This window comes from Camellia sinensis, chromosome 6, assembly GCF_055761805.1.
Source record: "Camellia sinensis isolate YWXY chromosome 6, ASM5576180v1, whole genome shotgun sequence".
Taxonomy (NCBI): Eukaryota; Viridiplantae; Streptophyta; class Magnoliopsida; order Ericales; family Theaceae; genus Camellia; species Camellia sinensis.
The window spans coordinates 183,977,099-184,049,187 of record NC_138966.1 but is presented as its reverse complement, the minus strand read 5'-3'; the positions used below and the strand labels follow the sequence as shown (position 1 = coordinate 184,049,187).

General features: G+C 34.2%; 3 protein-coding genes and 1 long non-coding RNA gene across 7 annotated transcripts; 2 read left to right on the top strand and 2 right to left on the bottom strand.

Annotated features, from left to right (window-relative positions):
- Positions 1–11,970: 11,970 nt before the first annotated feature.
- On the bottom strand, positions 11,971–20,743 carry LOC114323344 (U-box domain-containing protein 44). The gene is made up of 4 exons (XM_028270916.2): positions 20,446–20,743; positions 17,526–18,897; positions 17,028–17,346; positions 11,971–13,585 (listed from the first exon to the last, which is right to left on the bottom strand). Exons 2-4 carry the CDS (start codon positions 18,750–18,752, stop codon positions 12,090–12,092), a joined length of 3,042 nt encoding a protein of 1,013 aa, XP_028126717.2. The 5' UTR covers positions 18,753–18,897; positions 20,446–20,743; the 3' UTR covers positions 11,971–12,089.
- Positions 20,744–44,079: 23,336 nt separating this feature from the next.
- Positions 44,080–45,911, top strand: CIPK4 (CBL-interacting protein kinase 4). Its single transcript, XM_028270918.2, has one exon. The coding sequence runs from the start codon at positions 44,373–44,375 to the stop codon at positions 45,684–45,686; it is 1,314 nt and encodes a 437-aa protein (XP_028126719.2). The 5' UTR covers positions 44,080–44,372; the 3' UTR covers positions 45,687–45,911.
- A 5,942-nt stretch (positions 45,912–51,853) lies between these two features.
- On the top strand, positions 51,854–53,921 carry LOC114323348 (uncharacterized). Its single transcript, XR_003651118.2, has 3 exons — positions 51,854–52,115; positions 52,854–52,949; positions 53,635–53,921. It is a non-coding gene; the product is annotated as an uncharacterized LOC114323348 (long non-coding RNA).
- Positions 53,922–58,734: 4,813 nt separating this feature from the next.
- AARE (acylaminoacyl-peptidase-like protein) lies at positions 58,735–68,388 on the bottom strand. 4 transcript variants are annotated; one of them, XM_082875636.1, is made up of 19 exons: positions 68,158–68,388; positions 67,183–67,358; positions 66,684–66,993; positions 66,277–66,498; positions 65,969–66,190; positions 65,775–65,849; positions 65,299–65,437; positions 64,530–64,681; positions 64,355–64,437; positions 64,132–64,253; positions 63,944–64,022; positions 61,633–61,810; positions 61,147–61,207; positions 60,876–60,998; positions 60,110–60,307; positions 59,432–59,500; positions 59,179–59,255; positions 58,996–59,065; positions 58,735–58,960 (listed from the first exon to the last, which is right to left on the bottom strand). In XM_082875636.1, exons 1-18 carry the CDS (start codon positions 68,289–68,291, stop codon positions 59,002–59,004), a joined length of 2,484 nt encoding a protein of 827 aa, XP_082731762.1. In that variant the 5' UTR covers positions 68,292–68,388; the 3' UTR covers positions 58,735–58,960; positions 58,996–59,001. The 4 variants fall into 4 exon arrangements, 2 of the variants coding, with proteins under 2 accessions (XP_082731762.1, XP_028126721.2); XR_014333639.1 differs by having other exon boundaries at positions 58,735–59,065; positions 60,842–60,998; XR_014333638.1 differs by having other exon boundaries at positions 58,735–59,065; positions 59,432–60,026.
- Between the last annotated feature and the right edge of the window lie 3,701 nt (positions 68,389–72,089).

Here is a 72,089-nt window from a genome sequence, read left to right as displayed (position 1 = left end):
TTGTGGTTCTAACAGAGCACCCACTGAAGTCCTTATTACATCAAGGAGACTTAACAGGAAGGATAGCAAAATGGGTAGTGACACTGGGCCAGTTTGACCTGGAATTTAGACCAAGAACAGCAATAAAGGGCCAAGTTTTGGCCGACTTCGTCGCAGAACTCACACCTGAAGCCATCACACCTCGGGCTCCGTCGAGCCAAGATGAGCATCACCCCAACAAGCAAAAAGAATCCCAGTCAAAGACAAAAAAACAAGAGAAAGAAAAACTCAGACCGTGCAGCATCTACATCGGCGATTCATTCAGACTATTCGTCGATGGAAGTTCAAACCGCCAGGGGGCAGGAGCAGGAGTACTGCTGATATCTCCAGATGGGGAAATTATAGAACAGTCCATCCGTCTGGGGTTCAAGGCCTCCAATAATGAAGCAGAATATGAAGCATTAATTGCAGGACTAAAGCTAGCAGCAGCAGCAGAGGCAGACGAGGTAATTGTTTTTTGTGATTCACAATTAATTGTTAACCAGTCAACAGGAGAATTTACAGCCAGAGACGAAAGAATGTCGGCATATGCAAAGGAAGTCATCCGACTGGCAGCCCTATTCCAGAATTGCAGATTACTCCAAGTTAGCCGAGATGACAACACCCACGCCGACGCGTTAGCCAATCTGGCCAGCTCAATTCAAACTGGAAAAACAAGGACAATTATGATCGACTACATGTCGGCCCCGAGTATAGATAAACAGAGCACCGAACAAGAAACAATGTGCGTGGGCCTTGGACCAAGCTGGATGGATGGAATCATTGCATTCCTAAAAGAGGGGAAGCTGCCAGAAGACCATAAAGAAGCACATAAAATTAGGCTGAAATCGGCCAGATTCAGTCTAACAGCGGAAGGCCATCTCTACAGGAGGTCCGTCACTGGACCACTTTTAAGGTGCGTACACCCTTTGCAGGTTGAAGATTTTCTTTATGAGATTCATGAAGGAATTTGTGGAAGCCATGCTGGGGGCAGATCGTTAGCCCATAGGGCCATTACCCAAGGGTATTGGTGGCCCTACATGCAAAAGGATGCCGAAGCCTATGTAAAGAAGTGTGAGCAATGTCAAAGGTTTGCACCTTTGATACATCAGCCAGCTGCCGACCTAAACACAGTATCCAGCCCTTGGCCGTTTGCCCAATGGGGCATGGATCTGGTTGGACAACTTCCCCAAGCAACTGGGCAAAGAAAATATTTACTGGTAGCAACAGACTACTTCACAAAATGGATAGAGGCAGAACCTCTTGCCAAAATCCGAGATGTGGATGTCAAGAATTTTATTTGGAGAAACATAATCACCAGATTTGGGATTCCAAGAGCAATAGTTGCCGACAACGGAACACAGTTCGACAGCAAACTTATCAAAAACTTTTGTGCAAAATTCAAGATCAAGAACTATTTCTCAACTCCAAGTTTTCCTCAAAGCAATGGGCAAGCAGAGACGTCCAACAAAGTAATCCTGGATGGAATAAAAAAGAGGCTCCAGGCAGCAAAAGGAAAGTGGGTAGACGAACTGCCCAACGTACTTTGGGCATATCGGACTACGCCGAGAAGATCAACAGGAGAATCCCCCTTTGCCATGGCCTATGGCACAGAAGCAGTCATCCCATTGGAGATCGGCATCCCAGGGATCAGAACCCAGGGAGTAGAGAATGGCACCAATGACATACATTTAGCCCGAGACCTGGATTTACTGGAAGAACGAAGAGAGAAGGCTGCAATTCAGCTTGCAGTATACCAGCAACAGCTTGCCAGAGCTTACAACAAGAGAGTCAATCCAAGAGATTTTCAAGTTGGCGACCTAGTCCTAAGAAAAGTCGTCGGGAACAAGAAGGATCCCAGGGAGGGCAAGCTTGGCCCAAACTGGGAAGGACCCTACAGAATTACTTCAGTATTAGGCAATGGAGCATATCGGCTTGAGGACAATGAGGGCAAAGCATTGCCCAGACCTTGAAATACTTGTAATTTGAAATTCTTCTATCATTAGATAAACATCATTGTTTGGCCGATATCATCAATAAAGTCTTTTCAGAATTCTTTCAACATGTCTGATTGATAAAGTTATGCATGGATGTTTATTGAAGACATATCAAACTCAGGCAAAGTTAAGCCGATGTTATTCCTTAACTCACTTGTTGAAATTTGTAGCAATTTACAAGTTGGAGTTAAGCTGATTCCTTATCTTCACTTGTTGAAATTTGTAGCAATTTATAAGTTGAAGTTAAGCCGATGTTATTCCTTAATTCACTTGTTGAAATTTGTAGCAATTTACAAGTTGGAGTTAAAGCTGATTCCTTATCTTCACTTGTTGAAATTTGTAGCAATTTACAAGTTGAAGTTAAGCCGATGTTATTCCTTAATTCACTTGTTGAAATTTGTAGCAATTTACAAGTTGGAATTAAGCTGATTCCTTATCTTCACTTGTTGAAATTTGTAACAATTTACAAGTTGAAGTTAAGCCGATGTTATTTCTTAATTCACTTGTTGAAATTTGTAGCAATTTACAAGTTGGAGTTAAGCTGATTCCTTATCTTCACTTGTTGAAATTTGTAGCAATTTACAAGTTGAAGTTAAGCCGATGTTATTCCTTAATTCACTTGTTGAAATTTGTAGCAATTTACAAGTTGGAATTAAGCTGATTCCTTATCTTCACTTGTTGAAATTTGTAGCAATTTACAAGTTGAAGTTAAGCCGATGTTATTCCTTAATTCACTTGTTGAAATTTGTAGCAATTTACAAGTTGGAATTAAGCTGATTCCTTATCTTTACTTGTTGAAATTTGTAGCAATTTACAAGTTGAAGTTAAGCCGATGTTATTCCTTATCTTCACTTGTTGAAATTTATAGCAATTTACAAGTTGGAGTTAAGCTGATTCCTTATCTTCACTTGTTGAAATTTGTAGCAATTTACAAGTCGAAGATAGGCCAAGGTTATTGCTTAAAATCCTAATAGCAATATGTGGGTTAAACCCTAGAGAAGATGCTTAACACTTGTTGAAATTTGTAGCAATTCACAAGTTTATGTTAAGCCGACGTACGATCACCCGCTCAGGTCAGTATCTTGCCGAAGTAAAGGTTTTGCAGTTATACCCGAGGTATGTAACCCCGAGAAGAGTGCACAAAGAAAGCAAAATGAGAAAGCATGCAAAAATTTCTAAGTATAGAACTATGCAGAAGCAAACAACAGAACATCATAAGATTGAAATATCCATAGCAAGAACAGTGTAATTACATATTGGAAAAGGAACATCGGCCACAAGAAGGAATATACATTGTCCAAGAATTAAAAGAAAGAACAAAGTACAAAATCCAGAAAAGAAAGAAAGGAAAATCAAGACTCTTGAGCATCAGCAACAGCAGGAACTGGGACCTCGGACGATTCAGGTGGAATCTCCTCGGCCACTTTCTCCGCTTCTATTTCGGCATCTATCTCTGCCAAAGTTGTGTCAAGACTTCTTTCAGTCAGAAGGAGGTCAGATGATAGATACCCTTGAACAGACTCCTTGGACACTTCCTCAGCCTCATCACCCACTTCATCTTGAGTTAAGTCCAAGATTTGCTCAGCTGGAAGAGGGGACTTGGCCTCAGCAGCATCCTTGGGTTTTCTCACCAAGGCTTCACCCTTATCTTTTTCTTCATCTTCGTCTACGGCATCGGCCTCAGACTCTGATTCACCTTCAGGAGGAGGTGGAGGAAATGGTAAAGGAATAGCGTCGGCCTGACGCAATGGCGAGTCAGCAGGAAGATCAAGCTTCTTTATCAAGGACATCCAACCAAGGGAAAATCCCCTGTTGCATGCCTGCCTGACTTGAAGCTTGTAGTCTTCTGCGACGTCGGCCATGCCTTGAGCATAGGACTTTTCATCGGCCTCCTTGACCTCGGCCTCTTTGGTGGCCAGAACCTGCTGGAGTTCTTTCTCCGCTTGAGCCTTCCTAGCCTCAGCCTCTCTTTTCTCGGCTTCAGCTACCTTTTTAACGGCTTCAGCAGCCTCGGCCTTCTCAAGGGCTAAAGTTTGGAGTTTCGTTGCAGCCTCGGCCTGATCCTCTAGTTTTTTTATTTTTGCTTCAAGGGCCCTTATCTCTCTCTTCATTGAAGATGCTTCCCTCTTCATATCAACCAATCTTTGACGATTTTCAAAGGATTGCATTGAAAATGAATGGGCATGTTGGATAGCCTGAATGAAAACAGAAGTGTCAGAAAATTTTTTCAGAAAGAAACAGAAGGAAAAAACACAAATACAAACAGAAATACTTACTTGAGCAGAGTGTTGGAGCATAAGAGCATAATTTTCATACTCACTGAGCTTACCATTACGCTCCAAGTCATTCGGTAGAAGGAGAGCAGTGCTAAGAGCGACAGCAACATTAATGTCGTCAGCACTCTCACTAGCCATAATGGGCCTATCCTCCAGGGAAAAATCAGGGGCCCAGGGGACGTCGGGCTTCTTCGAAGCCGAGGTCGTCGCAGACGATGACCTTGGCCTCTTTGTTTGTGTAGACCCTGAGGGTTGACCCTCAGCAGACCTCTTGGTGGAGACAGAGGCTGATTTCCTGCTTTCTGCCAGCTTTGAAATAGGCACAGTATCCTCAGCTTCGGCATCTGTAGCCTTGGCCTTAGGCTGAGCCTTTTTTACTCTCTTTGGTTTGGGTGGGAGCATTGATTGCGTTGGTGCAGCTTCGGCATCAGTTGGAAGGTCGGCGAGAAGGTCTTGGACGATAGGCCTTGGGCGAACCATTTCGGCAGTCTTTACAAGCCTTCGTCGGCGTTTACGTTCAGGAATTGGTATTAAGTAGGGGGCCGAAGTTGATGGAAGATCGGCTGGGTTAGATGTGGACTCTTGATCTGTTCGGGATGTAGAAGCAGTTAAGGTTGTGGCTGTGGGTGGAGAAAGACTCTTCTTCCTTTTTCTTGGAACGTCGGGTAAGGTGGATTTGTATGTAGGGATGAAGTTTAGTAATACTGGGGCTTTTCATTTATAAATAGGAAGGCCAAGAAGTGTTTTCATATCTGTTCCAGGGAAGAAGGAATGACGAAAATTTTTCGGTGGCTGATGGAGATCTGCAAAGAAACAGACGTCAGAAACAAAAAGTATTAAAGTCCTAAATAAAAACAACTAAGTGTTGACTCAGGGCTCTTACTCTTGCCCTCTGTAATTGTTCGAGGAAGAGGGTAGAGGTGGACATCTTCATCTGGGCCAAATTCCCAATTTCCAGAAGCAATGAGAAAATCATCTCCAGCCCCCTTGTTGGAGTCTGGGAGGTCGGCTATAATTTTGTACTGAGTAGATCTCGGCTTAAGGTAATAGACAAAACCCCTATCCTTCAGATCAAGAGGGCACATGGTATAACAATATTGAAGGTCGGCTAGGGTGATTCTAAGGTTTTCTTGCCTAGCTAAGGCTATAATACCGTTAATTACCCTATAGGAATTGATAGTAAGTTGCATGGGGTTCAGCTTATAGAAATAGAGAACTTGACGAAAAAGAGGATCAAGTGGAAGCCGAAGTCCACATTCAGTAAAAGCAACTATTGGAAAAGGCATTGTATGGTCTGTGGGCACGATGGTATCATTATCCCCAGCCAGCTTAAGATGAACGTCGGCTGGGATAGAGAATTCTTCCCTAAAATGTTCAAGTTTTGTTGGGGTATTGACCCTATGCCTCCACATACCCATTATGTCGGCTTAGACTAAGAGGAATATGTTTCAAAAGATGGGCGTTTTTCAAGTTTCCCTAAAGATTAAGGGTTCTACAGACAAATCCCAAATCTATGAACTATGAAGATAAAGATCGAGGGCACAGATCTGGGGCAGATACAAAAAAGAGAAAACAAAGACGAAGTTTCAGATTCAAGAATAGAGGTATAGTTCTCAGAAACAATAGAGATACAGGAAAAAATCAAGAACAGCGGCAAAGAGAATGATGAAAAAGCATAGAAGTCCAAGGCATAGCCACAAATTCAAGATACAAATAAAATCAAGACCTCGAACAAGATCAGTAATGGCAACAGACAGACAAAAGCACATAAAGAGAATGGAAGAATTAAAGGAAAGGCTCTTACCAGGACAAATGAAGCCGATGCAATACTCGTCGAACCCAGAAACCGGTTGCAACAGCAAAGAAGGCTTTGCAAGAATAAGGGATTAAGAGCAGTCCCAGAAGAGAGATTGAAACGATGGCAGATTCACAAAAGAATGAGCTTTCAGAGAGAGAGAGAGCAAGAAGACGGAATGAAAAAGTAAGGAAAAGATAGAGGCAAAAGAAAAGTTTTGTCAAAAATGTGAAACGGCGGCAAAATTAGGGCAATCATTACGCCTAGGGTAACGCACGCGTCAGACGGCGCAGACGAACGAACAGACAGCTTCAGGCGCGTCACTGACACACTCCAATGAAGACAAAACACGTAAAAGAAACAGTTAGATGTGCATGACAGCTCATGCGCGTGGGAGAGTACGACCGAAGCCTTGTTCTCCGAAGAGAACACGTTGGCTGAAAGTAGATAAACTTGGCTAATCAGTTTTTGAGCCATTACTCAGAAAAGAAGTGACAGAATAAACGGAATAGGTTCCATCACCTCAGAATGCCGAGGTGATAGAACCTAGGGGGCAGTTGTGGGGACATATTTTCTGAATACCAACACGTAGCATGGTGACGCCGACGTGTCAGCCGAGGTGCCACGTGCCCTGGTAGTTAAGCCGAGGTAATCTCGGAGAAGCCGAGGTCATCTCCGAAGATGTCGGAATTCGAAGATAAGGGACAAGAGTCCTGAAGCAAAGAGGGGACTTAATTAAGATAAGGATAAAGCTCTTAGGGAGTTTATCTCTATCTCCTAAAGAGTCCAGAGTAAGCACTGAGATTGGAGTTCATAGAAGTCATACTTCTAGTTGGACTTGGATTGAGTATATTATAAAAGAGAGGCACCCCCGTGGGTCTAAGGTATGCAATTTATGTTTTGAGTATTCAGTTTAATACTTGATTATCTTTGAGAGATATACTGACTTGATCGTCGGAGTGCCCCCGGGTGGAAGAACCACCGCCGGAGCTTTTTCTTTCTGTTACAGGTTGCTAAAGCCATCTATTCTGCCGGTGCTTTGCTGCTGATCACTAAACGGGCAGTGTGGTCAGATTTTTACCCACACAGTATATTACTACTATTTGTTTTTCCAACCAGAATATTATTTTGTAAAACCACAGAAAATAACTTCTGTAAGAAGGAAAAAAGAAGAAAGGAAACAAAACGAAAAATTATGTTTAAGTAGAATAATTCGGATCTGTCTTAAGATTGTTGAAACAATCTTCTGTGTAAAAAAAATAACTTGAAACAAATCAAACAAATAAAAATAAATTACTTACAAAATTCATTTTACCGAACAGAATAAATATTTAAAAGATCAAGTCGAGTGTGTGACACTCTGTCCTTAAGACAGATTCGCCCCGTTACAGTGCTTATGAATAAATGGCGTCTATCTCTTAAGATACAATGATTTTCACAAATTGTATTAACACTAAAATCAATCTGTTTCGACGAACTAGAACCTGTGTTTTATACTCTCAAATATTTTCTAAAAACTAGAATAAAGAATAATGCAAAGAGAGAGCAAAATTGGGATGACAAATAATTTTTTTGGATGTGAAAAACTTATGGAAATGATCTCTATTTATAGGAAAATTGGTGATCATTGGACAGATCCGAACATGTATGATTCAAACCGAACAGGTATGTTTTTGAAATGAACAAATCTGGTTCAAACTGAACAAGTATGAACTATTTGAACCTACCGGAATTTAATCTGTTCGCTGGACTGTTTGAACATGTTGAAATGGACCCGAAAAAGGCACTGTATGGATAGAAAATTGAATTCAAATTTTGGCACAAAATTTGAATTAATTTTATTCAGAAAAAATAAATTTCCCGCAATAAATTTTTTTTTTGGAAAAAATTCAAATAAATTTTGTCCAAAAATTAATATTAGAACTGACCCGACATACAACCAACGGACGACGACGGTGTGCACCTGTGGTGGTTTGAGCCAAGGTTTACTTTGTTCATAATTCCTTCCTTTTACAAACTTGGTGTGCCCTTTGGAGCCCAACTCAAGTGTTATCACCTAAAACTTATATACACACATAAGTTCTCTCAAGTTTCCAATGTGGAATAACTATTATAAGGAAACTCACATTTTACTTCTTTAATTGTTCATTCCACGAACCCGAAAACGACGTCAACTTTTTGTTCACTCATAAATTGTTTTGATGTACTGTCTTCCCTATGTGACTTGCCAAGCGACAAGAAATACGTCACCTCTTTATACCCACCCCAAAAAAAGTATGGGTCCCACTCAAATTAGACTCAAAATTAGTCCAAAATAAATTTATAAAACCATTATTTTCAACATGTATACGGCATAAAGTCTACTGATTGATTTGTTTTCGTTTTAAAAAAATGATTAATAAAATATTTGGTAAGAAATATTAATAAATGTTTTTAAAAAAAATTTATTTTTATCCTTATACTTTTTTTATTTTTACTTTTTCTCTCTATTCTTAAACACTAATATCAATAGCAGTCGGTAGTGACAAGTGCAGATGACGACGATGATGTTGAATAGATAGGTCTACACATAATAGATAGACATATCGGTGAGTGAGGATAATATAGGTTCCGTTTCGTAAGATTTTTTACCTATGATTTAAGAATATAAGTTGTATTTTGAATTTGTATATTTTAAAATTATGATTTGATTATAAAAAATTTGTTTGGTTATGATATTTGAATAGAGTGTTGAATTGAATTTTGAATTGGGTGTGAAATTGAGTTTTGAAAGTTTGATTTGACATATGAAGTAAGAAAATTTGTTTAGTTGTGAGTTTTGAAAAAAGTTTTCAAAACTTAATTGAAATTGTTATAACTCATAACAAAACACATTATTTTCACACTATTGAAAATTCTGATCAACACTCATAACCAAACTCTTTTTAAAATTCAATTAAAAAAATTTATTACTAACAGAAAATAACATTAATCAATTTTTTAATTGAAAATACTACAAAGGAAATAACTTTTTTTCAAAATAAATATTCAAAAAATTTAAATCATAAATATTTAAATAATCTAAAAAATTTAATAAGTAAAAAATTAAAATAGATATTCAAAAAATTTAAATTGTAAAAATTTAAATAATTTAAATATTAAAAAAAATTAAATAATTTAAAATTTTAATATTTTAAATTTAAAAACAACTCTACACTCAAATCATAACCAAATACATAAAATAAAACTCAATTAAGAAATTATTTTTAAAACTCATAACCAAATACGTAACTCGAAATTTCATACTACTTACACAACTCTACACTCAAATCGTTACCAAATACATAAAATAAAACTCAATTAAGAAATTATTTTTAAAACTCATAACCAAATACGTAACTCAAAATTTCATACTACTTACATAACTCTACACTCAAATCGTTACCAAATACATAACAAAAAAATTAAAATTTTTAAAAATATTTTTATAAAATAGAGTTTGAATTTATTTTTATAAAATATTTTAAAATTTAAAAAATTAAAATCGTAATATTTAAAAAATTAAGAAATTAAAAAAATCGTAACATATTTAAATATTAAAATATTTAAAATCTTAACAAAATTAAAATATTTAAATATTTAAAAAATTTTAAAAATTAAAATATTGATTTGAATTGAGTTTTGAAAAGAGTTTTAAATTATGTGTTTAGTTATGAGTTTTGAAAAGTAATGATTATGTTTTGAATTGAGTTTTGAAAAATGAGTGTAGAATTATGATTTAAAAACTCAAAACAAGCACCACACTCAAATCAATGAGTGGAACTATAATTTGAGAGGCTTACCAAACGGAGCCAAACAAAGTCTTTCAAATTGAAGTTGGAATTGATTTTCCAAAAATTAAAAAGCCTAATTGAAGCCTATAATGATTTATTTCGTAAAAGCTTATTATCAATAACATAACAATAAGATTTATCTTAAAATACTACGATAAGCTCATGAAATTCATTTACCTTGTTAATTAGTTAGGTTATTCATGTGTTTTTAGCAGAGAGTGGAGGTTATTTAGGGAAAATTGAACAACGTACGGTGTAACAAACACACAAATGAAACAAAAATGTCTAACATCACAGGGCTGGTGACAGGTTGATGAAACACTCTCTCAAAGCTGCCTTTGACCTTCTCAAAAGTCCTCTCTTTCTCTCCAAACCAGTCTCTTTCTCTCTCTAAATCACTCTTTCTCATAAATGAATGGTTGTCCATGGAACAGCCATTTTATTAATGGATTTATTCAACAAAACAAATCAAAAATATATAAATATAAATATAAATAAATAAACTCTTAAATGCTTGTAACCTCTACCCAGAAGTCCAGGGCTAGTCGCTAAACACAATTTTGTCATGAGTATGAAGACACATTCCAATCTTTAAAAGCTTGTAACTTTTAATCAGAATTAAAAAAAAAAAGAAAAAAAAGAAAATTAAGTTATTCAGCAGTTAAAGAACACAATCATAACTTAAGTATGTGGTGTTTTGATCTATAAGGTTGCATGAGAAAGACAAACAGAATCAACTTTGTTTCTAAATTAGTCGATTAAAATAGATTAGGTCAGTTATATTTATGGGTTGTGCTGTGTATTGTCCACCTATATGATATTTATGAGTGGTATGTTAGCCTTAAACTTGAAAATCCTTAATTACCTTATAATTTACAAAATATAATGTTACTGATTAAAAAAAAAAAATACAAAATAGGTAAGAGTAAGTCACTCTTTATCTCCCACTAACCTAGCCATATAGCCTTATTATCCTAATGTTAAATTTCTGATTAATAAGTGATACCGCATAATATCATCATTATACATAATTTTACTCTGGATTGATCTCCCTAGTTTTTGTTCTCTATTGATTTTCTTATCTTATTTTTTAACAAGATTTTGTATTTGTACCCTTATAGCCATATAATCTTATTATCCTAATCTTGTTTAGCCTTTTGGCCTCCATCTTACCCAAAAAATATATATATCTTAAAAAGGATTTCTCGAACCGCTCTATCTATCACGTGACTACTATTTTTATTAATTATAAAATAAAAAAATTCTAAATATATATATATATATATAATTTATAAAAATAAAAAAGTCTGAATATACTGAATTGGTGGTTCAGGATTACCGAATAATTAATCTCAAAGGTTGCTGGCTGAGTTAGAGCTAGCGTGTATGCCATGTCTTACAAGTGCTAGTGATTAATTTAATTGACTTATACATGATTTTTTATTTCGGGGAAAAGATGGGCTATTGGGTTTGGGTCTACCAATAGGGAAAGGATTGTTGGCCCACTTCATCACTAGGAAAAATAGTAGAGAAGAAAATCAATTTCACACGAAATCCACCACCATTCTTTCTTCATATGAAATTCACACTAGTGTGTATGTATATATGGAAACCCTCATAACCTATTTCCATGTAAAATTCAAACTTCTTTTTTTTTTTACTACATCAATTAATAAGAAAAATTGATGTAAAAATAAATTGTGAAATTTATTAATTTGTATAAATTATGCTCTCTGGATATTTCAAGATATATTTTCAAATATCTTTTTAGAGTGTCTAGTTTTTCTATATTTTAACGGCCCAAAAACACTGGTACAGAGGGCTGGCCCATTCATTAGGGCAGCAAGGTGTGTTAACCTATGAACCCAATTCGTTGAAAGCTCCAAATAGATCCGGCCCCCCGGGAAAAAAACAGCCAATTCCTCCATGTTTTCAGAAACATTTTTCAAATTGAATTTAATAAAGACAAAAAATTTAACTATTAAGACTTATTGATGGTTTATTTTAAATAAATTTAGGATAGATCTTCGCCTGATTTACGATACATAAAAATGTCTCCAACACAAGAAGAATGATAAACTAGTCTTCATATCCAACAGAACAGAAACAAATATACAAAAAGTGCAGGATGTTACACTTCAAGGTTTCATTTAGACATGCTAAATGTGCATGCCCACCCTTACAAGCATTGTCATCTACTTAATCCCGGAACTAGAGATCTTGACGATCTAGAATACCGTTCAAGAAGCGACAAGACATTAGCTGCCTTCCTTTGAAGATGTCCACCCTCGTTAACACTGCAACCGGTGATATGAACAAGACTTAACCTTGCTACTGATCCATAAAACTCCACCATTTCCCTCGAGAGAAAAACTTTCTCCAACAGCTTCAAAGCCTCTTCCCTTAAAGACTCCGTTCCCCAATTCAATACCTCCAATACGAGTTGAATGGCATTGGCTTGATGAAGTACATTAGCCCCTCTCTGAGGAAATTCTTCGCCAACCAGAGTTGAAAGTGCCTGGATTACTTCATAAGCTGTTGCATGAACCTTCTCTTGTAAGAGATTAACCAATTTAGGCAACACTTTTGCCTCCAACATGCAAAAGGTAGTAGCTATACTGCAAGGACCCCCATGGGCTAAGCATATACGATCACGTGCACGGCAGAAACAACAGCAGCCAAATTTTTTGGTTACAACAGTAAGTTTAGGAGTACTTGTAGAAAGATTGCCAATGAGAGCAGCTGCTCTTGCCTTAGCTGTTATTGAACCATCCTCAAGAAATTTCACAAGCAAAGGGTATGCTCCTAGTTCAACCACAATTCGCTGTGACTCAAGATTTGTGGGATCTGTAAACCTAAAGAGAGCACTTAGCGCATTTTCTTTTGCTTCCATGGTCCCGGATCTTAAGATTTTTAGGATTACATTCAGGCCATCTGATTCAATCAATTTCTTTGTGAGTAATTCTTCTGATTTTGGAAGATTGGCTAGTAAACCAGCTGCAGCCTTTTGTACATCACTGTTACTGTTGCGTTCGAGAAAATCCACTAAGGCCTCGAGCCTTCTTGGCTTGAGAAGGTACTCCACAACTCCTAGTGGCTCATGTTGTGAGAAGAGGAAGAGAAGATTGATGGCAACTTCACGGATTTGAAGATTAGAGTCATCAAGAAGAGGAAGAACCAGAGAAACACCATCTGCAGAAAGAACTGCTGTCTTAACAAGCCCAGTTTCCGATTGACAAATCCCAAGAAGGGCACGCAGAGCAGGCCTCCGAACAATGTAGGACGAGTTGGGATTCTGCTGAAAAGCTAATAAGTTGACGATGGTTGGCTCTAATTCAAGTTGGTTCCCATTTTCATCGACAAAGAATTTAGTTCCATCACCATTGGAAGCAAGTTTTTCAAGGACTTCTAAACATTTTGCAATTATGATTGTGCGGAGACGGAAAGAAAACATCAATTTCAGAAGAAGAGGAACCCCGCCTGCAGCAGCAATGCGCCTTTTGTTTTCTTGGCAACCCGATAGCTTAACCAGCATTGATAAAGACAATTCCTTTGATTCGACATCGCCAGATGCCATTTCAAGCAAACAAGGTATAAGTCCTGCCTCACCAAGTACATCTATATTCCTTTCAACCAGTTCCATACTAACAAGTGCTCTCACCATGGATATCCTTGATGACTCTGGCCCTGAATAGTATAAAAATGATGTAATATACATTGGTGTGTTTGATTGGGGGATAAGGGGGGATTATTTACTGTGCGGCTTGTAATCCGTATAATAAATTCAATCCGATATTTGTTTTTTTTTTAGTCTGCCGGACATAGAGTGCGGCCGGACTCCTTATCCTCTATATGGGGGATTATACTATCCTGGGAGAGTGTAGGATAATTTTGGAGGGATTATTTACTGTTGGGATTAGGTAGTGAAATGACCATTTTGACCCTCTACTATTTAATTATGTATTATATTTAGTAAAATTCAATAAAATTTAAATGTCTCAATTTAAAAATAAAATAATTTTATTTAACTTTTATTGATGTTTTATTTATTTATTTTAAAATAATTTTTTATAGATATTTTATTGATGTTTTATTTTAAAATTTTGTTTATATTTTATTTAATTTCATTATTTAAATGTTAATAGATGTTTTATTTAATTTCATTATTTAATTATTATTATTTTTAAAAACAAATTTATTTAAAATTTTAATTAAAAAATAATATAATTTTTTATTGATATTTTATTTATTTATTTAATTTAAAATAAATAAATTTATTTAATTGTGTAAAAAATAAAATAAAATAAATTTTTATTTAATCTAGCTAAAAATAATTAAAATATTAAAGATATGTTTAATATTGCTATTACTTAGTAAACAATTGAAAAAGGGTAAAATAGTCTTTTGTTCATTTATCCTATCTAGTCCGTCCAACCAAACGTTAGATTCACTAAAAATAGTCATTTCTAGACATCTAATCCCATGAAAAAACAAACACAGGATACATATTCAATCCAACCAAATAGTCCGAGGGATTCACAGTCCTAGGACTCAAGTCCGATAGATTCTAATCCCCCTTATCCAGTCCGTCCAATCAAATACACTCTTTGGATGTGTTTGATTGGGGGGATTAGGGGGGTGACTATTTACTATTCGGATTGCTTATCCGAAGGAGTAAGCAGCCCATCGTTTGTTTTTTTTTTAATCTGCCAGACATGGAGTCCGGTCGGACTTCTTATCCCCCATATGGAGGATTATACTATCCCGGGGGGGTGTGGGACAGTTTTGGGGGGATTATTTACTGTTGGGATTAGGTGATAAAATGACTATTTTGACCCTCTGCTATTTAATTATGTATTATATTTAGTAAAATTCAATAAAATTTAAATGTCTCAATTTAAAAATAAAATAATTTTATTTAACTTTTTATTGATGTTTTATTTATTTAATTTTTTTAAATAATTTTTTATAGATATTTTATTGATATTTTATTTTAAAATTTTATTTATATTTTATTTAATTTCATTATTTAAATGTTAATAGATGTTTTATTTAATTTCATTGTTTAATTATTATTATTTTTAAAAACAAATTTATTTAAAATTTTAATTAAAAAATAACATATATTTTTATTGATATTTTATTTATTTTATTTATTTAATTTAAAAATAAATAAATTTACTTAATTGTGTAAAAAATAAAATAAAATAAATTTTATTTAATCTAACTAAAAATAATTAAAATATTAAAGATATGTTTAATATTGCTATAATTTAGTAAATAATTGAAAAAAAGTAAAATAGTCATTTGTTCATTTATTCTATCCAGTCTGTCCAACCAAACGTTGGACTCACTACGTCTAATTCCATGAAAAAACAAACACAGGATACATATCTAATCCAACCAAATAATCCGAGAAATTCACAGTCTCAAGACTCAAGTCCGATAGATCCTAATCCCCCTATCCAGTCCATCCAATCAAACACACCCTAAGTGTACACTCACAAGCAGCCAAGGTAACTTGATAAGGTGAAGCTATGAGCATGACTGGAGGGTCTATCAAGGAACCATGCTAGTGTACATAGATTATGAAATGAGTCAATGCTATGTAACCATGGTCTGTTCCCCAATTTTTCTCTTCAACTAATGTGTCCATATCTTCAAATATAATGGTAAACAATATTCCATGATGCAATTTCAGTGTGCCTTGTTCCATCATTTTCTTTCTTGAGATTTTTATTGCTCCCTGTTGGACACATAATGCCACTCCCTACAACTACTCTAAAAATAGGCCTGTCCTAAAAATAGGCCTGTTGGGCGTGATGTTGAATGCCGTTAAAGACATAAGTGAAGCCCACCCTAACACCAATTGGTTTTAGGAGAGATGGTGGAACTCAGTTCAATACTCTAATTTTCTCCTTTTGTTGGAACGACTATAGTAATATGCATGAGTATTCTTCTCATAATATAAAATTTAAAGTTACTGTTAGGTTTTATTTCTTGGCAAACCCGTTTGACAAAACTCCTTTGAGTTGTAATTTTATTCTCATTTTTATTTCAGTGAGACTTTGAGTGTTTAGATGCGAATCCAACCCGAATCAAGCCTTTCAGAGAAGTTTGTGATGCAAATATTTTCAAGATTGCCACTTCACTGACCCGGTCAGCTCGTGGCCCGAAGCAAAATGCAAAAATGTATTCAAAGTTCCCTGTCCGATCATGTTATATTTTTCTAGTTTTTTCCAGTTTTGGCCTTCTCGCTCGAGCGGGGATTGGAAGCTCTCAGCATCTCTGCAGTCGCCTGAAAAAGTACTGGATGGTGTGATTCGCCGCTCGAGCGGCAAAACCGACGCTCGAGCGTGAAGCCTGTATGAAATCACAGAATGTGAAGTCTCCGCTCGAGCGGGGAAAAGGGCGCTCGAGCGGACCGCGCGATCCCAGATTTCCAGATTTGATCAAAGAGTTGGTTTTCTTCTGAAATTAGGATTGCTTTGGTTTTCTATAAATAGTTGGTTTTCTCCCAACACTAGGGGGACTTCTCCAGCTTTTATTTTTGGATCTTAAGGTTTATATCTGGAGAGATTTTGCTAGTTTTCTTTGATGTTTGATTGAGTATTCAAACTCATGGTTTAAAGAGAGTACATCAAAGGTTGTGTTTTGTTCTACAAAAGAGAGAGTTGTTCTTCGGTGGATTCTGAAGAATTCGAGCCTGAAGCTTTGGTGGATTCCGGGGTGGCTCATCGTAAAGACAATTCCGAGGTGAAGACGGGTTGGAAGAGGCACGTAGAGGTTGGTTCAATTAGGCGTGGATTCGCTAGGTAATTGAGAGTATACCTGTGTAATTCCTTTTAATCTTCTTAGTGGATTGTCTTGTGGCTGTTGCCCGTGGTTTTTTTATCACAGTTGGAGGTGTCCAATTGTGATTTTTTCCACGTTAAATCATTGTGTCTCTTTGTCTTGATTGTTTGATTGGGATTGTTATATTCTGCTTAAAATTGATACATAATCACAAATCAACATCTAGGGGATTTCTAGATTTTTCAGTTACAGTGCTCCTAATCTTGAACATGATCAATAAGCTGTTTATATGCAGTAGATTGTCTAAAACACTCGAAGAGATAGATTTTCTAACCTTGCATTATGCAACCAATAAGTGGTTTATACCAGTCAGCCTCAGCGGCACGAATGATGTTCTCCTCATCTTCATCACAAAGCTTCATCAATATTTCTTCAGCTTTCTCTGTTGAATCCCTGACTGGCCCTTTAAGAAAGCAAACAAGGAAATGGATTGCACTATGTTGCTGACAAAGTTTCCTTAAAACAGATCCATTCCAACCAGATCTGTCTTGCAATAACTCATATAGCAACTCAACCGCCGCATTTGATATGCTCGAGTCAGCTCCTATGCATGGAATGATGTGATCAAACCCTTGGGACTCAACCACTTTATCCTACAAAATTTCATTTCAAATGTAGGGTTGGGAATAATGTGAAGCAAATATGTATGTACTTACGTCTAGGTATCGACGCAAATATGGTAAAGATAGTAAGGTTTGACTAAACACCAAAAAGGGTTATCATAATTTTAGCAAATTCACATAAAGAACTACAATCAGAGAGCTAGAAATACCTTATTTCTTGGATTCCCTTCTATGATATTTTTCAAAGTAATCAATATCTTTTCTTTCACGTCTGTATTCTGAAAGCTTCCAAGGATTGTGATAATAATATCAGTAAGGCCTCCGATGGAAATCCAGTCCTTGTTGATAGAATTCTCACTTATAAGTTCCTTGATTTGGTCTAGAGTCTCTACAACAGAACAATCCATGCCCAATAGCAGTTTTGTCTTGCAAGATCTAATTTTGATGCAGTAATTGAGTTCTTTCCATTCTTGAATTGATTGTCTCAGTTGAAGATTGGACCTATAAGAAAAATCTTCGAGCGAATCCCCCGTTTCTGGATCAGTTTTCTCTCCGCGCTCAAACCAAGCTTTAAGGGCTGTTCTCTCGCAAGCAGTACCGGTGCATAGGCTGACCGGATCAACCATCACCGTTCCAGTTATACAACAAATGAAAGGTTTAAATGGCATAATATACTCTTCTTTCGGATCATATCGCTCTATGACCTGAAGTCTTTGGAAGTATTGATTCGTGATTTCCTCGTAATCTCTTGCAGCATCAGCCCTCGAAAGCAGCTCAATAATCTGCTCCAAGAACAAAACTTCAGCCCTTTCTTTCCTGTAGGCAGCCTCTTCTTTCTCTCTCCTGAAGCTGTCGAGCTCTTTGCTTATCTCTGAGTGCTCCACCGGTACCCCAACCGCCCTTGCTATTTCTTTGAGCATGTCATTAGCAAAACTGTGGTCAAGTTTCTGATCTGTCAAGCCCTGGTTCAACTTGTCAACAATTTGAAGTTGTGATTGAGAAGCTTCAAATTCTGCTCTTTGCATCTCATTCTGTAGCCTATTCACCTGTTCTGATATCCCTGAAAGAACTTCGGTGTTTGCTAGGGATAACATATTTAAAGACTTCCCAATATCCCTTGTGACATCTTGTACCTCCTTCACAATGTGTCTACACTTGACTAACAAGTAGAAACGAGCTCGGTTTTTGTACTTGTCGACAAGATTATTAGCCCTCTTGACATCGGCTTCGAGGAACTCCAAAGCTTGCCTTGCAGCTTGTGAATCGTTCAGCTTTTGAAGCTGCAATTCCTTCAAGACTCGCTCAATGTCAAAAAGATGCTTTGAGAGGACCTTGAAACTCTCCTTTTCAAAAACAACATCCTTTGCAGCTTCAGCTGTTTTAATGACCTGGCTTGTGAGCAAAGTTAAGACGGTTCCGATTGGTATGAATTGCATTATGACAGACACAATTTTATGCAAATGCCCTATTTAAACCGGAGAGGGCGGTTCATGTCCATGACCTAGAAATTGAAGCTTTCAAACCATAATGCATCCTCTTCGTACTTTGGCATTGTTCCTCTTTTTTTATCAGCCTAACCACCTAATTGATGCACAACAATTCAGAAAAAGTCTTAACACATGAAAGTAATGTTGAACCATGATTAGTAGTCAAAATAAAGAAGCTTATACCCACTAAGAAGTCAGATAAAACTACAATATCAAGCAATGATCTAAAATATCGGGTTTTTTTCATCACTTTATGCACAAAGCTAAGAGGAAAAAGGAGGGAGGAGGGGACATAGGCTCCATAAGCCCACAGACGCAATTCAGAATTGGCTAGGGCAGAACCAGAAGGTGGAGAAATAGACCATAAATATAAATACCATGAAACTTCTTCCTTTTACTATGAAGTTGAAAATTGAATCACAATCAAGATCCAATCCCCTTAGACTCTGAATTACTACCTAAATAAATAGTTTAGTAACTTGGGGGAGGGGAAGAAGAATGTTAATAATCTGTTTGGATGGATAGATTACAAATGGAGGGATTTGATGTGAATTCTTATAAAATATTGGAGATGAAACCATTATAGGTGGATTGATAAACTAAAGGGAAAACATAAATTAGAGTAGAAGCACATTATTGAAAACCTTGTAGAACTAAAATGGGCAAGAAAATCCCTTGATATTTATTCCTTCGAATGATCTTGAAATTCATATCTAAACTATCAAATCTAAATTCAAGCTATTTTTCCTTAAATCCAAACACAACCTAACTGATATTCTTTCAATGAGAGGGGAAAAAAGAATGCTTTGGTGCTAAACAAACTGATAATTACTCATGCTTGAAAAATCAAATAAGATTCATTAAAGAATATATGTTTTTAGACTATGAGGAAAAAGGAAGGAGGAGCATAGAGCTCAGAATTGCTAGGACAGAACAAGGAGGTGGAGAAATAGACCTTTAAAACCATGAAACTTCTTCGTTCTTCCTCTTACGATAAAGATCAAAATTAATTCACAATCAAGGTTCAATCACTTTAAACTCTGCATTACTAGCTACAATTAATAGTTTAAAAAAAAAGAAGAAGAAGAAGAAAAAGAGGAGGTTAATTGATGTTCTTTCAAAGAGAAACAGAAAAGAAAAAAAGAAAATGCTTAGGTGCTAAACAAACTGATGATCACCCATGCCTAAAAAACCAAATAATATACAATTAAGTAAATAATATCCACTATAATTTTTAAAAATATATATGTATATATATTAGCTTTGATTTATTTTGCAAGAACCAAAGACACTGAAGTCCTACTCAAATATTGGCTCCAATTCGAAACCCCCCCCCAAAAAAAAAAAAAAAAAAAAAAAAAAAAAAAAGAAAGAAAGAAAGAAAAAGAAAAAGAAAAGGGGAAATAAGGAAATGCAGCTCCTAAAAAAAGACATTTCTAGCATTTAAGAGAGAACAAATAAAAAATAAAGGAAAGCACAACAAAAAATGACTATAACACATATCTATTAATAATAAAAAAAAATAAAAAAGACTGATTTGAGTTGATTTTCCAGGGAAACAAACAGTAGAAAGCAGTATTTGCTCGAATTGGTTCCAAATAAATCATTAACAAAAATGAAAATATAGCATCTGCGACGTTACCTTCGTGAATCTCAAAACATGTCCAGCAGCAAGTGCTTGGAAACCAAAGGACCGCCACTTTTTCACAAAAGAAAACGCAGATTTGTGTGATTTTTCTTTTGGTTTCCCCTAATAGAAAGAACATCACTGCGAGTATTTTTTTAATATATTTTCCTGGAAAAATCTGTTGCCCAATCAACAAGCCAAACCCCTTTTCTGGGTAGAAGACCGCGTTTTTCCGGGAAAATACTAGAAAGCTATTTCTTGAAAACGGTAGTGACATGACAGTTGAATTGAATTGACCGTTAACTTTGTAATCACCTTATAAAAAGGGAAAGGAAAAGGAAATCATCATTTATAATTGTTAAAAATCACTATCAAATTTTAATTTATTAAACATTTAATTATGCGAGGTTACCTCATTGAAGATCATTTAAAAATGATAAATTAGAAAAATATAACATTATTGTATAAAAGGGTTGGGATCACTGCTGATCCCCGCAACTCACAATAATTAAGACTATTTTGGCCTTGTTTGGTTTGTGTTTCGAAAAAAATTCTTTACAAATAAGTTTTCAAAAGTAATCAAATCAAACAAATTTTTTCAAAATTTTTTTCCAAAACTTGTTTGGTTTACAAATTTTTCAAACAAATATCTCTCATACACATCAAATCAATCACTTTTTCCAAAACTCTCTCTCAAAATAATTTTTCAAAACATCTTTTGAAAAAAAACCAAACCAAACAAATTTTCGTACTTTTTATCTCAAAACATGTTTCTTAAATACAAACCAAACAAGTCCTTTATTTCCTGGTGTGTTCCAATCCGGATCCATTTTAATAATATGAAACATTTTATATATTAAATATATCAATTATATATTAAAAATTTAACAATCACTCATTATATGATTATTATTTAAACATATAATAAAAATTAAATTGATAAAATAAATAAATAAATGTCTAAAAAATTTATTAATTTTACATAATTTTATCTTTAGTAGATAGAAATAATTTTTAAAAATTCAAAAATATTTTTTTGACATTTATTTTTGTCAAATTAGATTATATTTTATCAAATTGACGATTTTGCCCTTGAAACTGAACAATAATATCTTCAATTATCCTTATTTAGAATAAGATTTAAAATTCAGAATCAAATGTGTCATAATTGAAAAATCATGAATCAAAATGACATAAGACCCAAATTATAGAGACAGTTAATGTAATTCGCCCAATTTTTTTTAGAAAAACGTTATCTACTCTCCTGATTACTAAAATTTGATTAATTTAATTTTTTATATAGATAATTTGACTGGCAAATATTAGGGAAAATTAGTCTAAGGTCCCTTTCCAATTTTTAATAATGAAAGAGATCCACAATATTATTTTATAATGTCTAAGATCCCTCAACTCCACTCTCATATATCACAAATTCACAGAGAAATTTGAGAAGAAACGAAAGGGCTTCAAAAAAAATATCTTCAAAAACTAAGCTTTGGTCTCTCTCTTCTCACTCTCTGCTTCTTCTGTCTCTGTCCTACATCAATGGCAGCTAGGTTGGTATCCAATGCCGATTTCTCCGCTGCAAAGTCTCCGGTCGTCAACAAGCCGTGTTGCTTCTGTTTACAACGAGGTTCAAGGTCGTCCATGGCCCCCATAGCTCCACCGCCCGCGACCTCGACTCTTCCGTTTGCATTGCCGCCACTAATTCTATCTCCTCTCACCTCAGTTTTTAAAGTCATTTTGGGCTTTCTTCATCAGTCATTTGCTTCTGGTTATGCTTTTTCTTATACTAAATTAGCAGAAGCAATTGCACAGTCTCTTGGGATTGTGTTAGTGATGCTTGAAATATTTTTATTTTATTTCAACACTCCGCAATGGGATCATTTATCTTCAATTAACTAATCTCTCTTCTCTGTTTTATTATAATGTTTTTAAAAAATTGTTTTCTTCAATTCAATCTAATCAAATCTCTTTTTCGATTGTCTTTTAAATGAAATCCAAGCTCTATCTATCTGTAAAAGTTGGGCGTGGAAAACCTTAATTTTGATTTTCTCACTCATGATGCTAAACGCATCGGATTCATAGAATTGAGATGAAGATAACAGAAATTGATTATCTAAATTTGGTGGAAGTGCATTGTCATACTCGACACCTCATGGGTAACTCTTGTTGCTGGGACTTTTGTGGTTGTCACTCTTACGCTCTCAATCTTTCCACTCTTCGAACACCTCTCTGCTTACAAAAACCCTGAGGTCTCTTCTCTCTCCACCTCTTCTTTGTCATTTCAATGATTAAACTTTGTTATACCCTTTGTTTTATTTGAATTTTTCTGTTTTGGGTTTTCTTTGACAGGAGCAAAATTCTTGATTGGGGTTATCTTGATGGTTCCTTGCTATGTTGTTGAATCAGTGAATAATCTTGAGTTTTTGACTGATTTTGAGATGATTAAAGTTATTGCTTTTATGATCCATGACTTGAACATGTATATTGATCACTATATATATATACATATGCTAGTGATTACAGAAAAAGAAAAAGTAAAAAAAGAGGACGGTTTTTTTTGTCTGCACAAAGACCCTTCTCTATATTTTTTATATAAATGGGTTTTTCTATAGTTTTTTGTTTATATGCTTAAATGTCACAGTAGAAATTGACTCTGATGATTAGTCCAGAGAAATTTGTGAAAGGTTCAAATGTTTTTTGATGTTAGTTAAGAGATCTAGAGAAATTTGTGAAAGGTTTAAAGGTGTTTTATGTTAGTTCACAGATCTAGAGAAATTTGGTTAACATAAACCCAGAGAAATTTGAATTTTCTTTAGTTTATAAATGTATCCAGAGAAATTTGAATTTTCTTTAGTTTATAAATGTATCCAGAGAAATTTGAATTTTCTCTAGATTGAATCCAGAGATATTCTTTGGGAAGTCCAGAATTTCTTTGGAGAGAATTTCTCTAGGAAGAATTTATCTGGATTGAAATTTCTCTGGATCAATGTTGAAGGATCTTAGACATTATGAAATAGATGCCGAAACTCGAGATGTTGTTAAAGTGTGATAGCTTTAAGGCGAAGCTTGCGCTGTTAATGAAGGGCATCTACAAATATGACAAAAGAAGTTGTTTCTCCTACCAATTTAAGAAATGATTTGAGCAATTTGAGCCCTGATGGTAATTTATTCCAGGAAGTAAGTTCAGATTTTTGTTGGTCTTATCATCATATTTGCACTATTCTCCAAATTAGTAAATTAAGAGGTCACCTTTGTTACTGATTTGCTGATTCTACAAGCACAAATGAATGATGCTTCTAAAGTTTTTAAAGCAAGTTTGGGTTTTTTTCATTAGTCATTTACTTCTGGTTCTGCTTTTTCCTATACTAAATCAGCAGGAAGCAATTGCACAGTCTCTTGATGCTTGTATAGCACATACAATTATTGGAGACTCGTTGAATCAGAACCAGTGGGAATCCATGGTTTGTTTGATTTAATCTGCTATTCCACGAAGGAGGAAAAACTTGTCCAAGAATGGCTCTCTCCGTTTTCAGAATCCAAGTCTTTCTCTCTCTCTCTCTCTCTCTCAAAAAGATTACAACAATTATGTTTTCTTAAATGTCACAGTAGAAATTGGCTCTGATGATTAGTACAGAGAAATTTGTGAGGTTCAAATGTTTTTGATGTTAGTTAAGAGATCCATAAAATTTGATGTTAGTCTAGAGAAATTTGGGAAAGGTTCAAATGTTTTTTTTTTTATGTTAGTTCAGAAATGTAGAGAAATTTGGTTAAAATGAACCTAGAGAAATTTGAATTTTCTCTAGTTTATAAATGAATCTAGAGAAATTTAAATTTGAATTTGAACCCAGAGAAAATTGGACAAAATAAACCCAGAAAAATTTGAATTTTCTCTGGGTTGAACCCAGAGAAATTCTTTGGAAATTCTAGAATTTCTAGAATTTGAACCCAGAGAAATTCTAGAAATTCTTTGGAAATTCTAGAATTTCTCTGGAAAGAATTTCTCTAGATTGAAATTTCTCTAAATCAATGTTGAGGGACCTTAGATATTATGAAAATATTAAATGCCCTTTATGTTATAAAATTTTAATATCAGGGATCCTAAAAAAAAAAAAACTCCAAATATTACCAGATGAACAATTTAAATAATATATGTGAGTCCACATAATCCAAATCAAGGAGGAGAATAAAAGTTTTCTTTGTAAAATTTTCAGCGGGCAATACATACCGTATGCATCTTATACATGTTACACATTTTTATAACAAATATTAAGTAATCTTCTAGTAGAGCTACAACAATTTGTAATTTAGAAATAAAATTACGCATTTTTATTGTTATGTTACATATTTTTTAATTACGACATGTGTAACATTACCAAAAAAAATGCATAATTTTATTTCTAAATAACAAATAATTATTACTTTATCAAAATTTTACATAATATTTGACACAAAAATATATAATATATATCAAAAATATATATAACAAGTGCATAACGTGCATACCGTAACATTTCCTTCCCAAAAAAATAGGATAAATTACAAATAAACCCCTTAAGATTTGATTAAAATACGAATCGCCTCCTGTAGTTCTAGAAATTACATTTCACTCCCTGAGGTTTCTAATTTCATAACAAATCGCCCATTTTATTAATAAATCATTAAGTCAATTAACAACTTTTAATGATGATCAATAATTTAGGTAATTTTATTATTGTATAGGAGAGCAATTATGAATTTCATTTTTTAGTTAATTCTGTTAAATAAAAAAATTTAACAAGGGGTATTTATAATTTTTCAAACCACAAAAAGCAATCTGCAATTTAAACAAACTTCAAGATGTGTAATTATAATTTACCCAAATATATATATATATATATATATTGAATGAATATTTGACGGTTTCTTCTTAGATAAATGGACAATCTTGGCCAAAGGAGTAGAACCACCAAGAAGACTTTACCACAAAGTTTTGGTCAATTGTGGCTTGTTTTTTGACTTTGGGCAATTGTGGCACGTTTCTTTACTCTAAACAAATTCCATTCTTTCTGACTTTATCACAAAGTTTGGGACAATTGTCCTAGCGTTCTTTGCAATTGCCTTTTTATTTTATTTTTTTGGGTCTGGCATGCTGTTTGACAATGTAATACTTTTTTTCAGTGCAAAGGTCCAATTGATTCCAATATTTTTATTTTATTTTTTAGAGGTCTAGTAATGTCTGAACACTTGACCAAGTCCATATCGAAGATGGTCCATGAAATCGAGACTATATTTACCAAGTCCAAATAGGAGATGGTCCACGAAATAGACCATGCATAACCATAAGAGGTGGAATCATCAATAGCGGTTAAACATTACTAACACAAAGTCTATCCCTAAAAGCACACCATATGAGAGGAGTGTGTGGTGTGGTATAGACTTTGGTGTGTTAGTAACACCACTGATCGGCAAAGCCCATTTGCATCCCCTGTTATCAATACATTATTCATTGTGATGAGAACATTTTTAAAAACAGTCATGCTGTTGAGCTCCAATTAGAACTGCTACAGTGCAGCTTTAATGAGCTGTCCACCCATTAAAAAAAAAAAAAAAAAACAGTGAAGTAAAAGACAAAAAATGTAGAAGAAAAAGACAAATTAGTGCTCCATTAGAAGTCTATTTTTAGAGGTCTAAATCATTTTTGTTTTAAAAAACCCACCTTGGATGGTAGTCTAGTGATAAATCTTACTCTAAATTTTGGGGTAAGTTCTACGGAGATGGAGATTTATTGTGGTTTTAAGCTCGACTTGAGAGAGTGCGTGTGATGACGGTTTGCGGACCCATTAGACTCCATCTCTCTCTCTCTCTCTCTCTCTCTCTCTCTCTCATATTAGGTTTGTGAGTTATGTGGATGAAACTTACATGGAAGTTTCAGTTGCTCTCAACTTATAGTCTTCTGGAAATGCTGCCTACTTGAAATGGAGTGTTAATAGAATGCTTTATATTTGGCAGCTGAACTGAGAAGGGAAACATGGAACAGTAAGGCTCTGCCACTTGGCCTTACAAGAGAGGAGTTATTTTCCACTTTAGGCTTTCCAAATATTGGCCACTATTGTATTTCAACTTTTAAGGTGAGTTTGGTTAGATTGAAAGATGAGAAAAGTGCTGGAAACAGAAAATAAATATAAATAAATAAATATTTCTACGTTTATTTAGTATGGAAGTGGTGAAAAATGTCACAAAGTTAAATTTTGTGTACAACCCATAAATAAAGCCCAGCATCTCTTACTGCCAAATTTCTGCACAACGCAGTTAGGAAATGGAAATTTGCAATCATAATTATTTCGATCTCTCAAACAATCAAGTTAGAGATCCTGCAAGGCATAACATACCAATACCAGCCACGTTATTCATTGGATTGAAGTCATCATGATACATAGATACTGATTTTTCAAGTGTTAATAGATACAACGGGATGAGTACAAATGCTTGCATGCACTCCGAGGAAGCCATCAACGGATGCCTCTCTTGCGAGCAATTTCTCGAGCCATCTCCCTTAGTTCCTCTGGTGAGGGGGGTCTTGGTCCCTCCGGGGGATAGACAACATAAGAGCGCTTCACCAAAAAAAAAAATAAAGGAAAAAGGCATAGATGCTTTAGTTAAGTATCGAATCAAGGATCAACCATTGTTCTTTCCATTTCTGAATCAATATATGATCTCTATGGGTTTATAATAGAAAATCAGATCTGATTAGCCACAATCTGAGGAGTTAAGCTCCTAGGGTTGCAGAATATAATGTATCTTAAAAAAATGAAGGTGATTCCACTTAGAAGTAAAATACCCATTTACAAATAACAAGCTGCAAATAATCTAAAAATCACGTAAATAGCTGAAGCATTAAATTTTCAACACAGATTAAGGTCGATTAAACCTTGAGCAGTGTACTTCACAGGGAGGTGGACATTAAGCTACATGAAACCATCAGTTACATCAGATTAGGATAGCCTGATTGAATTACGGAAAAAACTGATTATCCTAGGCTAAAACTGAGGGAAGGGTGCCTTAGATTCTGTTAATATATATATATACATATATATGATCATCTTTCAGCTTAGATTCTGTTAACATGTCCAAAGAGACCAACTCAAAAAAAAAGGCCAAACAGAAACATCGTTAATTTCAAACATGATAGAACTATTTCTCATTCACCCATCCCATCTTTGTTATCTCAAGTTATAGTATTTGTGAGTATGTGAAGAACCATTTAAGAACAATAAGATATGTTTGTTCTACAAATTGATAATTAGCCACAAAAAAACTAAAAAAAAATATGAACTTCTAACACAAAAAAAAACCAAGGGATATGTTTGTTCTATGAATTGATTATCCTGCCTCAAAACCCATAATGTCAGTGAACCAAGGGATGAAGCAAACTTGAATAAAACCAATTGGTAATGATGATATCATTGCACAACAATTGGAAAGTGATAATAGTTACAACATGCTATTATTCCACATTGAAATCAATTATTCCCCTAAAATTGAATGTTAGTTCACTGCTCTGCTTGACTTAAAAGAATCCAATAGCAACAAAAGCACTACCTATTGAATCAAACTAATAATAGGTATTCCTCAAAACATCTTTAAATTTAGCTATTGCAGAAACAGAATCCTCGACAAAACATCAAAATATTGCAATCTAACTATATATATATATATAAATAAATAAAAAATGAAATCTAGGAGAGAGAGAGAGAGAGAGATTTACATTGCCCATGAATTTCTGGATATTCTTGGTGTTGTTGGCGAAGAAATACATGAGACCGATCGGAACTGTGACGTACACTCCGAACTTCACGATCTCCAAAATACCCTTTGAGGTTCCCAGTGAAGACATCTTTTGTTATTCACAAAATGAACAGAGGATTCCAGCTCCAGTGGAACATAAACCCTAGGGGGGAGAGAGAGAGAGAGTCAGAGAGAGATCACTTTCGATTGGACACGTGGAAGCTTCTGGTTCTGGTTCTGGTTCTGCTGGAGAGTGGAGCTCACAGTGGGCTGGGTTGGTCTTTGAAGAAGGATGCAGATCACGAAACTTAGGTTTCGGCCCAGTCGTCCAGCCCACTCACTCAACTTGATTGGGTTGACATTGAATGGGCTGGGCCAAGGAGGGAGAGTTAAACACTGGTAAAGTTGTAAAAACCTAGACTACTGAGCCAACCATAGTTGGTTAATATTTTTTTTTTTTTTTTTTTTGGGCTTGAACCCAATTAAATCCCAGATCACCTTGTGTTACGATCATTTGGGTTGTCTTCCTACAAATTCCTCTTCCTTCTTTGTTTTTGGTAGCACAAATTATTCTTTTTTTGGGGTTATGGTTCTGAATTTTTGGAATAGGAATTGCAAAAATCAAAATGGGACACCAAATCGTGTTTGGCCAAGCTCCTCTGTTCCAAAATGAACTTAATCTACACATTGAATTTTAAACATTTATTTTATTTTATTTTTTCTAAGTACATAGTGTTGTAATGGTTATAAAATTCTGGATAAAACCAGAATTTTTTCCTAAGTTCGGTCTATTTTTTAGGTGGGCCCCGAGTGTTGATTTACTCGGGTCAAAGTGGTAACGCGTTCTATGCCGCGTTGTGATTCACGTGGTATATTTGGTTGCTCAAAACCATTACCGAGTGAATGGGAAATTGAAGCCAAAGTGTGCTCCATGGAAATGGAGTTTTGGTGGAAATTCCTTAAGGTTGTAAATTGGCTTGTCCCACATTGATTTGGTGGGAGGTTTTGAAAGGGTTTATAAGGCTTAGGGTGAGATACTTGGGGTGTGCCCCAAGGGGTACCCAAGTGTTTTAGAGGGAGAGGTTATGGGCTAGACCCATTGGACCCAAAAATCACCACACACGCGCGCGCCGCCGTCCGGTCGGGCTGGGCCTGGGCTTGGGCGCGTGGTGTGTGGCTTCTAATCTTTTTTGGGCCAAAAACATTTGAATTTAATTTTATTTTTTATTAAAATAAAATCCAGAATTCAAATTAAATTAGTTTGGATTTTTTGTTCATCCAAACAGGGCCCTTCCCGGTTTCAAACAGAAATAAACTGTTTTGGAATTAATGCACACCCAAACAGGGCCCTTCCCGTTTTACTATCTGTTTGAATTAATTCAAATCTGTTTGAATTCAAAACCCAACAGGTTTGATACCTGTTCAATTCAAAACCAAGAGCTACATACCTGTTTATTTCAAATCCAAGAGCCACCTTCACATCTATAAATAGGACCACCCTCATTTGATGTTTTGCATTCAGAAATTTCGTATTTCACTTCTGTTTTCTATTCTTCATCTTGCTGCATTTTATTTCCGAAAGAAATAGTGTAAACACTTAGTGTGTTCGTAAGGCAAACAGTTAGTAGTGCTGCTATTGTTTGTGGTAGATCATTTCATCCTGGGAGATAGACGTCCGAATTCTGAAAGCACCGTGGAGAGGACGAATCTGTCTTAAGGACACAGTGTTAAACACTGGACATGATCAGAAAAATAATTCGAAGAAATTAAATCAAGTAAGTTATTTAATTACTTTCAGTATTGTTTTTATTTGTTTATTTATTCAGATTTTAATTTTGTTTTTGTAACAAAATAAAATCTGTTTTGTTTTTTATTTATTTATTTTTATTTCGAGTTTGATTTTTGTAATCAAACATATTCTCTCCTTTACTCTATTTCTTTTATTCTTATTGTTGTTTTGTACACAACAGAATTAAATCCTTTTAAATACAGTGAAGATTGTCCAACAATCTTAAGACAGATTCGTTTTTGGGTATCTTCATTGTATTTAATTTTCTGTGTTTTCAAATTAATATTCTGGTTGGAAAAACAAATAGTGATTTATGCTATTTGACAGATAGTAGTAATATACTGTCTCTTTTCTTTGACAACTACTAGTAGTACGATACTGGTGTCATTAACAATTCAGAATATTATTTGGTATTACAGAAAATTCTTGTGATATTTTATTTTTCAAGTTTTAGTAACAAGGAAAATAAAATTATTTTGTTGTTATAATTATTTTCTGGTTTTAGTAACTAGAAAATTAATTTGTGTTTTAATATTTTCTGATTTTTGTAATCAGAGATTATGGCTACTACAACTGAAACTGCATCTGGCAGTGGTACTCCTATTGTTACACCTACATCGGTCCCTATCCAGAACCATGTTCATGTACCAATCAATCATGGAGAAAAACCGGAAAAATTTAATGGTACCGAGTTTAAAAGATGGCAGCAGAAGATGCTGTTCTATCGTACAACTCTTAATTTGGCCCGGTTTCTCCATGAAGAGGCTCCAGCACTTAAAGAGGGTGAAAGTGATCGGCAAGTTGTTGCCGCTGTAGATGCTTGGAAACATTCAGATTTCCTGTGCAGAAACTACATCCTAAATGGCCTTGACAATATGCTGTATAATGTATACAGTCCTCTGAAAACAGCAAAAGAATTGTGGGATTCTTTGGAGAAGAAATACAAGACAGAAGATGCCGGCACGAAGAAATTTGTCGTCGGTAAATTTCTGGACTTTGTTATGGTAGACTCCCAAACGGTAATATCTCAAGTTCAAAGTTTTCAAATAATTTTGCATGATATTCATTCAGAAGGTATGTCTCTTAGCGAGTCATTCCAAGTCGCAGCTTTAGTGGAATAGTTACCACCGGCTTGGAAAGATTTCAAAAATTATTTAAAACATAAACGCAAAGAGATGACTATGGATGAATTGATTGTAAGATTAAGAATTGAAGAAGATAACCGAAAGGCTGAAAAGAGGAATGGGAAAAATCCCATTGAGTCCAAGGCTAATGTGGTTGAACAAGTTCATAAACCACATAACAAAAAGAGGAAGTTTACTGGAGATGGTCCTAAACAAGGCGATAGTAGCAAGAAGTTCAAAGGAAAATGCTATAACTGTGGCAAAACTGGACATCGAGCTTCTGACTGCCGCCGCCCTAAAAAGAATCATGGAAGTACAAGTAAGAAGACCACCAATCAGGCCAATGTAACAGAATTGGATTACATCTCTGACGGAGTGAATGACATCAACCTTTCTGCTGTGGTGTCTGAGGCTAACTTGGTTGGAAATCCCAAAGAGTGGTGGGTTGACACTGGAGCAACTCGTCACATATGTGCGGACAAGAAGATGTTCACTACCTACAATGAGGCTGCAAATGGTGAACAACTTTTCATGGGAAATTCTTCTACTTCTGCTGTGGCTGGACAAGGGAAAGTAATCTTGAAGATGACATCAGGGAAAGAACTGACCCTCAACAACGTACTACATGTACCTGACATCCGGAAGAATTTAGTTTCTGGGTCTTTGTTAAGTAAAAATGGTTTTAGGCTTGTATTTGAGTCTGATAAGTTTGTATTAACAAAGAGTGGTATGTATGTTGGTAAGGGATACATGAGTGATGGTCTCTTTAAGTTAAATGTAATGACAGTTGTACCGAAAGTTGCTATGAATAAGAATAACACATCTTTTGTTTATATTCTTGAGTCAAATTTATGGCATGGTAGATTAGGACATGTGAATTTTGATGCTTTGCGTAGATTAATTGGTTTAGATTATATACCAAAGTTTGAAATTAATCCTAATCATAAATGTGAAATTTGTGTAGAAGCGAAACTAACTAAGGCTCCATTTAAATCGGTTGAAAGAAAAACCGAACCTCTAGAATTAATTCACACTGATGTATGTGATTTAAAGTTTATTCAAACTAGAGGTGGCAAAAAGTATTTCATAACATTTATCGATGATTGCACAAGATATTGTTATGTTTATTTACTTAGAAGTAAAGATGAAGCCTTAGAAATGTTTAAACTCTACAAAACAGAAGTTGAAAATCAACTTGGTAAAACCATTAAAATGGTTAGAAGTGATAGGGGTGGTGAATATGATGCACCATTAAATGAATTTTGTGCACAACATGGCATTATTCACCAAACTACAGCCCCTTATTCTCCACAGCAAAATGGAATTGCTGAAAGGAAGAATAGAACCCTAAAAGAAATGATGAATGCCATGTTACTAAGTTCAGGCTTACCACAGAACTTGTGGGGGGAAGCAATATTGTCTGCTAATTATGTTCTTAATAGAATACCCCACAAGAAAACCAAAAGCATTCCTTATGAATTGTGGAAAGGTCGACCACCTTCCTACAAATACTTAAAAGTGTGGGGGTGTTTGGCAAAAGTTGAAGTACCTGTTCCTAAAAAGACTAAGATAGGACCAAAAACAGTAGATTGTGTGTTTATTGGTTATGCTCAGAATAGTAGTGCATATCGGTTTCTGACTTATAAATCAGATATACCTGATATAAATGTGAACACTATTATAGAGTCAAGGAATGCTGTGTTTTTTGAACATGTCTTTCCTTACAAGAAAGGACAGGAATTAAGTTCACAGAAAAGAACTTATGATTGTACACAAAGTCAAGAGACTAATGACAATCAAACACAAGAGACTAGTAATAGTCTCGACCAACTGGATTTAACTAATGATGAACCAAGACGAAGTAAAAGAGCGAGAACATCAAAATCCTTTGGTCCAGATTTTCTGACATACTTGTTAGAAAATGAACCTCAAAGCTTTAAGGCAGCAATGACAGGTCCTGAAGCACCTTTGTGGAAAGAGGCTGTTAATAATGAAATTGAATCCATTATGCAAAATCATACTTGGGAATTGGTGGATCTTCCACCAGGTTCTAAACCTCTTAGATATAAATGGATATTCAAGAGAAAAATGAAAGCAGATGGTTCAATTGACAAGTATAAAGCAAGACTTGTTGTTAAAGGTTACAGACAAAAGGAAGGTCTGGACTATTTTGACACATATTCCCCTGTGACAAGAATAACATCCATTCGCATGCTTATTGCTATAGCAGCGTTGTTTAATTTAGAAATACATCAAATGGATGTTAAGACAGCTTTCTTAAACGGTGATCTAAATGAAGAGATCTATATGGAACAACCCGAAGGGTTTGTAGTATCAGGGCAAGAAAAGAAAGTTTGTCGACTTGTAAAATCCCTTTATGGATTAAAACAAGCACCTAAGCAATGGCATGAAAAATTTGATCATGCAATGCTTACTAATGGGTTTAAGATAAACGAATGTGACAAATGCGTCTATGTTAAGAACACTGACCAAGGATATGTCATAGTTTGTCTTTATGTGGATGACATGCTTATCATTGGAAGCAGTCAAAATATGATCAAATCAACTAAGCAGATGCTTAACAAAAGATTTGATATGAAAGATATGGGGGTCGCAGATGTTATATTAGGAATGAAAATTACTAAAACATCTGACGGATATGCATTATCTCAATCTCATTATATTGAGAAAATTCTTGATAAATTTATCAAGGATGATTTGAATTTAGCTAGAACACCTGTAGACATCAGTCTTTATTTATCGAAAAATAAAGGTGATGCAGTGTCTCAGTTAAAATATTCCCAAATCATTGGAAGCCTAATGTACCTAATGAATTGTACTCGTCCTGATATAGCTTATGCTATAAGTAAATTGAGTAGGTACACTAGTAACCCTGGAGAAGACCATTGGAAAGCGATCATTCGAGTTCTTAGATATCTAAGATTTACTCGTGATCATGGTTTGAACTTTACTCGATATCCAGCAGTACTCGAAGGTTATTGTGATGCCAATTGGATATCGGATACTAAAGATTCAAAATCCACTAGTGGATATGTCTTTACTCTAGGAGGCGCTGCTGTTTCTTGGAAGTCCACGAAACAAACGTGCATCGCACGATCCACAATGGAATCCGAGTTCATTGCTTTAGACAAAGCAGGTGAAGAAGCAGAATGGCTTCGTCACTTCTTAGAAGACATTCCAATGTGGCCAAAACCTGTGCCAGCTATTTGCATTCATTGTGATAGTCAATCTGCAATAGGCAGGGCACAGAATCATATGTATAATGGTAAGTCACGACATATTCGTCGTCGACATAATACCGTAAGGCAATTGTTGTCAAACGGAATAATCTCAATAGATTATATAAAATCTAAAGAGAATATTGCGGATCCGTTAACAAAAGGTTTGACAAAAGAGCTAGTGTATAGTTCATCGAAGGGGATGGGATTAAAGCCTATTACATAAGAGTCGTCATAATGGTAACCCTACTTATATGACTGGAGATCCCAAGAACTAAGTTCAAAGGGACAACTAAGTTATGTATGGCTCGCCAGAAATCACCAAGGGATTAAAATTCCTACCCATTCCTATGGTGAGAGTGATATCTGCAACATATGTTGTATGCAGAGGTATAAGGATAAGCTTTGCTTTTAATGATTACTTATATCTTGATTAAGACATAAAATCAAGACGAGTATAAGGAGATACTCACAATAAGAATCACCTATATGAGTGTTGAACTGGGGCCGGTTCTATGAGAATGCAAAGGCTAAATTCTCTAGAAACACTTATGAAAACCAGGCGCGTTCAAGGCCAAAATGAACACAACAGTGAGAACCACGATGTGTTAGAAGATATTTTGTGTGAAATCTATTGTCTTGGCTTACACAAACGGCTGAACAATTCAAGGCATCGCGTCCATTGGTTAGCCAGTAAGTCCGATAGGTTATCACTAGGGAAGGTTCAAAGCCGAAAACTACCTATCCTGATGCAAGATATTTTCGACTTATACTCTTTCGTTAAAGTCTGCATTTTGTTGCATTTCCGTTGTCATCAAATTCCATTCATGTGGGGGATTGTTGGAATAGTTATAAAATTCTGGATAAAACCAGAATTTTTTCCTAAGTTCGGTCTATTTTTAAGGTGGGCCCCGAGTGTCGATTTACTCGGGTCAAAGTGGTAACGCGTTCTATGCCGCGTTGTGATTCACGTGGTATATTTGGTTGCTCAAAACCATTACCGAGTGAATGAGAAATTGAAGCCAAAGTGTGCTCCATGGAAATGGAGTTTTGGTGGAAATTCCTTAAGGTTGTAAATTGACTTGTCCCACATTGATTTGGTGGGAGGTTTTGAAAGGGTTTATAAGGCTTAGGGTGAGATACTTGGGGTGTGCCCCAAGGGGTACCCAAGTGTTTTAGAGGGAGAGGTTATGGGCAAAATGGGCTAGACCCATTGGACCCAAAAATCACCACACACGCGCGCGCCGCCGCCGCCGTCCGTCCGGTCGGGCGGGGCTGGGCCTGGGCTTGGGCGCGTGGTGTGTGGTTGGGCTTCTAATCTTTTTTGGGCCAAAAACATTTGAATTTAATTTTATTTTTTATTAAAATAAAATCCAGAATTCAAATTAAATTAGTTTGGATTTTTTGTTCATCCAAACAGGGCCCTTCCCGGTTTCAAACAGAAATAAACTGTTTTGGAATTAATGCACACCCAAACAGGGCCCTTCCCGTTTTACTATCTGTTTGAATTAATTCAAATCTGTTTGAATTCAAAACCCAACAGGTATGATACCTGTTCAATTCAAAACCAAGAGCTACATACCTGTTTATTTCAAATCCAAGAGCCACTTTCACATCTATAAATAGGACCACCCTCATTTGATGTTTTGCATTCAGAAATTTCGTATTTCACTTCTGTTTTCTATTCTTCATCTTGCTGCATTTTATTTCCGAAAGAAAGAGTGTAAACACTTAGTGTGTTCGTAAGGCAAACAGTTAGTAGTGCTGCTATTGTTTGTGGTAGATCATTTCATCCTGGGAGATAGACGTCCGAATTCTGAAAGCACCGTGGAGAGGACGAATCTGTCTTAAGGACACAGTGTTAAACACTGGACTTGATCAGAAAAATAATTCGAAGAAATTAAATCAAGTAAGTTATTTAATTACTTTCAGTATTGTTTTTATTTGTTTATTTATTCAGATTTTAATTTTGTTTTTGTAACAAAATAAAATCTGTTTTGTTTTTTATTTATTTATTTTTATTTCGAGTTTGATTTTTGTAATCAAACATATTCTCTCCTTTACTCTATTTCTTTTATTCTTATTGTTGTTTTGTACACAACAGAATTAAATCCTTTTAAATACAGTGAAGATTGTCCAACACATAACATTGCTGCTTCAAGTATTAAATTGAAGCGGAGAAAAATCCATCTGTGTCGAACATTTGTTTGGCCGGTTTAGAGCTATGTCAGTGCTTGTGTCATGCTAATAATTCAAAAAAAAAAAATATAAAATTCATGGTTGTTGAAGGTGAGGTTGAGTCTTGCCAATTCTCTCTTTATTCCATTAAAATATTCAACTTGAGCCATTTAGCTTCTTGTTTGAATTGAATAGCTTACGCTTTCAAGATTAAAAAAAACGGACCATGCGACATAGTTAACGTTAGGGGTTGTTATAGTTCAACAATAAACAAGTAGAATGAAAGTGATACGCAAATCTAGAATGAAAGTGACCATGCGACATAGCTATTTGACATCTAGTAGTTGTTGGAAAATGGCTTTGCAAAATTTTTATTTTTTTGTTAATTTAGAGCATTAATTAAAATGGAATCCAAGCGTTATTTTTAATGTTTTTAATTGGGTTTATGTTTAATGCCGCGTAGTAAATAACATAATGTATTTGGTTGCTCAAAATCATTTCTGGATGAATGTGAATTCAATGCGCATTTTCGGATTCATGGAAATGGATTTAGATGGGTTTCTTATACATTTGTGAAATGTGTTTGTCCCACATTGGAAAGACTTAAGGTTTTGAATGGATTTATACACTTTAACTTGGGATACTTGAGGTAGACCCCAAGGAGTATCCAAGTTTGTGGAATGGTGAAATTATGATCCTAGAAAGTAGACGCCGATTAAAACTCAAAGCACCAAAACGAGAGCAAAATTTACTTTAACGAGATTGTGTCCAACACAAGCCTCGACTTTGATTTCTGTAAACGTTTAATTCGAAATTTAATTTATAAAATTATTTTATTTTATTTTTTATTTTAATTATACATTTAATTTACACACACCTCTGTGAAAAAAGTTGTAATGTCTTGTTATTGGTCCAAGTGGACTCGATCACCAAATTTGGTTTTAATAATTCATAGTAGAATATTATATTTTAAAAACTAGTTGATATTTTTCACCCCCTCCAACATTTTTTTTCAGAGGTAAAATAATACTTCCAAGCATGACGTGTTTGCTAGATGATTGGTCACTAGCAAAAATGGAATAAATGGTCGACAAATAATTAGATTTTCAACTTTGTTCGATTTGATTTAGGAGTAGTTGAGTTATGTTTGAATCCCCAATTTGTTGATGGAAATAAAACTGTTTTTAATTAAAAAATATCAATTTATTTTCTTCTCATGTCCCTAACCTAAAACATAGAAATTTGTTTAGCTTATTTTACCTCATTTTATTTTCTTACATTTACCTCCTCCTCCTCCTTCTTCTTCTTCTTCCTCTTTTCTTTTTTTCTCTACTCAAATTTAATATCCAAACATTAACATTAATCCAATTCTAATTTACTATACGATATATGTGTGTATATATATGTTTGTGAGGTATCAAAAAGGCTAGGGTTAGGCAAGAAATTTTAAATCCAATTTTATCAAATATCTCCCAATGATGCAATGATATTAGGTGAATTCGCTCTTCGTAGCATTTGCTTACCTTGTTTCTTTAATAAATTCCAAAGTATCTTACTGGTTAAACATTAGTCATTGTATAAAACTTGGTAAAATAATGAGTTTGTCTCCATTATTGCTTTATTTTGTATGAAGCAAATGCAATGACATTGACATTGATGTCATAATTTTCTTATGCTATGTTTATATTTTCGATTCATGAAAAATGAAAATTGAATAGAAAAGGAATGCATATTCATTTTTATGGAATCATTTTTTTTTTTTTTTTTTGAAAAATATATGTTCTTCTCTTCTCATTTTCATAACCCAAACCAAGAGAAACAAAATAATTTATCTTATTTCACTTCATTTGCTTTTCCTATAAAACTCTTTTCTGCCTTCAAATTCAAGATCATGGTAATTCGTGTGTATAATAAAATTAGCCAATTGATTGTAGATGTAGTTAAGAAAGAAGAAAAAAAACTAGAGAAGTTATCAAAAAATTGAAATTTAAAATCAAAATATGAGATAGTGTTGTATAAGAACAATTTGAAAATGAAAATAAGCATGACAAAGCACACGCCAAATTGAATTATACACTTTGTATAATATAACAAAATTGAAAGCGCTAGGGTTAGAGAGGAAATTTTAAATCTAATTTTATTAAATATCTCTCAAGATAGTAGTAAGCATTCATTTTCATGATGCAATGATATTACTTGGGTGAAATTAGTCTTAGTAAACATTTGCTTAACTTGTTTTTGTAGGCTGGTTTGGTTTATAGTTTCTTAGTTAAAAAAATTTTAGGAAGTTAAAAAAAAATTAAAATATCATATTATATACATTAATCAATTTTTTTTTCTCAAGACTATCTATTCAATTAAAATAATTGTTTTAAACACACTATTTTTTTTTTTTTTACCTTATAAAAGAAATTAAAAAATTAAAAAATACTTAAAAAATGAAGTTGCCAAATTGATACTAATATATTCCAAAGCATCTTTTAAGTAATTAGTAGTTAAACATCACTCATTGATAAAATATTGAGTTCGTCTCCATTATTGGCTTCTTTGGTTGTTTATTTTATACCCAGTACATCATTTTCTATGAAGAAAATACAATGACATTGACATAAAAATCTAATATTCTCTTAGTGACCCCCAAATGGCCCCTTCACATCCATTTAAATATTACTAAATTTTGATAGTGGTAAAGGCAATAATACAACCAAATCTCTTTTATTAAATAAAAGACAAGGAGGCTACAATAACATAATGAAAAGTGGTTGCAGTTGTCATAACGATAGCGATGACATAATTGCAATTACGGAATATAAATATCGTAGCGTAACGGTTGTAGTAATCGGAATCGTGAATTTTTTTTATTTTTTGCATAATTTGAAAAAAAATTACCGATATGCATATTTTTTTTTTCAAAATGATATTTATTGGGTTTTAAAATAACTTTTGATTAATTTTTGTTAATTTTTAAGTATGATCCAATATATTTCATATTTTTAAATCATTACAAATTGAGTTTTTTACATTTTATTTTAATAATTAATGACTTTATATGTGAGAAATCCATATTATAAGTTGTGGCAAAAAAAAATTTATTGAATTTAGATGTATAAAATTCTTTTTTTAATTATTATATTTATAGAAACATATGTAAATTTTAATTTGAATAGTTTTGAAACATAAACTATATATATTAATATAATCATATAAAAATTAAAAAATACGTAATGATTACAGTCAATTTTTAAGAACAGTTATGTCAGCATACAAATAAAACCCTAGCCAATGTGTATACATAAATTAATTGGACATTATTGCATTAGAGAAGCTATTATAAACATTCAACATGCAGGTGGCCCTTATGCAAAGATGATGATTTTTCCATTAGAGAATGGCTTTCCTCCGATCTAATCACGGACGGAAGGATACTGTTAGATTTATAGAAGTTTATCATAGGTTCTGTTTCGATAATACGAATTATTTAATATGTAGAACTCGTCGAGTATTATATACATATAAAAAATCACTTTGATCAGATATCGATAGTTATGTGATCAAATAAGTTTTGTATGAAAAAAATAAATGGTGAAAAGAAACAGCTTATAAAAATATGATTTGATAACATAACTATCGATATTCAATTAACGTGATTTTTTACAGTTATATAGTACTCGACGAGTTTTATACATTGAGCGGTTCAAATTATCAAAACAGGACCCGTGATAGACCTCCACTAACTTAACAGTACCCTCCAATCCGTGGGACTGGAGAGAACCATTCGGTTAAATATATGGAAAATGAGTGGGAGCTCTAATTAGAGTTACCACTAATGATGTGGCAGTGAGTCCCATCCACTGCCACAGTATACAAAAATGCTTGGGACCTCTAATTAGAGGTGCCACTAGTGATGTGGCAGTGGGTCCCATCTACTGCCACAGTCAGCTATGTGTCTATTTTTTTTTTTTTTTCACCTCATTAGAGGTGTGTTTAGAGTTTCTAATTTAGAGTTCTCTAGCATCACTGCCACAGTATATATTGTGTCTGTTTGTTTGTTTGTTTTTTTTTTCTTTTTGCTTTGTCACCTCATTAGTAGTAGATTTAGAGCCACTAAATTAGTAGTCTCTAGCACTGCTGTAAATATATTAGGTTGAAATTCTTGCTCGTTCAAGGGTCTGTCTCTACCTTTCGTCACTTAAAAATGATTATTTTGATTTTTCAAAATAACCAATATTTTTTTAGATAGAAGATCTGGAATGAAAATTCTTATTCTGTGAAAAGATATGTATATTATTAGAATACCTGTTAATAATACTCAATTAAATTCTGTATATATTTTTTATATGCACTTTTATTGAAGACATAAATTTTTAAATTTTCTTAAATGTGATTTTAGGGTACATGATTAGTTCAATTGTTCAGTTTTTTAAAAGAAAAATGTCTCGTAGCACAAATTTTGTGGCTCAAAAGTGGCTCAAATGGCCAAAACGACGTCGTTTTGGCCATTTTTATGTTGTTATGTACTCAAAACGACGTCATTTTGGCCATTTAAGCCACTTTTGAACTACAAAATTTAAGCTACCTAGCATTGTCGTTTTTAAAATACTTATAGGTAATGATATAAAATAATAATAAAAAATTAATGACATATGGTATTTCTCTATCAAAAAAATCTTATTTGCATACATGTTTCTACTGTCCTATTTGATATAATTTATTAGATTGTTTATGATTTTTTTTTTTAAAATTTTCTATCAAAACGTTTGATATAATTTATGTTTATAGTTAATAAATTAAAAAATAATTTAAATAACTTAAACAAATTATTCAATATCGCCATGTTTGTTTTCAGTTTTTTGAAAACATTTTTTAGTAAATTTTACTATCTTATTTTTTGTATTTTTTTTGTTTTTATTGAATTTTTAAAATTTTTTAAGCAATTTTTTTAATTTGTAGACACACCTAATATAAATGCACTTAAAAAATATAATTTTTGTGAAAAAAATCTTTAAAAAACTCACTAAATATCAAAAATATATGAAAATTTAATATATTTTTCATATTTTTATGTATTTATTAATTTGTTTAAATATTTTATTTTTAGATGCACATTTTAGATACATCTAAGTAAGGTACATCTAAAAAATAAAAATATATTTAAAATTTTAAAAATATTCAGTATAAACAAAAATACACAAAAAATAAAAATTTTAATTTTTAAAAAATTAAATTCAAAAAATTGAATCCAAACACACCTTTTGTTTTCTGAATCAATTCAACTCGTAAGCGGTATCTGGTTGTCTCTCTCTCTCTGAATCTCCCCCACCAAACACCCCTAAAATCTCCAACTTTCACGGACACTTCCGGAAGACCATTCAATTATTCAAGTGTGTTGTTCGGTGTCCACATAGTAAAAAGTAGGCGTGAGTCTTGTTGTGTCTCTATCTGAAAAATTTTATTAAAAATTTGAAAAATGCTGATTGGACCGAATTTATATGATTTAAATTGTTTGGATGTGTCAAAATGATATCATTTTACATGTGTCAAAACGATATCATTTTGAGTGTTTCGAATCATTCGAATCAATAAAATTCTAACCACTCAACATAAAATTCTGACCAGGAATTGGGGTGGTTGCTGTGCGGGGTGCACAGCAGTCACTGCCGTGCAGTCAATTGGGCCATTTTCGGGGTCCATTTTAATAATTTGAACCGTTAATATTTTAGAATACATCAAGTAAAATATACCTGTAAAAAATTAAGTTAATCGGATATCATTTATCCATTCATCTACTCACATTTGTATCTACAAAAATAAATAACAATTATAATTTAAAGTATTAAAATGAATACAAATGTGAGTGGATAAATCGATAAACGATATCTGATGAACTTGATTTTTTACAGATATATTCTACTTGATACATTCTAAAATATAAATAGTTTAAATTATCAAAATAAACCTCGAAAAAGATCCAATTAAATGCACAACAAAGACTACTGTACACCCTCGCACAGCAACCACACCCATTCCTTCTGACCACTCAACATTATTGTAATAATTTTATACTAATAAGAAATTCTGGAGGTTCCATACGAGTCTCGAGATTTTGATAAAATTTTTGATAGGATTTTTATGATTTTTAACATTTTCTTTTTAAATTATGTATATGTAAACAGCTCACCATTTCGCCACGTGGATATGTTCTGAGCCGTCCAACTGCACACTACATAACAAAAATAGAAAGCTCCCTCGAACCTCCTGCGGCTGCCTTTCGCCTAAAACCACTGACCTCAACACAACAGAACGGAGACCAACTTAGAGTGAGAAATTTTCCGGTATGACCAAAATATCCTTGGCCTTTCTTCACACGGCAAATGTAGTCTTTGCTTTTTTTTTTTTTTTTTGGAACTGAAATTCATTCGTTGTTTAGAAAGAGCTAATTAGTCTAATTTTTTAATTAATTTAATCTGGTTATATTAGTTTCGCTTGGGAGAAATTTTTAATTTTTTTTAGTTTAAATGTAATAGTTATAATAAATATGCTTATTTAATCAATTCAACTTGTGAAATTAAGCCGTAGACTACAAAACATGCCACTGGTCCCTTGAAATTAAAATATTAATAAAATTTCAAGAAGTATGGTGATATCATTTTATGTCGAATAATTCTATAAACCTCACTTTAACTATCTCAAATTTATCTCGAAAGAGATTGTATGGTTGGAATTGAAATTGAGTAGTGTAAGATCCATAAATAAATTTAAACCACAACATGATAATTTTGAATAATTTTTGAATGATTAAGTCCGAATTTGTAATATTACTCTTTTATTTTAGTTGCATAGTTATATCTATAATGAAAATAGGAATATTGTTAATAGCATCCTAATTTTTAATTTAAAATTTAATTTTTTTTATATTACAATTTTATCTCATTATAAAATTTTATTTTTATTCTTATCTCTATAAACCCTCTAACAATTACTTTAACCGTAACCCACTTAGCTCAACCACCATTGGCCCAGGCTTCCCATGTCCCTCATTTGTCCTCCACCACCCATTAATCCATCACCGCCCACCCTACCATCCCCTAGCCCCATTTCATCCTTACCCCACTTGCAATCTCTCTCCTCATTGCATTGGTGATCGCAATCCTTTCTATTTTACAGTTAGGATTTCACGCACTCTGTTAATTTGAGTGAGATTTGAAATAACACAAATTATCCAAATACATATTAAAAAAGTTAACATTTTATTCAGTTGTATTTGATGTATAAAATCGATCTATGCAAAGTAAAAAATAAAATCAATTGGGTTGTTTCGAATGATTGGAACTTACTACTTTCACACACAAAGTTATGAATTGGAACTTTAAAAGGTGGGCTAATAATTAAAAAATTTATTTTCCTACTCCAAGTAGAAACTGTCCCAAAAATTAAGCATAATAATTATTTGATATAAATGAGATTATTAGACTAGATGTACTGAAACTAGTCTGAAATATGCCGACTCATATAAATAAAAAGGGAAAAAAAAACTAACAAAAACATCTTGGTTTCCCGTTATCAAACAACTAAGAATAATGCTATATTTGCCATCTGTAAAATTAATAATAATAATAAAATAAAACATAACCAAGTAGGGTAAAGAATGAAAGACAAGGGTAATTGAGTAAATTCACCAAGAAACCATACTAGAATAGAAAACGACAGCGGATGCCCACTGTGCTATAAAGACCTTAAGAACTCCTCCCCTAGACCTTGGGCTTTGGGTGGTTGTTGACTCTCTCTCTTTGTCTCTCTCGGGATCAGCCGCCGCCGGCAGGTTGCGCCCCCACCCAAAGAGCGATGGAACGCAGGAGAGCGCCTCCATCCGCCGCCGCCAGCGGTGGAGGAGTGATATTGGGCAAGTACCAACTGGGCCGACTTTTGGGCCGAGGAAGTTTCGCCAAAGTCTACTACGCGCGATCTCTAAATGACACCACTGCTGTTGCTATTAAGGTCATCGACAAGGCCAAGACTGTCGACGCCGCCATGGAACCCCGAATTGTCCGAGAGATCGCCGCCATGCGCCGCCTCAACAACCACCCCAACATCCTCAAAATCCACGAAGTCATGGCCACTAAAACCAAAATCTACCTTGTCATGGAACTCGCCAAGGGCGGCGATCTATCCTCCACTCTACTCCGCCGCCCCGGCGGCTCTCGGCTCCCAGAAACCACCGCCCGCTGCTACTTCCAACAACTCATCTCCGCCCTCCACTTCTGCCACCACCACGGCGTCACCCACCGCGACATCAAACCCCATAACCTCCTCCTCGACGATGCCGGCGTCCTCAAAATCTCCGATTTCGGCCTCTCCGCCGTGCCGGAGGAGCACCGCCGCCACGGCCTCCTCCTCCACACCGCCTGCGGCACTCCGGCGTTCACCGCGCCGGAGGTGTTCTGCCGCGGTGGGGGATACGATGGCGCTAAGGCCGACGCCTGGTCTTGTGGGGTCATCCTCTTCCTCTTCCTCGCCGGAAACCTCCCATTCGACGACTCTAATCTCGCCGCCATGTACCAGAAGATTCGCCGCCGCGAATTTCAGTTTCCCAATTGGGTTTCGAAGCCAGCGAAGTATATCATTCGGCAATTGCTCGATCCGAATCCCAATTCGAGGATGAGCATCGAGGCCTTAATGGGTCATTCTTGGTTCAAGAAATCACTGCAATTAGACTCCTCTGCTCAGAATTCAACCCATTTGATTACAGAACCAATCAAAGAACGTAAATCAAGAACAACCATGAACGCGTTTGATATAATTTCAATTTCATCTGGGTTGGACTTGTCTGGACTTTTCGAGCCAGCTTCGAATGGGAAGAGAGAGAGGAAGTTTACGTCCACGGCGGCGGTGGAGGAGGTGGAGGAGAGGGTGGTGGAGGTAGGAGAGAGGTTAGGGTACAGAGTGGAGAGAGAGAAGGGCGGGGCTATTGGGCTAGTGAAGGGAAGGACTGTGTTGTTGGCTGAGATTTTGGAGGTGGCGCCGGAGTTGGTGATGGTGGTGGTGAAGGTAGTTGATGGTGGTGGTGGGGTAGTGGAGTTTGAGGAGGTTTATTGGGATGATTTGAGAGTTGGGTTTGAGGGTATAGGTCTTTCTTGGCACAATGATGATGTGTCTTGAAGAGACATTGAAGGTTGGTTTTGATGAGAGCTTCAATGGAGGAGAGATATGGTGGTGGTGGATTTGTATAATGGTGACCATGTTTTGTGTTTCAGAGTTAAGAGAGCTGCTTGGACTTTCTCAAAAGCTAGTCTAGGTGTGGAACATGGTCATTCTATTCTTGTAAATCATAGATTTTTCTGTTAGTGTTACTTGTTGCTAATTGATTTCTCATAGTTTGTTTCACCATCTTGCTTTGCCTGTTTACTATTCTTTCATTGAAACCATCTTTTTTGTCGTTCAAAATTTTATTTTATTTTTTTGTGTATAAAGATTTTCATTTCATGATCAATTATTATAAACAATAATACATATTAAGAATTTTTTATTCAAAATAATTTTTTAAAATTCATGTCACTCATGAATTCACATTTCAATTTAATTTTCATCATACAAACTCATTCACGGCGGAATAGGCGTTAAATTTTAAGATTTGATGAAATTTTACCATTACATTTTTTTTCAACAAAAAAAAAAAAAAAAAAAACCCAAATATAATGAAGTGCTTATCAATATTGAATCAATTTAAAAATAAGGTCAATAAACTTCAAAATATAAATAATTCAAATCATTCAATTTGATCACGTACTCATAAAACATATTAAAAATCATTCATAAATTACTTTAGAAATCACCTTTCGATTTTTTTTTTATAAGTGCTTGTTTATTTTAATTTATTGTAATAATTTTAAATTAACATCGAAAGTAATTGAGTCATTCAACTTTAGAAAAAGGCAACTTCCCATCATACCAATTCATCCCAATTCGATCCCTTACTTTGAATCCCTTGTTGTTAACCAAGTTTTGTTAGGACTCCGTGTCACAGGTTGCCTTACAAGGCCAACTTCGTGACGTTTTGCTTGCGATGATGTGGCCATTTGAGTGCTCAAGAGTGATCGTTAGAAGTGCCTCAACGTGACCCAGCATTGGCCCCAAGCAGCCCAAGGCATGTAAGCCACCAATATCGAGCAAACAGCAAGGCCGAGGCCATGCCAGCAGCTAGCACTAGTTGCCAGTAGCAGCAGAAAGTGCACAACTGCAGTAGCCAGCCGCAGCCCATGCCAACAGCAGCACACAGCCAGCAGCAGCACACAGTAGCAGCAGCCCATGCCAGTAGCCAACATGCCAGCAACAGTAGGCAACAGCAATAACAGCAAGCACCAGCAGTAGCAGTCAATAGTGCAGATTTTGGCGCATTGTTTGAGCATCCAAATGAAGAAATTTTGAGTTGAAATTTTTACTAGAAATAGCTCTTGGGGAAGTGTTTTCCCAACCAAGTTTCATTATTTTTCTCAATTTATAGAATTTACAAAAAATCATTATGACTCCCTAAACATATTAATGTTTCCTCCTGTCAGAGAGCCAAATGCTTAACAATCATATATAAAGGGCCAAGGTATGCTACTTACCTGCCTCCCCACCCAAACTGGGCTTCAAGTGAGCAACTTTGGGGCAACTCAATGGCAGGCTTTAGGCCTCCAGAGGGGTGTTTGGAGTCTCCACGTGGGTTTGGGAGCCCCGTGGACGGTGCAATAATGTAAGCATCACGCGTGCCGCCCGAGGGAGAGGTTTGACACGTAGTCTCCCTTATGCCACGCGTTATGGCATCTTAGAGACTCGTTTTAGACCGAATGGGCTATCGAGACACCACCAAAGGCCTCGTGTGCCAACTCAAGTGCTTGGTTTGGATTCAACCTTGCACGAGGGGATCCCATAGCTTAAGCTAAACGGTTGGAAGGCAACACTGCATATGTGGGCTATCGAATGAAGACATCAAGCTATGCATTGACCAAATCCATTGAGAGACTACGTTATGCTACAATTGAGCTACGGATTGAGACGTTGCCTTGCTCATGCTACACGTTGGTGTAACGCTGAGGTGTGCAATGGCCTTAGGAGGAATCTAACACACGTGTTGGCACGAGAACTATGTCGTGGGCAAGAGATTGACCCTCGGTGACTTGTGGGCTTCGCATAGCCAAGTGGCCACCCAATATGCATCCATTGATGCATGCTTGACCCTAAGACACTTTGAGATGCTGTCAAAGACCCACAATGCAATGTTAGCTTATCGGCTAAGTCGAAGGCCTTCGCTAGCACATTATTGTGTGGCTAGACACCTTAATGACATGAACCTAAGTTGGGCGAGCACTTTGCCTGAGGTAAGCTTAGTGCTATGAAGTGACTTATGTCGTGCTTGGTGCACTTGAGGCGTCAAGCCTACTTGTGACATCCGGGTGAAAACGGAGTTTCCTTGTAAAGTTGTCTTGCTAGACAAAGCATTGGGCCCTAATGTTCAAACGGGTGAGATCACTACCACTCGATTTGTCAACGAGCTATGGCAGGCTTAAACTTGGTGGAGTTTGAGCGCCACAAGGGTGAAAAATTGATCCGCTACGCCACTAAAGGGGTCGGACCGTGACACTTCGCCATCCAGTAAGTGCGGCCGATGTAGGTCAAGCTCATTCCATAATTCGAATTAGTATCCACATCCACAACATCCACTGCTATAGCTTCTCCATCTTGCAAAGCTTTTCTTTGATTTTGGGTTAAATTAGGGACAAGGTGATCTAGTACTGGCTTTCTAAGCAAGAATAGAGATGGATTATTCACATGGAATAGTGTTAGGTCTTTCTTTATTGACCACACATAACGTCCCACTGGGGTTCCAGTCCCCGGATTGACTGCTCTTGCGAACACTGGCTTAGATCCTCCTTTTGTTCCCATAAAATCATGGTATGTTGTTCTCTTCATTTCGTTGATTAAGTAGAATAAGAGGATACACAGAGTTCTTAAAAAAAAAGAGTTATTGTAATAATACTTTAAAAAGTTGGATTCAGAGCTAGAAAAACTCATGGATAGAATCTCAACATTCTTGTGTATCAAGAGTCTCGCTGTATGAAGAGTGGATAGGAAGAACGAGACTTTGAGTACAGGAAGTCGTGAATGTTGACGAAGGATATTGTTTAGTAAAAATATCAAGATTGAGTTGAAAAATATCTTGGAAATATTTTTTTTTTTAAAAATCAAAAGTAATTTGAATTAAGTAAAAAATATTCTAATAAAGTGTTATATACATATATATATATATATATATATATTCTTTCTCATATATATATATATATATACACGATGACTTTAGTAACTTTTTAGGAATAGGTTTTTTAAGTAATTTTTTGGTCCCTTTTGGGAACAGATTTTTTAATAATTTTTTCACTTTTTAACTAAAATATAATGTAAAAAAATTAATATGTTTGGTCGACTTTTTAATTTTTTATAAAAAAATGTGCAAAAAATAGAGAGAAAATAGAATATTTGACTTTTTTGTATAGGTTGTTGGTTTTTTAGTTTTTTTGGGTAAGAGATCCAACATATATTTTTTTTATTAATTAAGGTCCTCGATGAAATTTCTTTGTGATTATACCAGATAAATTTCAAAAATTTTCTATGAAATCAAACAAATTTCTCTGTGAAAATTAAAATTTTCTATATCGGAGTGAAATTTCTTTATCAAATTTTTTCAATAAAAATGTTAAGAGATCCCAACTACTACAATATATATTATTTACCATATAAAATCTTATTATCATAAACCTTAAAAAAAATTCCCCAACATTATTTATGCGAGTCCACCGAATTTTTAATGCATGACTTATAATAATAAATAAACATAGGCCATGTTTGTTTGGGTGGACATGAGCTTGGGATTGGACTAATAGTCCAATAAAATTATTAATCCAATGTTTGGTTAAACAATTGAAGTAGGGACTAATTATTTTAAACTTGACTATTAGTTAAGATAGGATACATAATCCAACGGATTCGTAATCCTAGGACTATTAGTCATGGGAATACTAATCCAGTCCGCCCAAACAAACATGGCCATAGTGTACTGTATATACTCCATAACCCCCTCACAATTTACATCTTAAATTTGTAGAGTAAGGGGTTGTTTGAGATGTTCTAAATAAGTATACTTTTTGACTTTTTATAAAATATGAATTGGATTTGAAGTGATGTGATAGAAAGATAATGTGACTTAAATAAGATGATATGACTTAAATAAGATAGTAACTTTTTAACTTTTTTAAGGAATGCAAAACCTAACCTAAATATATATATATATATTTTTATTCAACAAAATGGATAGGCAGATAGGCTACTCCAACATATCCGTCAGGGAGTAAGGAGTATGTGTAACCCCAACAAGGGACTATGGAGACTCGAACCTAAGCCTTGAGCGAAGGATTCGAAAATCTTATCCACTGAACCAACCCCCTATTAATTGACTTAAATATGTATATATATATACGGTTATGCTACGTAGCTCAAATTTTATGGCTCAAAAGTGGCTCAAATGGCCAAAACGACGTCGTTTTGAGTACAAAACAACATAAAATGGCCAAAACGACGTCGTTTTGGCCATTTGAGCCACTTTTGAGCCACAAAATTTGAGTTACGAGACATTTTCCATATATATATATATGGTGGGTGTATGCTCACTTAATAAGTGTGTCGTTAAATTTATAAAATATGAATTTTAATTTTAATTTAAAATTATATATATTATATCGCTCAAATAACAAAGATGTTTATCAAATTGAGCCTCCGTTTGGGAAGTGGGTTGGCTTTTTGGCTTTTTGGCTATTTTAGTCTGGGCTATTTTAGCCTGGTTTGGGAAGGGCTTTTTGGCTTTTTGGCTTTTTGGCTTTTTTAGTTTTTTTTGTGAGAGAGGATTGTAATGATTAGGGGTTGGATTTGATGTTTTGTTTTTTGTGGCTAAAATAGCCTATTTTGTTTTTTGTGACTATTTTAGCCCCAAACTCACCCAAACCTTCTTGCCAAACATAGGCTCAATGTTTTGAGTTCAAGTCTTATCTGTCTCATCTATCTCATCAAAACAAAAAAATTCACTTTTCTTTCTCCTTTCACAAATTCTTGAAAAATGAGTTAGACCTCTAAAAGAGAGTTCTAATGGAGCATTAATTTGTCTTTTTTTTTTTCTCATGTTTTGTCTTTTATTTCACTATTTTTTTTTTTTTTTTTAATATGTGCACTAACTCATTAGAGTTGCTGCAGTGCAGCTCTAATTAGAGCTCTGCAGCACTGCTACAAATTCTTCTAAACACAGCATATCAAGTTTTCTGTTACACACCACACCAGACCACACACAGGGAATTGAAAATTCAAGTCAATTTTGTTTGGGATTTTTTTTGTTCCCTTTAACTTTACAGAGTTCAATTGTTTACATGGCCATGTCTCCCTTCACATATTTTGCTGAGGAGAAGTTATTTGGTGGTCCTGATATACGAACACGTAGTATTTCAAACGTATTGTAATTTATAAAAAGAATGAAATTCATAATTTTATATTAAATAATTGATCAACAAAAAGAAAAATATAATAATTTGTAATTGGTTAGAAATATCGCTAAATGGTCTCTTGACCAAAAATAATTTTTCTTACCAAAACATATTCACCCACTTCTTAATCATACCTAATCAATGACATGACAAGTTTTTTGGGACTTTTCTCAAATTAAGTCAAATTAGCAATTTAATTCTCAAACTAGGCCTAGTTTGGGCGGAATTCCCAAACTAAGCTAAAGCGCTATTACAAACCACACTTTCACTGTTCTTAGGACCCTCCCGCGGGAAATTTGTGAAATAGTAAAAGCGTGGTTACAAACCACGCTTTTAATTAAGAAAGCGTGGTTACAAACTACACTTTTAAATAATTTTTTTTTCTTCATAAAACGTGGTTACAAACCACGCTTTATAATTTTTTTTGAGAAAACGTGATTTCGAATCACGCTTTCAATACCAGCCACTCCATGCACTCACTTAGGGATGACAATCTGAAACCGACCCGACGGTGACCCGATCCTCCGACCCCAAATTAAGTGGTTATTCACCAAAAAATGTCTCCGACGAGCCGAGGATGGTATTCAAAAGTTCATCCTAGATGATATCCGAGCCGGGGACGGGGATAGGTGTTTCAGGCCCGGACCCGGCTCGGCCCCGGCCCCGCCCCGCTTAATCCCCGAGGTGAAATTACCGTTTTGTCCCTGCATATATATATGCTTGTGTTTGTCTAGGGTTTGAGACACACACTCAGACACTCTCAGCCTCTCACTCACACGGCGCTCTCCTGCTCCGCTCGATCCTCTCTCTCTCTCGCTCGCCACCACTGGTTTGGTCTCCCCCTCTCTCTTTCTCTTACCGGCGCGCCTCTCTCTTCACCGGCGATCCTTCGTCGCCACCGATCCTCCCTTACCGCCTCACCTCTGTCGTTTCTTCGTCGCTCCCTCACCGCTGCTGCTTTCTCTCCCTCATCCCCGCTCCTCCGTCACCGCCGACCTCCCTCACCGTCGCTGCTCTCACTGTGTAGGTATCTCTCTTTCTCTCTCTCTAGGGATTTCATTCTAGGGTTTAACCTCTGTTTCTTTTTTTTTTTCCTTCGAAATTTATAGATCTATCTATTTTATTTATAGATCTGTTTATTGGTCAAGATTAGTTTTTTTTTGCTCTAATTCATGTATATCTTGTTGATCTATTGATCTAATATAATATATACATATATGTTGATCTGTTGATCTGTATATTAGTTTTTTTTGGCTCTGTTGATCTAATTCATGTTTATTGATCTATCTGTTTTATCTATTTTGTCTATTTTATCTATTTTGTTTTTGCTTTGGAACAAGCCTGTCGGAACAAGATTAGAAATGAGATAACACAACAAAAAAAATATATACAAAAAAATTATTTGTATAATATTATGTTAAAATTACAAGGTAGTGTCATTACGATGGTCAATTCAAAGTGATCTCATTGGTTAAAATTACAAGGTAGACTGAAAATGTAAGTAGCTTTTGATTTTGGATTTTGCTAGTGGATGGCATATTTATGTACAATTAGGCTGATGTCCCTTTATACTATCTTTAATTTTGTTTGAAAAAATCTGGGACATTGTACAGCCATGCCACATTAGCAGTCATGCATGGCATCTCGACATCTAACTGGAGAGAAAAAAGGTTACAAGGCATGTTAAATTTTTTTATTGTTTTTTGTTCTATATGCTTTTGATTTGAGTTTTTGTATATCTAACCTTTGTTGCAACTTTTGACAGGAGGCAACACTTATTGGTGTGGACACCCTTGGTTTCGACATGAGAATTTGCTCAGGAACACAAGTACAAACATTGCGGTTTACATTTAACAAACGGGTGTCTATCTATCCAGAGCCTCCATTTTTCTTTAAATTCTACATTTTTGTTTACAAGTCGCACTGAGCTCTTCCTAACCACATCACTTTCATTTGCATGCTTTAGTGGTTTAGTTTAGATACCTGCTTTTAAAGAAAAGAAATTGAATTCCAAAGCTTATGAGCTCTCCAATAAGTACAGACTACCTTTTGATTTGAAAATATAAAGGGTGTTTAAAGCAACATGGGCACTGACAAACTTCTCACTGCACTGCACTAAACTAAACAATCTAAGTGGCATAATGAAATATGTTTCCTTTCATAATATCTCTAACTAATCAAGTTTGTTCAACACTTTGTTGCTGAATTTGTGAGTATTATTTATTTTTATTCACAGTTAAACGTTCAAGGAATTCAAGTCACTAAATAATTTCTTGGAATTATCTGCTTTTGGGAGATAATTAAGAGTAACTTTAACTTTAGTATGTTGGCTTAAAAAGAGATTGTTTATTTAATGAGACTGCTTGTTCTGTAGATTGTCATTTCTAATCTGTCAGAACTAAGGGTTATGTTTTTAGGTATGGGTTCAAGGAAAATACACGAAACAAGGGTTATGTTTTTACCATTTAGTTGATTGTTATACTATGAGCTAAGATCTTCACTGTGTTCCTATCTATATTAATTCAATCCATATTATTTTGATGAAGGTTAAAAATGTCAGATGTTAACTCTGAAGCACCAGTTAACTCTGAAGTACCCGTTAACTCTCAAGTACCATTTGAGAGTGACGCGTCATAACATTCATCGCCAGCTACAAATGCACCTACGAACTCACCGTCTCCCCTCTCTAATCAACATGTTATTGATTTAGAAGAAGAGTCTAATACTACTTGTAGAGGAACTAAAAGAAAACCTAGTGTTGTGTGGGAACATTTTAAAAAACAACAAGTCAATGAGGTGTGGAAGGCAATATGTAATTATTGTAATAAGCATCTTGGAGGTGATTCAAAAAAATGGAACTAGGCATTTGCATGATCACCATAAGAGTTGTACTAGGAAAAAAGTGATGGACATGAGGCAAAAAGTGTTAACTAACAACTTTAGTAGAGAGAGTCCAAAAATGAATTCTTATATTTTTTATCAAGATTTTGCTAGGAAAGAGTTGTCACATGCCATAATCTTGCATGAATATCCCCTCTCTATCGTAGATCATGTTGGTTTTAAACGATATTCAGCAGCACTTCAACTATTGTTTAAAGTGCCTTCTCAAAACACGATAAAGAGTGATATTTTAAAGATTTATGATTATGAGAGGGTGAAAACATTGAGTTTGGTGGAGCATAATAAAAGTAGGGTGGCAATCACAACTGATATGTGGACTGCTAGCAATCAAAAGAAAGGATTCATGGCTGTCACCGCACACTTTATTGATGATTCATGGACATTGCAAAGTCGCATTTTGAGGTATATTTTTGTAAATTTGTAAATCATTTAAAACTTCTATCTTATTCAATTTAATTTGCATGTTATTAATACTTGTTTATGAATATCATATTTTAAGTTTATTTATGTTCCATGGCCACACACAATGGATTTGATTTTTTATGTTGTAATGGATATTTTTTTTTAATTTTTAATTTCAATTTTTGGGTAGCCTATCCCTTGCAGGTTGTGCTTGGGATTAGTTATTCTCTTTGCTACTTGTTGAATTTTCTTGTGTGTGTGGGCTGCTGAATTTTCTTGGAGAAACAGGATGCTATTTTATGAGTTTTGTATGGCACTGTGATGACACTGTTATGACACTGCTACAGGATGTATTTTTGATTGGGCTGCTGAATTTTCTCAATGTTTTGTGTGTGGGTTGTGTATGATGCTACAGGATGTATTTTTTAAATGGCACTGCTACAGAATTTTTTTAATTGGCAATGCTACAGGATGTATTTTAATTCATGTTTACAGAATGTATGGCATACTACAGGTTTTGTATGGCATATTTTAATTCACTGCTACAGATTTTGTATGGCATACTACAGGTTAATTGGCATGCTACAGGTTATTTAAATCCATGTTAATTGGCAATGCTATAGGTTTTGTATGGCATTGTCTTCATTGTCTCAAATATATTTTAGTCCATGTTTATAGATTTTTATAAATTAAAAAACAAAAAAAAAACCCCCGGGGATTTTTTGGGGTCGGGGATCCCCGATCCCCGATCGGGGACGGGGATGGGGCCGGTCTATAAGTCCCTGTCGGGGATCAGGGACGGGGATGGGGCATATATAACTTTCGGGGATCAGGGACGGGGAGTGTAGTCCCTGGCCCCGCCCCGCCCCGCCCCGTTGCCATTCCTACACTCACTCTCCTCTCTCTCTCTCACTGACATACAAACACTCATCCCCCACACACACAAAACCAATATAATTTTTAATTTATAAAATTAAGACTAATATTAAATATATATATATATATATATATAATAATAATAATTTATAATAGCAAATAATAATCAACTATATGAAATTAAAACCAATATTTACAAATAATTTTTTTTCAAATAATTTTTTTTTCAATTATTTTTTTTCTATTAATTTTTTTTTCAATTAATCTTTTATTTCAATTAAATTTTTTTCAAATATTTTTTTCCCAATTAAATTTTTTTTCAAATAATTATTTTTTTAATTAATTTTTTTTAAATTAAATTTTTTTCAATTATAATATGTGTGATCCCATTGTTATAAATAATAAAAATATATAAAAATATTTTAGGCCTAAACAAACATATTTTTTATTTTATGTTTTTAAAATTTTTTAAACATTTTGTTCAAACCAAACGCGTTTATAATTTATGTTTTTCTAAAACCAGTTTATAAAATTTTTGTAAACATAAACCAAAAACGTAAACGTTACCATACGCTACCTTAGTGTTTAAGGATAAATTTTATTTTTTTTATTTTAGGGTTTAGGATTTAATTCTTAAAATTTATTTCTTTTTATTTTAGGGTTTAGGATTTATAGTTTAATTCTTAAAATTTATTTTAACTTCAATTTTATAAAAAAATAAATTTTAAGAATTAAACTATAAATCCTAAACCCTAAAATAAATAAATTTTATCCCTAAACACTAAGGTAGCGTTTGATAACGTTTACGTTTTTATTTATGTTTACAAATATTTTATAAACTGATTTTTGTTTATTTTTAGAAAAACATAAATTACAAATGAGTTTGGTTTGAACAAAATGTTTAAAAAAATTTAAAAACATAGAATAAAAAATATGTTTATTCAGGCCTAAAATATTTATATTTATTTTTATTATTTATGACAATAGGATCACACATATTATAATTGAAAAAAAAATAATTAAAAAAATAATTGAAAAAAAATTAATTTAAAAAAAATTAATTGAAATAAAATTAATAGAAAAAAATTTATTTGAAAAAAAAATGATTTGAAAATATTGGTCTTAATTTCATATAGTTGATTATTATTTGCTATTATAAATTATTAATATTGGTCTTAATTTTATAAAATAAAATTTATATATATTAAAAATTATATTGGTTTGATGTGTGTGTGATGAGTGTTTGTGTGTCAGAAAGAGAGAGAGCGAGAGAGAAGAGTGAGTGCATGGAGTGGCTGGTATTGAAAGCGTGATTCGAAATCACGTTTTCTTAAAAAAATTTATAAAGCGTGATTTGGAACCATGTTTTATGAAGAAAAAAAAAATTCTTTAAAAGCGTGTTTGTAACCACGCTTTCTTAATTAAAAGCGTGGTTTGTAACCACGTTTTTACTATTTCACAAATTTCCCGCGGGAAGATCCTAGGAACAGTGAAAGTGTGGTTTGTAATAGCGCTTTAGCCCAGTTTGGAAATTCTATCCAAACCAGGCCTAGTTTGGGAATTAAGTTACTAATTTGGCGCCAAGTTTCTTATTTTTTTCTTTTTACTTCCTGTATTTTTTTTTTTTTTTTGAGAAATTCTTTTTGTACTTTAGATAAACTCAAATTTGAATAAGGGCAAAATGAAATTAATGAATAGATAGTTCAATATATGCGAATAAAGAAATTCTAGGGGAACTCAGGAAGTAAAGGAAAAAGGATAAATTACACCAACACTCTTGATATTTAATACAAATTTCCTCTCGCATTAAAAAATTACACTTAGAGCATCCTTAATAGAATCCCTAAATTTCATCCTTACCTATTTTAAGGGATTAGTGACTCTCTATATCCTTCCATTAGAGCCCTTAAACACTTCCCTAAAATAGGAATTGCTACAGTGACTCCCTGTTTATAAGAAGTCAATGTAACTCCCTTATAATTATTATTATTATTATTGCTTTATTTTGTTTAGGGATTGCAGTACACATTTATAATTTTTATTTTTTTAAATTTATCATTAAAAATTATATTTTAATAAAATAGAGAAAAAATATGTAGTTTGTTAATAGAATAGGAAATACTAGAGAGTCTTTTGGGGTAAATAAATGAAAAAATGATTCTTCAAATAGGGAATAAATTTTTTAATAATATTTTAAGATAAAATTTAAGTAATCTGATAGGGATGCTCTTACCCTACTATCGATTAAAATAATATATTTACCCTTTAACCTTTATACATATAAAATAATATAAATATTTTATTCATGTCATTTTAATAGAAATAACAATCTTCTTTGGTTTAACTCACACAAAAAATTAATTTTTTTTATTTTTCGTATTCTTTTATTTGTACTGAATTTTTATAATATTTAAGCAATTTTTTATTTTTTTATTTTTTTGTTACACCTAATCTAAATATACTTAAGAAGTATAATATTTTGTGATTTTTTTTTTTAAATTCACCAAATACCAAAAAAATACAAAAATATAAAAATTCAATACATTATCTTGTTGTATTCAATAAATTTTTTTGAAGTTCTTTGTACAAATTTTATACTTTTTGAATATATTTAAATTAAATTGATCTAATCTAGATATAATGATGGAAATAAAAATGAAAAATTATATTCATAAATAAAAATTTCACAAAAATGTTGTGATATTGATATAAATCATGTTTATGACTGTTTTGTTTTAAAATGAAAAGTCATCATTAAACTATATCATTGTGTTTGAAAATTCTATATAAAGTTTATGTTTATATATCATCACTCAATAAGAATATGTTCAGGTAGAATTTAATAATGAAAAGTTGTAGAATGTAATAATAATGATAGAAAGAAGAAATGATAGAAAAAATGACAAGATGATTATTTAAAAAAATTTAGAACATGACATCAGCAATTCAGTGGCCAATTTGTAAGAAGATTACAAATCTCATGGAGGAGAATGTAATTTTTCAAATGTAAAAAGGAGATATGTATTAAACAAAAACCATAGAGGGTGTCAGGGGAATTTACCGAAGGAAAAATATCCAAATATGTTTCTCTATATAATATGAATTTTACTATATCATATAGATAAACGAATAAATAAATGTCTAAGGAAGAATTGCAAATCAAACATAAGATGAACTACCTACTTTTGTCTCCTAGAAGGGTAGATGAGTGATGAAGGGAGAGCTATACTGAAATTCAAACAATCTTGTTGGGAACAATTTTTTGTTGCCAAATGTGTCCATTCTTTCATGAACACCCCAAAAAAAACCAATGTATAAGGTAGTTTATGAACAATTATGTTTATAAATTATTGAATTTATTATTAGCATGAAAGAAATTAAACTAGTAAAACTTATATTTGATACATATTTAGTATGAATTCATTAAGATCAGATTATATTGAAGTTTTTATGTCAATGAGGGTAAATTTTGTTTGTCTAAGAAAGATATGATTCAATAATTAAAATGAGATAATGTAGATCAGTACCTGAACAATAAAATTTCTATACAATATTTTTGACATTTAATGAAAATATAAAGAGTAAATTTTCATCGAAGGCATGGAGAATGGACGAAATTGATTAAGCAAATAATTCATACTAAATTGCAGTATCAAATAGAATATTTTTACTTGATTGTCTGATTAGAAATGCCTCTGCTTAGAAATTGATTGTCTGATTAGAAATGCCTCTGCTTATTTACAATACTTCTTGAACCACACTCCAATATTGAGGAAGCCTTCGAAATCAGATTGTGGTCTGCAAAAGAGAAACATCAAGCAAATATAATTACCATGTGAGAGGTTAGCTTGAGAGTTGATTAGACTGAGTTCTTGCCACAAAAATAAAAGCACAATGGGAAGAAGTTTTACTTTTCGATTCCATGGACATCATTGGGAAATACAATCACTTTAACTTCAGTTCCTTTCTCCTTTAGGGCCCGTGCATACTGCATCAAAGTATTCACATTATCATATTATGCCTGTTGGTTTACTGTCAAAATTAAACCCACGTTTAGGATCTTTTGTTCAATATGCATCTCATCTAAACCTATGTTTAAGCATGGTTTTTCATCATAAATTTTCAGAACACACTTCAAATAGTGAATAGGACATGAAGTCTTACTTGTAATCCGTTGGAAATTGGAACACGAAGATCCTGAGCACCTAAAAGAAAAAGTGTAGGTGTTTTGACCTGCAAATAATTTCAATACAGGGAATTCAATCATCAAATACAATGTAAGCATCCATTATATTATCTGTTCTTGGCAGTGGAACAAAAAGCAATTCTTGGCTCGCCCAATTTGAGTTTGTGAAGATAAGTAGTATAGCATGCTCAAATTTGTGGATTACATAATGAACACCACAAACCCTCGTTATACTGAACAAGTTAAGCTAGAAAACAAGTTTTTTCTTTTGTATGAAGGAACTTCAGATATTCTTTCACTCTATATCTCTCCTTCAGTCTAGCAAGTAGCATCAAACCTTCTTCTTTTAACCTTTACCTTCTAAAATCGTCTTTGCATACCATGCAAGGACCATGGCTTTCCTTCGTCAGCATTAAAGATGTGTCAAATTCAATTCCAGAAGGATAATTAAGAAGAAAAAAATGGATAAAGGGGAAGGTTTTGTGCTTCTATTTAGCCTAGCCACTTTCACATGACCATTAGAACAAGCTTTGTAGAATCATGTAGCATCTGGTCACAAATTCTGTGTGAAATCTGAATTCAAAGTGTGTGCATTTGTCAAAAGGAACCCAAGGCAATTTTAAAAATAGTAATTAACTAGTATTCAGAAAGCATACCCTCGACAAGTGTGAAATAGGAGACTTGCTGTGAAAAAGAGATAGGTGTTCAGCTGAAGGTGCTTCAGTAAAGATAGTTTTCCCCTCACTTCCACAAGTCTCCACATAGCACCAATCAGGAATATCAGAAGTACCAACCATCAGAGCAAGGTTACAAACAGGATTCCTTACAGCTGCCGCAGCAAATTTATCTGGTGCCTGCAGATTTTTTAACACCAAAATCAACCATATCAAAATTGAGAACTTTGCAGCTTAAGAAAGCAAAATATACTTCTAATAGCAGGAACCCACACATCCAGTCTCACAAGTGTACGACTGTACGCACCACAAACCGCCCTCTCTGTAGCTTTGTCCTTGGGTGTTCGAGTGTCCACCCTCAAGCTTAGATGATTGAATGAATATGTATTCACAACAACTCAACTCAACAAAGACTAATCCAACCAGTTGGGTTTTTGGCTACATGGATCCTATTTCACCATTTCGCTTTATCAAGTGCTATAATTTCAGTTAAACCATATGGTATCATGTTTTTCCTTTTTCCAAACAAATGTTACTTTCAGTGTCCCTCCCCTAACATTACCCTCAATGTCAGCAATGTCACTCTTCCTTACTAGTACAGTTATTGGTCTTTGTTGTATATAACCGAACCATCTTAGTTGACTTTCCCTCATTTTATCAACAATTCATGCAAAACAAAAATGAGAATTAAGGATACAATGGCATAATACAAACATTAAAGGTGATAGTTTTTGCCGAACTGCTACACCTGACCAATCAAATGGGTTGTCAAAAAGCCACCATGAGAACCACCAAGCACAGCTATTTTAGAAGGATCTGCGAGTCCCATGCCAACAACATGATCAATGGCAGTGAGTACATCATTGACGTCCTGCATGTGTTAAGCACAAAAGCTCAGTGTTAAGAGGAACTCCACAAACTATTACATTGCCATAACACAGTGGATTTTTAAGTACTAAAGGAAAATTTCGAATACCAAGAAAGAACAGTAAATTAAAGTAATTTGGAATAATAAGTACCTGAGACCCAACTTTTCCTGGGAGAGATTGTAATGCTTCCTCACCAAATCCCAAAGAACCTCTGAGAAAAATTTCCATATTAGCACACGCTTGAATGAAGAACAGCATCATCACTTAATTGACATATAAGATGCTATCAAAAAAATATTAGTAGGGCCCCTGTGTAGAGGAAAGGGGAGAGGGGATTGAATAAATTATCCAGAATTTCATGCAAGGTGTAAGAAATACATTCATAGATCACTCCCACTCTAAAGTCAGAACACATTATGCAAGAGAGAAAGCATTTAAAAAAAATAAAAAGGTACTGCAACATGAGGAGTTGGACAAGCTGTGGTCATCACTTATTGGACAACCCAAATGTTCGCTATCGGCTTAAACAAGGTTTTGACTTTAAAAAAAAAAAAAGAAAAAAAAAGGGACAAATTTCTAAACAATTATGCTTTTTCTTTTAGAAGAAAATATATAAGAGGAAAACCATGGAATTACCTATAATTTACAATCAACAAGCTGTAACCGATAGAAGACAGGAATGCCAAGGACTTTGAAAAGGTTGTCAAAGAGACGGAGTGCGGCCCTCCATGAAGCATTACAATTAGTGGATCACATGCATCACTCTTCTTGGACTTGGAGGACACAAATATAGCTTCAAAAGGTTTGCTGGCACCTAAATGAAATGAAGATATACAAGCCATTAATGCAATTTAACACAAGATGTAATATTGATCAATATTCCATCATTTGTTATCTAGCATGCAAAGAAAACCACCATAAAACAACTTCTGAACTGTTTCAAAAACTCGGGGCAGCACATTTTTATAGGGTCCCAGCCCCAGTCAAATGATGGTGACATCAAGATACTTAACAAAAATGCAAAACCCTTGGCATAAATAGCCCACTTACAGCATGCAAACATACATACAGTTTCCATTTACAGATCAACCAAAATGCCTAAACTCTTTCTATTACCCAACACTAATTTATTCCAACACAGTTTCCAGTTTTGACAAAATTTTATCTTTTGTTTCTACTGGAAATTGAGCTTACCTTATCTTATATGGAAATTATTTTACAGGTCTAAATCTACTTTTGTTTTCTCAATTTATTTTTCCCTCCTATTATATGGGTACTATCATCAATAAACACCTTGTTAAGCACAAGTGACAACTCAAACAGTATCCAACTAATCCATTATAGTATTAGTTACTTTTTTTAGGTACATCCTACAAATTTCTTTCTGGTTTTCCCCTGGGGGACTGCACGTAGGGCAGGAAAAAAAATCTAGGGTAACACTAAAGTCATCTGACTCATATCTAATCTAGGTAGAAGGCTATCCCACTATCATGGCTTAAAGTCAGCTCTCCTAGTCCCAGAAGTGGCAATAATATAGAAGTAAGTTTGGGCACATAACGTAATCAAAACCTTGCTAAGGGCAAGCCTATTCTCAGATTCATAGGCCTTTTCTTATAGTAGCAGCCTCTTTCGTACACAAAATCAATGTGACTTCGCTCTGAATTTGTTCTTTGTCTTTAGTTGTCAAATCAAGATTCGAATCGTGAATTGAAATAGTCTGGTACCGAATTGCGAATCGAATAGTGAATTGTAAAGATTCAAACACTTTTTTTTTAAAATTACATAGAAAAATATATCTACACACTTAGTTATTAAATATATCTAATAAATATAAAATATTTAGACTTCAATCAGTGAAAATATTATTTTAAATGATGATCACATGGTCTGGATAAGAAGTTAACACAGGTTTCCGTGTTTATCACGTCACTTTGTCCCTTTTAGATACTAATTTCTTATCAACCATTTTTAATATAGAAAGCAAACAAAAACAAAATTTCAATTTTCAAGTAATAATAATTCAACAATAATGTTTTTAGGAAAATGCTATAGGTCCAAAATTTTTTACCAAATGAATGACCAAATATCTCACATGGGTGTTGATCTCACATGGGTGTGGGGCACACCCATGTAGATATTTGGTCATTCATTTAGTAGCATTACCATGTTTTTAACTGTTTACAAGGTTAAAAAACCAAAATCTTCTAACTTTTTCAAAAATCTCACTTGATGCCTTCAAAAAATTCATTTTGTAAATGAAAGTACTTGGATAAAAATTGAATATGTAAGTCTATAATATTATAGAAAGAGAGAGTTCATTTTTGTCCCCCTAAGGTTTGAGTATTTGAGAGTTAATAGGGAAGGAAAAAGTAAAAAGATGACATATAGTAATCCTAAAAAACTTAAAAAGGTTGTGTGAACCCTTTTCCAAAAATAAAAAACCAAAAAAGAAAGCCAAACATCGATTTTAGTGAATCGAATCGATTCACGGTTCACCGATTCAATTTAACGATTCATCGATTCACCTAAGATTCATAGCTATTTGCAATTCACACAACCTATTCGTATCGATTACCCACTAAATCAAATCGAATCATAGGATTCTAATAATAGCTCAATCTCCAAGTGAAGCATAGACGAGCTGGCTAGACTATTATGAAATTGTGTATACCTGAACTAGTATTATTTTCATCAATATTCCACGTGATTTTGCATCCTGGAATGGTACAGTTTATCTTTACTTTTCTTAAAGGTCCCTATATAAACCCCACGAAATTTAAAGTCAAAGACTGATAGATAAAGTATACGAAGTCAAATACAGTAATGGAGAATATGGAAGAAACTGGTAAGCCAGGGAACTTCAGCACTCACAGAATAACATGAGTCTCAATTACACCACTCCATCAACAAAGAAATGGATACTGTATGAAAATATGCGACAGAATACCTTTGGAAAGGTTCTCAGAAACATTCCTAACTGGAATCTTCATCACACTAAACTGAAGAGATGACAGCAAAGTCCCAACCTGTGCAAGATTGTCACAAGATAGATGGTTTACACAACTTTAAGCTTCTAATAAATAATTGCCACATAAATAAGCAGCTTATATTTGTACAAAAGGGGATAGAATAAACCTTCTCAGAGCATCTTGATATGGGGCTTGAAATATCCGCCCAACTCCATGCTGGAACTGTAGATGACTCCTCAACAGGATAACCGTACTTGATTTGAGGAACATCTATCGGACTGCTACATACTTCAGGAGCAAGGGAAAAAAATAAAAAAATAAAACATTAATTTGATCTCAACCTCTTCCATATAACGATCAACTTTGAAAACATTATAATTTAGTTTTACCAGCAACAATATTGTCCCCATCTAATGTAAGAACATTCCATGAAAAATTTGAGTCGCTAGGGCTGATTCGTACTACATCACCACTGTAAATAGAAAATTTTATGCTGGGTAATTATACAAATTGAATATAAATGAGGTATCTACATCCATGAGCTAGAGAAACATAAACTCTTACCTCACCACATTGACAGAAAGAATTGCTTGAGTGCTACGCCAGTAGGAGGATAAAATCATTGTGTATCCATCAGATAGCCATGGTTTACTAAGAAAACCTGAACAGTATAGTCCTGGGATGCAATCATCCTCAGCACACATCACAACAGGAACCTACAAAAAAGTTGCAGACAATCAGCCACTGTTATTTGCAGTTAAATGAAAGCCGAATTAAGATCCATCATCATCAAGGTTCACTAAACTCTACATTAAACTGAAGCTTTCATAGAATCAAATAACTATGACCATGTTATGCAATACATGAGGATTGTATGGCTAATACAATTTTCCAAAGTTACCATCCATATGATCTCACTTTCTTCACTGCACATTTACCGTATGCAGACCTTTTCCATTACTAATTTCTAATAATTGTGAATCTAACTTCCTAAGGGACGGATGAAGTAGCTTTCAGGGCATCTTTATAGCAATATAATGAATATTGCCAAAAAGCTTGAAGTAAATTTTCTCTCAGCTAATTTTATAAAGAAAGTTACAAACAAAAACATGAGCAAAAACTTTCAAGGGCATAATTCCTGTGGGGGAAAATACAAGTTTGAAATCTTGTAACTGTGCAACTACTTATTCATGTGTACATTTTCCTTTTCTTTTTCTTTTTTTTTTATTTTTTGTAAGTCCATGTGTACAATAGAACTAATATCTAAATTTCAATGTGTGGAGGAAACCAAGAGTAGTGCACATAAATTTGACAGAACATATGCAGAACTCACCAAATCAACAATTTTTGCTGATGGATCCAGCTTTCCGTCTGTTGGCCAATCAATTCTATGAAGTGAATCTGTTGCAGAATGTGCCCCGGAATCTACAGAACTTTTTGCAGATAAAAACACAAGATATTTTCCATCTGGGCTGAAACACAATCATAATTACCAATCAAGGTTTGAGGACTAGCACTCACTTTATTCTTGTGGAATAGTTTCAACAACTGATGGAGAGCAAAAGCTACCATTGGTTTTTAAATTATAACAAGTAGCTCTATATTATGCAGTTATAATGCAACAAACATCACCTTAGATGATCCAGACGAACTGACTACTCAATTAGAAGCAGCAGCAAATGTACTTTCTAAGGATTCAATCCCAGTAACCTCAGAAAGTTACAGTATAAAAAGCAACAAGAAAAGCAAACATATACACATCCAAAAAGGATAATAGCTGGGGAACAAAGTATATGAATAGAAAGATACCTGAAACATGGAAAGAAAGCACTACTTATGCTTTGGGTAAGATTAAGTGCGCTTACATCTTCATTCACTTCACCTCTAAACATAATAATGTCAAATTACAAGGATAGTTAAGCTTATATAACTTTAAGATGAATAAGACATACAGAAAAATGTAATAGAACATAAGATAATTTTAATCAGTGCAAGAAACCTACTTGGGATGAAGTACATTGGCCTCGTATTCTTGAAAGGGAGCCCTGACTGCATACAAGGCACAAGGCCTATTGTAGCAGTACTTAATACCAAGCTTTCTCCCCTTAGATGATGACCATCCAACAAAAACCAAATATTGATGCAAGCCTTTAGTTGATGGAGCCCATACAACTTGTCCAATACTCAATGACTTCCCGATTCCCTCAACATCACGTACCTCTCCACTGCAAAATTTCACATTAAGCACTTCCCATCCAAGTAATTAACCCTATCATAACCATGATGTAAGCCAAATCTAGCTAAAACAAACCTGTTAATATTGATGACAAAAAGTACAGGTCTCCTTTTTCCAGAGTAGGTTTCCCCCCAGTCCTCCTCCCAATCACCTTGACCTTTCCAACTGCCACAATCCTTATCTGCGGAACCTCCTTTCTTGTAGCCGAAACCATTAAATGTGGGCTTGGAAGGAGCAGGCTCCTCAGCAACATAAGCAATTAGAGTTTCATCAGAATTCCAAGAAATTCCTTCAAACCTGTTCCGTCAGGAGACATCTAAATTTATGAAGACAGGAAAGAAAACATGCCTTACAAATTTATCAAGCTCCTAACATTACCCTCACATAAACACAAATATGTGACAAAGACATACATGATCATTTATGAATTACAAAATCACAAAGCTTTATAATAAGATAATTTGACTGATACAAGAAGTTACCATCCATCTGAGTATACAGAGCCATGAGTCGAATGAGGAATATGGAACTCTTTTTCCACTTGAGATGCTCCCCAAATTTCAAATTGAGTAGGAGTTTCATTTTCAGAATTTCGAACCACGAGAAGCTTTGTGCCTGATGGTGATGGAACGATCGTAGACACTCCCGTCATTTCAATAGGAAATTGGGCCCATTGAAAGCTTACAGAACCATTACTTTCTTTCAAAATATGACTAGATAAAATATGTTTCCTCTTTTTATTGGCCAAAAGATTTGGCTGGCTAATTGAAAACATAGCTTCAGAACATTTTCCTGCAGAAATTTTAAAATACATAAAGACAGTCATAGTTAAGGTGACAACTTCTGAAAAAACTGAAGCAAAGTGGAAGATGGCGAGTGGGTGAAGAATATATATATATATATATATATAAAGAAAATTGACTCCACTCTTTGGAGAACATTAAAATATATAGAGACAAACACACACAAGAGGAGCCATACCATTGTTGGACTTAAAAGTCCATCCCTTGTCAATGATGGAGATACTTGAAAATTCTTGAAGCAATTTAGACTGAGAAGAAAATTCTTCTTCAGTAGCCTCATCTAAACCCACAGGAAATTCCTTCAGAGGGCTGGCTACAGAACCATCCATTGCTAAGCAGACTGAATTTTGTTTACTACAAATTGAACAGGATAGAAAATTAATAAGCAAAAATGACCAACAATGGACTAGGTAAGAAACTAAAAAACAAGTACTTATTATTTCTCAAAAAAAATTAGTACAAAGTTTTGGTCCTCTCTCAATGGTGTGGGATACAGAAAGGGCTAGTTGTAAGGTCACACATACACTCTGCGGACACGTGTGTCCATGTGTTATGGCTTTTCCCTGGCCTCGTACAAACTGAGCCGACCCATATTAAGAATTTACTTCTGCCAATGGTTTAAAACTCATACAAACCAGAAAAGTAGCAAATATACATAACTTTTGACTTTTATATAGAATTGAACAGAAGGAGATGATAATCATGATATAAGATTCAAACAAAACTTTCAATGCCCAGTGCCCGATAATCCTTTATCAATCCTTACAATCAAAAGTTTAAAATTTCAATGTAAATAACGCATAGCCACTTAAGCCATAATGAATAACACACAGACACACACAGATTGAGATACAAAATGAATACAATTCAACTGATGAAGTTAAGCATACAAGTACGAATTCATATAATAAACGAAACCAAACTCGAATCAATGAATTTAGGAGGCAAAAAATTATCAATCAAAGCAATTTTTAAAAATTAGTCAACAATCACACAGATTGAGATACAGCAAGCTTTACAACTGATGTATATAAGTATGAATTCATATAAATGAAGCTCAACTCTGAATCAATTGATTGAGCAGGCAAGAGATGAGCAATTTTTAAACATAAGTCAACGAAGAGAATAGAGAGAGAGAGAGAGAGAGATTTACGGTGAGAGAGAGAGGGGTTTGCGATTGAGACGATGAAGAGGAAAAGATGATGATGATAAAGGGAGAGAAAGTGAAGCGAATCGAGGAAGAGAGCGAAGTAAGCTCGCGGACCACTGAGAAATAGCCGTGGCCATTCCAAATCTGGCTCACATTTTTATATTCCACGCAACACAAATGGGAGAGCTTTTCGGATTGGGCTTCCTAGTCCATCCCAATAATAAAGTCTCGACTGGAAACAGGTTAATTTAATAATTTTTTAATTATTTAATTAAAATATGAATTAAAAAAATTATTATGTTTAAAATAATTTTTTTGATTTTTTACAAAAAAAATATATAAAATATAAAAAAAAAAGAAATTTTTTTCTTTTTGCTATAAATTATTAATTTTTAATTTTTTTAATAATTTTTTAATATATTTACTAAAAAATAACTTGCCGAACTAGGCTTAAATCTGTCCATCTCAGGTTAACTGTCTCGAATAGAAATGTGTACTTGAGGTATCGTTTGAAATTAGTCATTTTAGTAATTTTTTAATTTTTTATACAAAGATATATAAAAATAAATAAATAAACAAATAAAGTGAAATATAATAATTTTTTAGCTAAAATTAAAAGTTGTCAAATACGGCCTCATATTGAATTTATATAATATAAAATTTATGTGTAAAGTAAATTTAAATTATAAAATGATAATTTTTAAATAATTAAATCTAAATTTATAGTATCTCTGGGGACATAATTTTTAAATGACAGCACGTGGTCAATGTAGTACCGAAGTGTCAGCCGAGGTGTCATGTGTCTTGGTCATGACGCCGAGGTAATCTTGGCTAGGCCAGGGTTATTGGCGAACGTATCGGAATCCGAGATAAACGGATAAGGGACAAGAGTCCTAGAATGAGAAAGGACTTCAGTTTGAGTAAAGATAAGTTTATCTCAATCCTACTGGGAGTCCAAGATTAACAGTAATCCTAAGTCCATTGAAGTTAGGCTTCTATTGGTATTAGATCAGTGTTTGTTATAAAAAAGAGGCATCTTCATGGGTCTAAAGTATGTTTTTGATGTTCTGAATAGTGAGTTAAGTATTTTTGCTATCTTTGAGAGATAACTGACTTGATCGTCAGAGTGTTTCCCGGTGGACGAACCGCCGCTGGAATCTCTTCTTTTTTGTGACAAGTCGTTCGGGCAATCTATTCTGTCGGTGCTCTCCTGTTGAGTTACCTTTTTGATTGTGTGGTCGGAATTCAACACACATAGTATCACTAATTGCATCCAAGCTCCCATTATTACCACATTAAAATTGGCCTTTTTAGGTGGGGATTACTTAATCCCAAGACAGATCATCCTAATAATTTTCATTTATGATTTTGAGTTCCAAAAAGCAAGATATTGCTTTCATAACACAATAATTAAGGGTAATTTTTCATTTTGCAATAAATGGCCAAAAACTTCAAATTGTTATCAAACGCTAAAAAAGTCTTTCAAAAATTTATTTTTTAGACTTGGCCTAACAACGTTTTTTCAGTTCAAGTGGGTTTGACAAATACTTTTTAAGTAGATTTAATGTTTTAAAAAAAAATAATAATAATTTAAAAAGATTATGCCTTTCCAAATGATAAAAAATATTTTTTTTTGGTTTTTGAAAAAGTTGGGTGGAAAAGTTATTCTTTTTTTTTTTTTAATAATATCAATCAAGCATACATTACAAGAAAAGTGGGCTTAAAAGACGGAACTTTTTGCGACGGCACATTTGACGTCGCAACGTCGCAAAAAATATAACATTTTGAGACGGCACAACTTGTCGTCGCAGAAAATGTGAGTTTTTAAGACGACACAACTTGCCGTCGCCAAAAAATGTGACTTTTTGAGACGGCACAACTTGCTGTCGCAAAAAATGTGACCTTTTGAGACGACACAACTTGCCACCACCAAAAAATGTGACTTTTTTAGACGGCACAGCTTGCCGTCGCAAAAAATGTGACATTTTGAGACGGCACAACTTGTCGTCGCAAAAAAAATGTGACCTATTGAGACGGCACAACTTGCTGTCGCAAAAAATAGAGGCTTCGTTTGGTAAGTATTTCAAAATATAGTTTCACCCATTGATTTGAGTATGTTGCTTGTTTGGAGTTTTCAAATCATAATTCTACACCCATTTCTCAAAACTCAATTCAAAACATAATCATTATTTTTCAAAACTCATAACTAAACATATAATTCAAAACTATTTTCAAAACTCAATTCAATTCAATATTTTAATTTTTTAAATATTTAAATATGTTACCATTTTTTTAATTTTTTAAATTTTTTAAAATATTTTAATTTCAAAATATTACGATTTTAATTTTTATAATTTTAAAATATTTTATAGAAATAAATTCAAACTCTATTTTATAAAAATATTTTCAAATATTTTAATTTTTTTGTTATGTATTTGATTACGATTTGAGTGTAGAGTTGTGAAAGTAGTATGGAATTTCGAGTTATGTGTTTAGTTATGAGTTTTAAAAATAATTTCTTAATTGAGTTTTGTTTTATGTGTTTGGTTACGATTTGAGTGTAGAGTTGTTTTTAAATTTAAAATATTAACATTTAAAATTATTTAAAATTTTTGAATATTTAAATTATTTAAATTTTTACGATTTAAATTTTTTGAATATTTATTTTAATTTTTTAGATTATTTAAATTATTTAAATATTTATAATTTAAATTTTTTGAATATTTATTTTGAAAAAAAATTATTTCCTTTGTACTATGCCAATTAAAAAATTGATTAATATTATTTTCTATTAATAATAATGTTTTTTAATTGAATTTTAAAAAGAGTTCGGTTATGAGTGTTGATCAGAACTTTCAATAGTGTGAAAGTAGTGTGTTTTATTATGAGTTATAAACTTTGTCTGTCTCTCTCTTTCTCTCTGTGTCTCTGTCTCTCTTCTTTTTCTCTCTCTCACTCACCACTCTTCTTTGTCTTTCTGTTTCTCTCTCTCTCTCTGTGTCTCTCGTCCATTTCTTTTCTGTCTATCTCTCTCATCTCTTTTCTCTCTCTGTCTCTTTTCTCTTTATCTCTCTCGCTCATCTCTCCCTGTCTCTTTCTTGTGTATCTCTTTTCGCTCTTTTTTGTTCTCTCTCTCTCTCTCTCTTTGACTATATCTTTTCACCTATTTTTTCATCTTCCTCTCTCTCTTTTCTTTGTCTCACTTATTCATCACTCTTCTCTCTCTGTCTATTTGTCTCTCTCTCTCTCTATGTCTCTTACTCATCTATCTCTTCTCTCATCTATTTTCTCTCCATGTCTCTTTCGTTCATCTCTCTTCTCTCTATCTCTCTCATCTCCATCTGTCTTTGTTGCTCATCTCTCTTCTCTCTATCTCTCTTGTTCATCTCTCTTCTCTCTATATCTCTCTCACTCATCTCTCTTCTTTCTATCTCTCTCTCTCTCTCGTTCATCTCTCTTCTCTCTCTGTCTCTTTTTCTATCTCTCACTCTCTATCTCTTTATCTTTTTGTCTCTTTTTCCCTCTCTCTCTCTCTTCTATTTCTTTCTCTTTCTCTCTCCCCCACTGTGTTCGCGTTGCTCACTCTCTCCCTTCCGTCTTCTCTATTTACTGAGCTCCCTCTCGATTTATCTATCCACTACAAGAAAATGCACTTTTAGTGACCACTTTGTCTCTCTCTCGCTCGTCACTCTGTCTCTGTCTCTGTCTCTCTCTCTCCTCTATCTGTCTCTTACTCATCTCTCTCTCACCACCCATCTCCTTTACCACCTTCACCACTACTGCAAACGCCATGCCACTACTACCATCACTACCACTGTCGCCACTTCACCTCTACGACTACCATTACTACTACTATTGCCACCAATCCACTACCACCACTACCACTACTGCCGCTACTACTACCATTACCTCTCATTCACCTCGCCACTCCATCT

Coding starts and splice junctions, on each gene's coding strand:
- LOC114323344 (XM_028270916.2), bottom strand. CDS start 18,752: ATGCAATTCATACCAATCGGAACCGTCTTAACTTTGCTCACAAGCCAG. Junction 17,347..17,525: donor AAGGGAATCCAAGAAATAAG/GTATTTCTAGCT, acceptor GAAATTTTGTAG/GATAAAGTGGTTGAGTCCCA. Junction 13,586..17,027: donor TATTGGTTGCATAATGCAAG/GTTAGAAAATCT, acceptor TATACTATTCAG/GGCCAGAGTCATCAAGGATA.
- CIPK4 (XM_028270918.2), top strand. CDS start 44,373: ATGGAACGCAGGAGAGCGCCTCCATCCGCCGCCGCCAGCGGTGGAGGA.
- AARE (XM_028270920.2), bottom strand. CDS start 68,291: ATGGCCACGGCTATTTCTCAGTGGTCCGCGAGCTTACTTCGCTCTCTT. Junction 65,850..65,968: donor GCCAATGTACTTCATCCCAA/GTAGGTTTCTTG, acceptor TATTATGTTTAG/AGGTGAAGTGAATGAAGATG. Junction 61,208..61,632: donor TTGTTGATTGTAAATTATAG/GTAATTCCATGG, acceptor AATTTTTCTCAG/AGGTTCTTTGGGATTTGGTG.